The 62,976-nt window shown below is 43.9% G+C and overlaps 1 protein-coding gene across 1 annotated transcript; it reads left to right on the top strand.

The window, feature by feature from the left end:
- The first annotated feature begins 2,681 nt into the window (after positions 1-2,681).
- Positions 2,682-36,612, top strand: LOC137438700 (transcription factor GATA-4). The gene is made up of 6 exons (XM_068133962.2): positions 2,682-3,353; positions 15,167-15,333; positions 31,463-31,588; positions 31,740-31,827; positions 31,918-32,030; positions 35,016-36,612. The coding sequence occupies exons 1-6, from the start codon at positions 2,810-2,812 to the stop codon at positions 35,184-35,186; spliced, it is 1,209 nt and encodes a 402-aa protein (XP_067990063.1). The 5' UTR covers positions 2,682-2,809; the 3' UTR covers positions 35,187-36,612.
- Positions 36,613-62,976: the final 26,364 nt, after the last annotated feature.

The raw sequence follows: 62,976 nt of genomic DNA, 5'->3' as shown, positions 1-62,976 counted from the left end.
ACAGACAGGGAGGGATTCTGTTAATTATAAAACATCTCAAGAAAGGTGTATCAAGGGATTTGGTAAAAGCAGACAAAACGTTCGCGATTTGAAAAGGTCTTCATGGTTCGTGTCCAGTTTGGTCCAGGTTAAATCTTTGGGTAAATGTGTATTTACAACTCGGGGGTAAATTCATGTGGGATTCGAACACCTTTCCGAGTTTTCCAAAGGGTGAACAATGTGATTAAGACCGTGAGTAGTAGCAGGCGGGATCGGCGCGGCACTGTGACCGATCCGGGACTGTGACCGATGCGGGACTGTGACCGATGCGGGACTGTGACCGATGCGAGACTGTGACCGATAAGGGACTGTGACCGATGCGTAACTGTGACCGATGCGGGACTGTGACCGATGTGGGACTGTGACTGATGTGGGACTGTGACTGATGTGGGACTGTGACCGATGCCAGACTGTGACCGATGAGGCACTGTGACCGATGCGGGACTGTGACCGATGCGGGACTGTGGCCGATGCGAGACTGTGACCGATGTGGGACTGTGACCGATGTGGGACTGTGACTGATGTGGGACTGTGACCGATGCCGGACTGTGACCGATGAGGCACTGTGACCGATGCGGGACTGTGACCGATGCGGGACGGTGACGGATTCGGGACTTTGGCCGATGCGAGACTGTGACCGATGCGGGACTGTGACCGATGCGGGACTGTGACCGATGCGAGACTGTGACCGATGCGAGACGGTGACCGATGCGGGACTGTGGCCGATGCGAGACTGTGACCGATGCGGGACTGTGACCGATGCGGGACTGTGACCGATGAGGGACTGTGATCGATGCGGGACTGTGACTGATGTGGGACTGTGACCGATGCGAGACTGTGACCAATGAGGGACTGTGACCGATGCGTAACTGTGACCGATGCGTAACTGTGACCGATGCAGGACTGTGACTGATGTTGGACTGTGATTGATGCGGGACTGTGACCGATGCAGGACTGTGACTGATGTTGGACTGTGACTGATGCGGGACTGTGACAGATGCGGGACTGTGACTGATGCAGCACTGTGACCGATGTAGGACTGTGACCGATGCGGGACTGTGATTGATGCGGGACTGTGACTGATGCAGGACTGTGACCGATGCGGAACTGTGACCGATACGGGACTGTGACCGATGCGGGACTGTCACCGATGATGGACTGTGACCGATGCAGGACTGTGACCGATGCGTGACTGTGACCGATGCGGGACTGTGACCGATGCAGGACTGTGACTGATGTTGGACTGTGACTGATGCGGGACTGTGACGGATGCGGGACTGTGACCGATGCAGCACTGTGACGGATGCGGGACTGTGACTGATGCGGGACTGTGACCGATGCGGGACTGTGACCGATGCGGAACTGTGACTAATGCAGGACTGTGACTGATGTTGGACTGTGACTGATGCGGGACTGTGACCGATGCGGGACTGTGACCGATGCGGGACTGTGACTGATGCGGGACTGTGACTGATGCGGGCCTGTAGGTTTGAATAGTTCGCGGGCGGATTGGCGGGCGAGATGGACCTTTGGTGCAGATCAGCAGCGATCTGGGGGCGCCGGTCCATCTGTCTCGGAGTGACGCGGAGCAGAGCAGGTCGCGCCATCCATCAGTCGCGCCGCGCCCCGGCCTCGCCGCCGCCTCGTCTCGCCTCGCCCTGCCCGCCAGTCGCCCCCTCGCTAAGTGCCAAGAGGGGCGTTTAGACGTAACGAGCGGAAAATCGCGCCGGGGGGACGGGAGGGGTGAGGGATCGGGGTATTATTATTTTATTTCCTATAGCGCGTCGTCAGAGCGCAACCGGCGTTCGTGGACCCTCGCTGGAGGGCCGGTCGTGTGGGGTCCGTGGGGGGGGGGGCGTGGGGTGTTGCCCCATCCAACCCCACCCCCCAGTTCCTCGGAGGTCGGTGTGCGCGGATCGTGCATCGAATCGCCATGGATGTGCGTAACGTGCTCGGAGCCCGAACACTGCGCAGCGTCGCGCACCCAGAGCCCGTTAACTTGTTTGCGTTGGACAATGATGTTTAAATTAAGCGCCGAGGTCCAGGCGCCCTGGGGATGGAAACCAGGCCCCGGTCTCAGGGCGTGGAGTCCCAGATAAGCGTCCGTTTAGAATTCACCCTTATTGGGGAATTCCATTAAATGTCCGCCCGAGTGCGTTTCCACTGGTGAACCCGTGCCGCGCCAGTACCACCGATCCGGATCGCCATATTAGGGATACTATTAGTAGTAGTATTATCAAAGGCGGCCATTTTAGAGGGACGGCGAACACAGCGAGGCGCCGAGGGAGTCTGGGGGATCACATGGTGGGAAAGTGTGACCACGTGACGCGTGGTGCTCCGCGCGCAGGTAACCATTAACGATGCGGCGGATTTATTTAATTATCACGGGTCGCGCGCCCGATGATGACTCATGCTCTGCTCGAAACTCGCTCATGGCGAACTCGAGTTATTTGCGATGATCCGGAAACAGATAAACCTTTTGATGAGCGAACGCAATCAGATTAATTGCGCCGCCCATTGTGTTGGGACGCGCCTCGTCACCCCCCGCCCCCAGGTACCTCCCACCCCTCCGTACAAGACCCGTCGGTCCTCGCAATGAGTCAACCCCTCGGGGCGGTCCTTCATTGGCGGAGCTCGCGAGTTAAAAACGAAGAGTTTACCTCATACTCCGCTCCTCTCGTTCTGTCCCCGTTCCAGGAATCGCGGGACTCTTCCTTCCCAGGTGCCCGTGTCGGTCTCGGATCTTCGGTCGTGACCCCCCCCTCGCGACATGTACCAGGGTATCTCCATGAGCGCCAACAACGGCCCTCCGGGTTGTTACGCGCACGAACCCTCGGTCTCCTTCATGCACGGACCGGCGCCGCCCAGCGCGCCCGTGTACGTGCCGACCACGCGGGTCGCCCAGGTGTTGCCTCCGCTGCCGTACCTGCAGGCCGGCGGCGCTTCCCAGCACGGCGCCTCGTCCAACGGACACGGGATCTGGTCGCAAGCGGGGGCGGCGGACGTTGGGACTTACGCCGGACACCAGGCCATCTCCCCTCGCTTCTCGTACCCCTCGGGTCCCACCATCGCCGGGATCTCGGGTCGGGAGGCCTTCGGTGGACCCCTCGGCGCCGGCGCGTCGTCCCCGCACGGCCAGTACGCCAACTCGCTGTCCATCTCCCTCAACGGCACGTACACCAGTCCGTACACCACGGCGTACATGACCCCCGAGGTGGCCGCCGCCTGGTCCACGTCCGCGGCTCTGGACGGCTCCCTGGTGTCCGGTCTTCAGGGTCGCCCGAACCCTCTGACTGCTCGTCGACCCAGTCTCGGTAAGCGTTGCACCGGTCGCTTCGAACTAGTTAATATAAGTTAACGAAACCGATTTACAAACTGTACGTGGAATATCCGTAGTTAGTGATGGGATTCAATGGTTTGATCCATAATCTGCATAAATCTTGTAAAAATAAACGTCTTATAACCAGAGAATGTTTAAAGACCGGGTCTTGCCCCGCACTGGGTGGAGGGTCTTTCAGCGAAAGGATTATTTTAACGAAAACCAACCCCAATCCTAATGAAACCTAAAGCAACCCCAAACTTTGGAACAATTATGTCTCAGGTCACGACCCTTGGGCATATTGAGACCTTTACACCCCCCTTAAGATGTTTAATAATGGTCCAGGGTCTCTTGGTGGGAATGTCCACCATTCCTTACGAACAGTTAAAAAACCTTCGGATCCAAACACGCTGCGGGTTCCACGTCCCCACGACCCCCCCCCCCTCCTCCCCGGGGTTCATCACTCACCTTTTGCGAGACGTCTTTATGTTTCCCGCAGTTCGTTTACTTTTGGGACGTGAGCGGCGCGGAGAGACCCCCCTATGTCGCCCCCCACTTCCAAAAAACGACGCCCGTTTATTGAGACAACACCGCGTCAGATGTTCAAAGGGTCCGTAGACCGTACCCCCGACAAGTCGCATCCTCCAACTAAACAATTCGGGTCTCAAAAAGGGTCCACACGACGCGCATTTCACGTCGACCTCCGAACAGCTTGGGACCGAGGAGCCGTCGGGTGTTTAGTGGACCAAGTGGGTCGTGGGGGGGGGGGCAGGGGACCTAGGGGAGGCAGAGGGACCTAGGGGGGCGGGGGTCTCGGGGGACCGAGGGGGCTAAGACGATCGAGGAGCCGGCGGGTGTTTAGTTCACCAAGAGGGCTGGGGGGGACCATGGAGGGGGGAGGGGACCAAGGGAGTCTACACGGGGCGGCGAAAACACATACAAATGGTCGCGAAGTGTTTGGCAGGAAACGCACCCATTCTCTCCGGCATTGTATCATTTTTCCAGCTCTCCGATTTACAATGGTTTTTGGCGGAATTCGTTTTGTTTTTATTTTTCCCGGTACTCCGACACTTCATCTGTCGTCCCCTCTCGACACGTGGTCCCTTTCCTCGGCGTTCTCACATTGTGCTGAAAACTCCATCGCCCTGGTCGAGGTCCAAGGACGAGGACCGATCCGTGTCTCGTGTCTCCGTCCACCTCGACCTTTCACAACTTTCTAACCTTTTAATTAATATTATTTTTTTATAATTTAATCTGATTATTACAAACACAATAATTGTCTACATTATAATTCCCGGTTTTTTTTCCATACTTCTTGTGTTCGGTCAAGGACTAGTCGGTGACCACCCTCCAGCCACCTCCATTTCACATTCCATACCAAGGGAGTTCTGCAAGGAAATTGTTTAAAGAAACATAAAAATCCTTCACTGAAAGGGTTAATCGCGTAAAGGTGCAAGAAGTTGCCTTATTTATATAAACAACCTTGCAGGTGAGAGGCGACAGTTTAGAGGAACTCGATGACGAGTGCTGTACAGTAGTTTGTTCTCACTTTCTTGTGGAGTTAACCAGGGAAAGATTTTGTCCGAGTCTTTCACGAACCGGCTGCACAGGCCTGACGGTGCAGAAAGTTTGTGTTGACTTCAGGGTGCTCGTGGAGGACCTTGAGATAAATCATCTACCTACTCTTCTTTTGAATACTCCAACGTACACCAACGACCAATTGCGGCAGACGAGTCTTCCAGGTTAACGGGTCTTCCAGATCTTCCAGGTTAACGGGTCTTCCAGGTTAACGTCCATTCTGATGGACAGCATACACATCGATGCCTCGCCTTGCAGCTCGTGATTCAAACCTAGGCGAGACAGCTTAAAGGTGAGTGTGCATACCTTGAGGCCATCCCACCGGTCCGAGTGATGTAGTTACACAATTAGATCAATTTCTTTCTTTGAACGTCGATACACACACCGGTTTAAGCTGCTCTCACGTGACCTCAATCACCCATTCCCCACCTTTCTCCATCCCCGCTCGGCCTCCAAGTGGGATGTTGTAGTATATATATATATATATATATATCATATGTTTGTATTTTTAATTTTCTTTATTTGACCTTGGCAGTTTATCATTCTAGCACAAGGCCACGCGCTGTTTTTTTTTTTCGGCCTCCCGGGTACGGCGCGTTCAGCCAGGGCAGCGACAAAGAAACGCTTCAGTCCAAGGAATGGGTAAAATAAACTTTTACAGTACAGTACCTATGCTTTTGGCGCACCTGGGCTCGGTCCTCGAGCACGTCCGAGCTTGGCCCACGAGCACGACCCAGCTCAGACTGCGAGCACGCCCGAGCACGCCCGGGTTCGGTCCTCAAGCATGCCTGAGCTCGGTCCACGAGCACGCACGAGCTCGGACCTCAAGCATGCCCGAGCATGTCCGAGATTGGACCACGAGCACACCTTTGCTGGGTCCAAGAGCACTCCTGAACTGGGTCCTTGAGCATGCCCAAACACATCTGAGCTGTGTCCTTGAGCACTCCTGAACTGGGTCCTCGAGCATGTCCGAACTGAGTCCACAAGCATGTCTGAGCTGGGTCTGTCTTCGAGCATGCACGAGCTGGGTCCTTGAGCATGTCTGAGGTCGTCCAAACTGAGGCCACGAGCATGTCTGAGCTGGGTGCTCGAGCATGCACGAATTGTGTCCTCGAGCATGTCCGAGGTCGTCCAAACTGAGTCCACGAACATGTCTGAGCTGGGTCGTCGAGCATGCACGAGCTGGGTCCTCGAGCATGCACGGGCTGGATCCTCAAGTTCGTCCGAGCTCAGTCCTGAAATGCCGTAGCCCGAACCATAAAAATGATCTGCAAAAAATAAAATTACAAAATATTTTATTTTGAATGAACGCGAGACTGATGTAGTGATGTGACTATTGCCCTCCCCATAACTGTACATCTGACGGAGCTTCTTCATCGAACAGAAGACTTCCTTTGTACCACTTCACTCTCTTCCTCTTCCTACCTTGTCTCATGTAATGGGAATATTTGGGAATATCATGGGAATATTTAATAGGGCTGCACGTGCTGAAGTCCCCACAAGTACCGCTTCATTCTAGATCGCACAACGCCGCACGATGACAATGTCACAACCAAATGAGGTCGTGGGTAGAGCAGGTTTATCTTTACCGTACGTATACCTTTTGGATTTCTTGTGAAAGAGACAAACGTGTTAAGGCCTTGGATTTCCAACGGTGGCCTTGTGTTGTGAGTTTGTTGAACCGTCTAGCATGTTCTTACCGAAGAAACGTCGTATCAAAGATGCCTGAAAATTGACTTCAAAGATCAGAATGAGCAAAGAAAAGTTTAATTGGGGAGGAGGTAGGTGAGTGGTGTGGGCATTTCAAAGACAATAAGTTTAAAGCTCTCTAGTTTTACTAACAAATCTGTTGCCGTTTTTTTTTTTTGTTTACCAAGACGGATGGATTACTGTAACACCTGTGACTGTAACACCTGTAACACCTGTGACTATGAAAGACCAAATAGTCACTTTGGAGTCCATAATGGCACCTCTCTATAATTAATTGTTTCCCGTCTGATAGGATAGGATGGCGCTGAGGTCCTGCGTCTACCTCTGAGAAATCTAGCCTGGTTGGGAACTGCGGTCCAGCTATTCTCGTACCGGTGTTCCGCAGGCAGGCCGAGGCATCGGCCGTTGCCCGGATGAACGTTAACCCGGTGTCCCGTCTGCTTGCGGTGTCTTTCTCGGTGAACGTTAAATGTCCCGTGGTGTCTCTCCGAAGAGAAGCGAGTTCGGGTTCGGGTTAGGGTTAGGGTTAGGGTTAGGGTTAGGGTTAGGATTAGCTCGAACAAATTCCAAATTCCATCCCAAATCACATTCAGTCAAACGTCAGGTGGCCTTGTCCACAGGTTTAATGCCGATGGGCCTGGCCAGCCAGTTCGTGCTAAAATGCGACCACGAGAAGGTGGGAATAATTGGGGTGATCGTGGTGGCTTCCATCATTATTCCTTGCCTTCTATGCACCAAAACGCTTTAAATCTTTTTCATTTCATTCAAGAGCAGTCAGTACGATGTGTGACCATGATCCGTTTAGAAGTTTTATGCCGATGGGTTTATTTAACGGGTTTGTTCATTTACAAAGTTCCATTCTCATTATTCCTTCGCTCCCAAAGCCTTGCACATGGTACGGGCCTCTTTGTTTGAAAGCTGCGACGAATGCTTGGACATTGGATGAACAAAACACCAAGATAGATTAGAATTGTTTATACTTGGAGTCAAATGAACATCACTGTTTTTTTGGTGCTTCTTCTTCAAAAGAGAAACATCTCAAGTTTACATTATTGCGCAAAAAAAACAGAACAATTAGAGAGCGAGGATTAAACGAGGCCTTCGAGTTCTCATCGATGCCGCACGAGAATGATACTTTTTCATCGGTATTTACACCCGGAGCTCCAAATCCTTCGATTGCCATTGCTGTCCGTATTTGACCGAACTTTATAATGATTTCCACCTTCCCACAAAGCCTTTCTAAATGCTTGCATCGCCCGTGGAATATTAATGGTTTCCACCTTCCCAGAACATGCGACTAAAAATATGAGCCTCGACGAGCAGGTTCGCGGACCAGCACAGGTACTCTAGTTCCAGAATGAAACGGAAAATAGGTTTTCATCGATTTTGATGTGAAACTACAAGTACACCTGAACCTATTTATGGTTTTTTTGTTTGAGATGTACCATTGTACCTGTATGGCAATTGTTTTCCTTGTCTCGGGAGAGCCGGGGGGTCTAGGGGGACCGAGGCGTACAACAGAAGTGAAGGTGCGTTCTCGGTTTTACATTTGCTTCTACTTGAAACCAAAAGGGATGGCCTCCAGGTATGCACACTCCCCTCTGAGCCGTCCAGCCAAGGTTCAAATCTCGACACTGCTATAAACTGTCACCCTGGTGTTTCGCACGAGGGTGATACATTGTGCGCGTCGTCTATCGAATGGACGTTAAGCCGGAGAACCCGACTGCTAGCACCGGTCGGTGGTGGACGTTAGAGATCCCATGGCGTCCTTCATGAAGAGTAGGCGAGAGTTATTGCCGGAGCCTTGAACAAATTACAAATTCCTGCCACAGTCGACCATCGGGCCTGGCCAGCTGGATCCAGAACGACTTCGGCAAAAACCGTCGGCCCAACTATGTGCGAATAATCGGGCCACGAAGGAAGAAGAAATATCATCTGGGCAGTTTATGAAGCATTAAACGATTATATAAAACAAGTCTGTAAAAAAAACAAAAAACCACCGGGTTACCACGCGATGCTAAACGTCTCCATAAGGTACGGACGTCCGAGCAAATGAAGTTAGGCCTGTTTTGCTTTTTTTCAAGTTACTCAGCTTGTGCCGAGGATAAACTACTAACTAATTTATTGTGGACAAAGTTACCGTCACTATGTTATTTAGGGAGAAAGAAAAATAAGATTTTTGTTATTGCATGCTATTTGGATAACTTATAAAAAAAATTATTTTTTTAAAGTCAAATTAAGTGGTCTTTAAAATATTAAATTATATATTTATTTGTCTGATTATGATATATTCTTGATTTGTGTTATTTATGTCAGCGATTTGGACTTAAAATAAAATACGAAGTCGTAAATGGAGGAGCAAAATGCAGGATGAGGGGGTTTTGACTGAAACAGGTCAGGTCAGCTGATCCTCGACAGCGAGAAAAGGAGGTGTTTGGCAGGAATCTGGTGGGACCAAAACAAAATGATCTCTTATGGTGAAATTGCCAAAATCAAGACTATCTGCTCACCTTCACTCTTTAGTTCCTCTTTTCTCCCACCTCTGGAACAAACTCCCTCACTCTCTTCAATCCCACTCCTCCCTCCAGGTCTTTAAAACAGCTGTTCACCACCATCTCTTATCTTCCCCCATCCAAAACCTTTATCTTTTTTACCCCCGTTAATTCACCCCACATCCACTTTTTTGAAATTCCGACTTCTTTCCTGGAAGTCCTGGCAGTGTCCATCTGTTTTATACCCCTCCCACCCCCCCATGCCCCCTCTGCCCAAGGCCTCTCTCTCCACAGATCTCCTGATGTCCCTGTTGTTGTTGTGCATGTGTGCTTCCCTCTCTCCTCATTGTGTCACCCGCTCCCTTATCTTATGTTTTATGTGTCAGTTTGTTTTTATGTGATTAATGTTAGCTCTTACACGAGCCTCGATCGTGTACACAAAAAAAAATGGAAATGGGAGTTGATATGAGACAGCGGCAAGCTGAAACCTTCAAGCAGCACATGGAGGATCATGATTGGACAGACCCAGTAAGGCAATTCTACAGGCAGGAGGGACAAAAGAATGCAGGTGAGCAATAAGCCAGGACTTCTAGGGCATTACTGCGTGGACACTTTCATGCTGGTAGAGCCATGGATGGGTGACGGGGCAGGGTGAGCTAGACCGGTTGAGACTGTAAAGGACCGAAAGACCGCCAACCAGTGTACAGTGACAATGCTGAAGGCCTTATGCAACGGCCTTTTGATGGATGACACCAATGTTATTTGGAGCCTTGGCCTCCGCAACTTCCAGGAGCATGAGATGGGAGCATGTGTACCATCTCACATGGAAGTACCCACTTCATTGCCCTTCAAACAAATGATTCGTAAGCCGTCAGGAGTTGTGCAGACTAGCTTTAGCGACTAGCTTAGAGATTGATGTGGTATGCCAGTAGTAGGCATAGCTTATGATGAGGCACAGGAGTTCAAGGGACTGAACTTACAGATGTCGATCACACAAGCAGATACTGTAGTTAGTATGGTCTGACAGGCCTTATGGTGAGAAACTGAGGACATGAGACCGACCTTGGTTAAAAGTAATGTTCTCAGTATTGAACCGCTTTTTGATCTTTAAAAGGTCTGCTGTGAGGAATTCAGCCACCACCAAGCAGTCTGAGAGAACTATACGACATAACACTGAGTCATTTGCAAATCGGTAACGGAACAGACATCGACTATGAAAACCAAGAAGCGAATGCCTTGGGATGTGTCACTGTGTCAGCCTCCACAGGTAGAGGGTCGTTGAAAAGGAACCATCAAGAGCTGCAAACTGCTTGCAAGTATGGAGGTTGTTGTCCAACCCGACATAAACACAGCCTTTAAGGTCAGAGCCAGAGGGCTTGGCAAGAAGGGCCGTTGCAAAACTGTCAAAGGCATGGAATATGTCCAGAGACACGGCCCTGACCTCCTGTTTTTGATTCAGGACTTCGATCCATTGTTGCGAGAGGAGAAGCAGCACGTCCAGACTTGTGACTGGGGTAGAAACCAATCTGGTGATCGGGTGATTTGACTATTGGGGAAAGGGAATGATGATATCAATAGCAACTATGGATTCCATTTATATTTGCTCTCTTTGGAAGCAAGCTGACTGGTCTGTAGTTGAGGGGATCTACCTTTGCACCTTTCTTGGGGATGGCGATGTATATTTTGCCACCTTTCAAGCAGATAGGTGGCCCGAAGTGAAGGTCTTGCTGAAAAGGACAGAACGATGTCAGTTTGGTTGAGCATGTTTTGAGAACATGGGTACTGATGCGATCAGGGTCTGCCATCAGAGAGATGTCAAGGTCACCCAGAAACCTGATCTTCCCAGGTGGAGAAAATTCGTGTCCATGCGCCCATTGATAAGTTTGGACTATAAAGGTGCAGGAGGGATAGGTTGGGGGCTCTTGCTTTGGAAGGAAATACTGTGTCGTGTAATAAATCAGAGTCTGATATTGAACCATTTGTAGAGAGTGGAAGGAAATCGTACACCGGGGACGGCCTTTACCAAATGTCATGACGTCTCGGAAGATAAATAGGTCAGAGAATTTTGACCATTCTGAATTCTTTGATATGAGTTTGGTTTTGCATTCTGATCTTATTGGGGACCTAAGGTGTCCCTCACTTGGGTTTACTATGAAAGTCGAGGATTCGAGCTGTTTGGAAGCAATTGCCTCACCAGGAGCCTCCTTGTACTGAGGCCGAGAACACAGGATATGGACAGAATAGCTGCAGGTGGGACTGAATTGATCTGTGCATCAGAGAGAACAATCAGGTGTGAAACAATTCCCGAGGGGAATCAATATCAGGTTCTGAGGAGAGGATGGACCAGTCCAAGAATGCAATGTTTGATCAAAGACCTTGCTAGTTGGCCTGTGTTAGTTTGACGGACTCTACGGCACTTGGGCCATTCTCTGACTGCAGCCGAGATTGCAACCTTATTGATGAGAGAAGCCAGGTAAGGCTGAAGAGAAATGAGAGGGAAGATGAATCATCATCAAATCCAACAGAGAGGGTTATATATTTGTGGAGACCTGTTAGAAAATGTACTGATTGAGTCAGGCCTGCTAAAGGCCTAGGCAGCAGTATTGAGTCGATGTCGCATTTTTGATATCCGACCACCTGGAATGGTGGCACTTGAAGTGACCACATGCAAAGACAAGAATGTTGAGGTGGGTAGTTACCAACACATGCGTGTTAGAAGAAGAAAGTAAGACGTACAATATGGAGTCTCTGTAGGTGATAGCTTGGGGGTGCTACAGGTAGGTACCCCACATTGCAGACCCAGAGAATAGAGATTGTGGTGGATGTAGTTTCTGATGAAGGTAGTGATTCTATCACCAGGGCAGGAGGTGGGCCTTTTAAAGTGTAAGGGAGAAAGAAGAGATCATCGGCAGAAACAGATGCATAGCAATTGGGAATGTCCTTTTGAAAGGAATTTGTCTGTTCAGCAGAAAATACGAGTAACACAGAAGTAGCAGCAACCTGTAAATAAAAATTATAATGTTAGACCGGAAGAGCCTTCTGGTATTGGAGGCCCATACGGTTAGAGATGGAGACAAAATGGGTACTGGAGGAGTGGGAAGGGAGGAAATGAGCGATGAAGAGAATGACGGGGAATAGAAGGGGCAGCAGCAGAAGTTGTAGCCACACAATGCAAGCAATAAAAGAGGTACACAGAAATTTACAACAAAGAGAGACACACCTGCAGATAATTCAATGGAAGCGCCGCCTATTGGTCACAAGTGGCCGCTCACCGATGCAAGCACTACAACAGGCACACACCCTCATGTACACCGCCGTGCCATGCACGGAGAATCTTATTTGATAAATACATATTTGAAGGTCCAAAGTCGCAACGACAAAGTGGGTTTAAGTGATGTCAGCATATACATCAACTATATTCGACAAAAGTTTACTCACAAGTACTGTGGTTTAAAAGTAAACTATAACTTTCTAAGTAACCAGGCTTTCAGACTATGTAACTACTCGATCGATGTTCTTGAGAGGCGATGCTGACATCTTAATGCCAAACAGTCCCTTATGGAATCGTTTTACTTTCATCCGTTTAATTTGCCTTGTGAATAATCTTTTTTGAAAATACATGTAAAGGGATATCCACAAATTGGATATTTGAGGGTTGGGAGTGATGGTGGTCTTTCACTTAAACTTCCTTGGTCAAAATAATTGTTCGTGTTAAATCAATGATGTTAAAGCTCTATTTACGAGGAACTAGCAAGATTTCGGCATTCCCTTCTAATCCCCCCTAGGCCCGAGTAAGTACCTTTTTGTAGAATTGTATGATACTTGACACAAGACTTCACACTAAGGTTTCATATATTGTCAGAAAACACCACCAGGATCCCCTTCTCTCCCTTGGGCCTCTCCCTTTCACAAACTGCAGAGTGCAAAAACAATTACAGTTACACATGTTAAACAGATGAATTTTGAAATCTTGACGATAAACTTCTCTATTGAAGTTATTTGGACGGTTTTATCGGCCGCGTATACTGTGCGCACGAGGGATGTAGCGTGCACACTTATCCTGGAGGTAAATGTGTACACACCTCTAGGCTGTCTAGCCCGAGTTTGAATCCTGGCCTAGCTATAAACCGTCGTCCCGGTATTTTGCAAGCAGGGCAATTCATCGATGTGTGCCATCCCTATGATGGACCTGAAGGACCCGTCTGCCAATGTTGGACGAAAAGTTCCCAAAGTTTATTTCCCGATGAGTCGGCGAGTTATCCCCGGCACCCCAAACAAATTACAAATTTCCGGTCAGTGAAAGACTTGGCTCAAAAACGTTCCAAGGCAGACTCAACCAGAAGCTGTGGATAATCGGTGCTGCTAAAGTCGAAGTTGTAGATACCGAGCACACACATCTATTTCCGTTTCCTCTTCTTTACGCAATATGTTTCAGTAATAGACATCGCAGCTACGCCATGAGGGTTTTATGAAACGCCTATGCAGATTGATGAGGCCCTCTGGTGGTCCTTCGTCCCACGTCCCCCTTTTCACTGGCTGGTGGTCCATCAAATTCATCGTTGGTGGTACGAGGAGGGAGAACAATTCGGTATTGCAATCATCTCGTCGTGGGAGCAACAGGGTGATCATTTATCTCGTTAAAGTCCCACGTCCCCCTTTTCATTGACTGTATTATTCGGAATATCCATCTCGGTAATTCCAATCCGCGCAATTTTCTTTTTCCCGGAATGTCCACGATTCCATATCAAAGAGAATCGACACGCGTTTCAATGTTTCCAACTTTCCCGATGGTCTTTGTTTTGACAAGTGAAATTATGAAATAATTTATAATAATCGTAACTATCATTGTGAAATTATGAAAAGCACGGATTTTAGTAGAAAAGCTTAACGACTTCCCAAAGAAAGAGAGTGGCTGGTCTGTTCGATTCAATCTGCTTCCCTGTACAATGTACATCAAAATCCGCTGGATTGAAGTTTGTTGTACAATACAACGGCGCAGGACAATAACTCGTCGCGTACATCGTCCGATGCCGATCTTTGATGGAGGCCCGATTGGGATGGACCAGGTTACTGTGTCGTTCCGAACAACACAAAACAGTTCTTTAACCTAAAGCTTCTTCCATCTTCAGCTCGTGACCTTTTGCAGATGGTCAAAGGTCATGGTGGCCTGACTGTGTTGCTCATTCCCTTGCAATGCCATCTCTCCTGGCTTCCATCAGATCCCTTGACACAGCACGTGCCCCAGTCTGCCTTTCAAACGGACCTTTACCCCCTTGACCCCTCGCTTGCGCACTTTATCATGGTCACTAAGAAATCCCTGCTCACCTTCTCTCTGCACTGTCGTTTCTCCAAGACCTTGAGAACATTTTTTGGTGGATCCCAGGCTTTCAGAAATAGTATATCTTGGTACATCTGTTCTCTGACCTGGTTTACGCCATAAACTAAAAAGACGAAGACCCCTTTAGACACAGGAATGCGATGCTCGGACGGTTTATCCTCTGTCAATTCTTGGGAAAGAAAATCAGGACCGAGTCCAGGTGGACAGACATGCATCGGACCCTGGCAGCACCTTTTGTTGTTTTAGGAGATGTCTAGATGTCTAGCTCTATTGAAAACTTTTTTTCTAACATGCTCGCTCTTTCACTAGACATTTTCTTTTTTAATCGATACATTTTATTTTCAACACGCATTGTTGTGGTCAAAAGGTCGTGGTGATTTTGAGAATCGGAGAGACCTCCACCTTGACTGCCACCCAAAATTGCGACGTGTGGGGTGAGAGGTTCAATGGTCACTTGTATTTTCACAAGTTCAGATTATTAAATCCGGTCCTAGAGGGTGATTTTTCTGCCTTGATGGATTCATCAGCAGGACAAAGTGGTCAATGCCGTGAAAACATAAGCCAAAGGACGCCGAGGAAGCAAAGGTGCTGTACCGGCATCGGAGGGTAGAAGCAAAGGCAGATTCAAAGCAGAAATGAACAATGATTTGTTTTGTCTGCTCTTACAATAATTGTCTGCTCTTTCTACAGATCTTATGGACGACTTTGCCGAAGGCAGGGAGTGCGTCAACTGCGGGGCCATGTCCACACCACTGTGGCGCAGAGATGGCACCGGACACTACCTGTGCAATGCCTGCGGCCTCTATCACAAAATGAACGGAATAAATCGGCCACTCATCAAACCTCAACGCCGCCTGGTGGGTACAGTCACCCTTTTGTGCAAACTACCTGACACCAGGAGGAAGCAAGCGTGCGTTTGTCCCGTCTGTATTTGCAACACTTAGTGATGTCTATCATTTTGTACCGTATTCGTATCGGTGATGTCTGTGTGCATCCTCTGCGCTCGTGCGTTTTACAGTTGATAGATGTTGAAGATCATAGGGTGCCCTTTGTGGAGAGAAGGTGAGTTATGGCCGGCGCCCCGAACAATCTAAAAATCCCTGCGCAAATCACCTTCAGTCAAATATCGGGCCCACCTTTGCCAATCCATGAAACACTTGGATGAGAAACATTCCCGATCGACTTCACAAGAAGGTGTTAATAATTGGGGCCATTGAAGAATAACAATAATAAGAAGAAGAAGAAGAAGAAGAGGAGGAGGTAGAGTAGTGGTAGATTTCAAATGCAGCATTGACTTAAAGAAGAGCATGGGCAGTTAATGCTGATCCCAAAAGTCATGTATCATGGCCACTCGAACTTTGTAAATGTTTATCAAAACCCTTTATCATTGTTTTTCATATTTTTACAAAAATAATAAAAATAGATTAACAAGTAGAAAGTTTGTATATCAATGTTCTGGGCGTTATTTTCACATTATAATTATTAATTCCTGTTCAACCGAAAATGTACTTCCTGTTACGGCATCTCCGGGTGCACCTTGCGCAAATTGGGCATTTGGACTCCTCGGGTGCTCCGGTCAGAGCACTTACCTATACGAAGTTGTGATCCTACCTTTGAGTCCCGTGTACCATGCAGATTCCTCCATTTCCTTCTCTCATTGTTCATGTAAATGTACATCGATGTAAGGATGTGCCGTCGCCTGCACGCCACATTATCCTTCCATTCTGTTATGTTCACATTTTCCACCATTTCAATCCCACATTATCAAATCCCCAGTTTTTTATTCATCACACCTGCTGAAACCCTCCCTCTGAACTCCTCATGCTGAACCCCTCCCTCTGAACTCCTCACACTGAATCCCTCCCTCTGAACCCCTCCTTCTGAACCCCTCATGCTGAACCCCTCCCTCTGAACTCCTCACGCTGAATCCCTCCCTCTGAACTCCTCACGCTGAACCCCTCCCTCTGAAAACCTCCCTCTGAACCCCTCCTTCTGAACCCCTCATGCTGAAACCCTCCCTCTGAACTCCTCATGCTGAACCCCTCCCTCTGAACCCCTCCTTCTGAACCCCTCATGCTGAACCCCATCCCTCTGAACTCCTCACGCTGAATCCCTCCCTCTTAACTCCTCCTTCTGAACCCCTCATGCTGAACCCCTCCCTCTGAACTCCTCACACTGAATCCCTCCCTCTGAACCCCTCCTTCTGAACCCCTCATGCTGAACCCCTCCCTCTGAATCCCTCCCTCTGAACTCCTCACGCTGAACCCCTCCCTCTGAAAACCTCCCTCTGAACCCCTCATGCTGAACCCCTCCCTCTGAACTCCTCACGCAGAATCCCTCACGCTGAACCCTTCATGCTGAATCCTTCATGCTGAACCCCTCATGCTGAATCCCTCACACTGAACCCCTCATGCTGAATCCCTCATGCTGAATCCCTCCCTCTGAACCCCTCATGCTGAACTCCTCCCTCTGAACTCCTCACGCTGAATCCCTCACGCTGAACTCCTCACGCTGAACCCCTCACGCTGAACTCCTCACGCTGAATCCCTCACGCTGAATCCCTCATGCTGAATCCCTCATGCTGAATCCCTCATGCTGAATCCCTCACGCTGAATCCCTCCCTCTGAACCCCTCACGCTGAACTCCTCCCTCTGAATCCCTCACGCTGAACTCCTCACGCTGAATCCCTCACGCTGAATCCCTCATGCTGAATCCCTCATGCTGAATCCCTCACGCTGAATCCCTCATGCTGAATCCCTCATGCTGAGTCCCTCCTGCTGAACTCTTCCCACTGAACCCCTCATGCTGAATCCCTCATTCTGAATCCCGCACGCTGAATCCCTCACGCTGAGTCCCTCCTGCTGAACTCTTCCCACTGAATCCCTCCTGCTGAACTCTTCCCACTGAACCCCTCACGCTGAATCCCTCATGCTGAACCCCTCATGCTGAATCCCTCATGCTGAACCCCTCATGCTGAATTCCTCACGCTGAATCCCTCATGCTGAATCCCTCATGCTGAGTTCCTCCTGCTGAACTCTTCCCACTGAACCCCTCACGCTGAATCCCTCATGCTGAACCCCTCATGCTGAATTCCTCACGCTGAATCCCTCATGCTGAATCCCTCATGCTGAGTTCCTCCTGCTGAACTCTTCCCACTGAACCCCTCATGCTGAATCCCTCATGCTAAATCCCTCATGCTGAATCCCTCATGCTGAGTTCCTCACGCTGAGTCCCTCCTGCTGAACTCTTCCCACTGAACCCCCCCCCTCCCCCCCACTAAACCCTAAACCTCTTCTGCCGAATCCCTCCCTCTCAATCGTACCTTGTTCCACTTCCATAACTCCTTCCCTTAACTTTTGACAACTTTACTTTTATCCTTTTAAATTATCTTCAGCATTTTTAAGGCCCTCATTATCTCCAAGGGTTTATTTTGAATTGTAAAATGTCTCGTCTTATCTCACATTTCTCTATAATTAAAGCCAACAGGTTTGGAAGCATCTTACAGCTTGACACTGATATATCTCTCTTAATAATAAATCCCTTTTCTAGCGCAGCAACCACAACTATATATACACTACATTCAAGGTAATGCCAAACTCCCCTTCTTTATGATACCGACAGCACTTCCTTACATTAGTGCCTCATTCCATGATAATGTATCATTTGAGTGTGTGACCGTTTATCTCTACTCAGCACAGCACCCGTCACTTGCTTCCCGATCAATTATTATTCACAAACATTTTTAAAACGTCGTTTTTTTCCCCCAAATCTTCCACATTTTGACAAAATCCTAAAATTCTCCATTTATTAACTATGACAATGGTGTACCTTCCCATAAGATTTATTTCTTAGTTTCGGAAGAGCTGTCACACAAATTACGCATCTGTGTGCAGACAGACATGAGACAACAGTGGACCTGACCTTTCAAATTTTTAAATACGGACAAACATGGCCGTTGACCTTGCGGGGGAAAAGATGTAACTTCCTGTGGCACTCTGGGTACCGTAGTTGTCATCTTGTGACGTCATTTTTAGTTCCGCCATCGAAGGTGCACAGAGGTTATCTTTTCCGCCCTGTCTGTCTGTCAGTGAGCAGGATATCTCAAAAAGTTATGGACAGATTCGGACGAAACTTTGTGGACAGGTTCGGTGTCTGACAAGGGCGAATTGATTCGATTTTGGTGAAGATCTGGATCCAAATCATAGAATTTTAATTGTTTAAATGATTTTTTTTACCATTGTGTGATTGGGCCAAAATGATATTTAGCATCATGTTTTAAAAAGGTGTGGACGGATTCGGACGAAACTTGGTGCATGAGTTGCGTAGATGACAAGAACAAGCCAATTAGATTTTGGCGCAGATCTGACCTATCAGTGGATACAAAACGTCAACTGTTCCGCTGGCGGGGGTATGCTCTCCACCGAGTGTCATTCTAGTTCACTCCTTAATCAGTGGCACAATTAATGAGATATTAAGGTGAAATCCACCTCCCCCCGCTGAATTTAACCCATGGTCTTTGTCTGTGCTCTATCCTCTGAATACTGAGCATCAAGCGAGGAAACAGCACGTACCATTTTTAAGTCTTTGGCACGACTCGGTCGGAGTTAGACCCGCCGACGTCCCAGACTCACAATCAGACTCATAGCCAACACCCTAAGGATAATACCACCAGGTCAAATTGGACACCTAAATATTGCATTACCCAAAATTGTGTAATTATTCCAACCTCTACCATCTTCATGTGCTCCGTACATCCTGCTCCATCTTTTCCCCTCTTTAAGTAATGTGTACATAGGCCAAGTGAGGGGAGAGTATAATTTATTTTTTTTCCAATTTCTTAATCCTTGTGGACATTCCAGTACTTGTACCGCATTCAGGCCAAGGACACAATTTCTGATATTACAAGGACATGAGCAGACAAGAGACAAATCATCACAGTGCTTGGGATTTGAACCTGGGATCACAACACCATGAAGTACGTTCTCAGATGAGAAAAACAAACAGGCCAACTGAAGTTCACAATGTTGGCTACATGGATAAAAACCAATTGTTTCCATTAAGTTTGCTGTCATTGGTCAACTAAACATATTTAAACCAAAATAACAAGCATTCTGAGTATTGCGCTGCAATACATGTCCCCTACCGGCAGCCTGTCGTCTGGAAAATGTTGGGGAAATTACCAAGGGTTATTTACCCACAGGTTCCGAATCGTTCCCAATCGCTAATTACCTCAGGACGGGCTCACCTGTGATTCGCACTCGGGACTTCGATTTATACACCTTGCAGACAGGTCAGCAGAAGCACGAGAAAATAAGTTGTTGATAAAGAACCTTTTGAGTCGCTAAATATCAGTAATTTATTATATTTTCCGGTTCACGATCAATGATCGATGTGTATATATATATATGTTGCTCGGCTTGATATCCATTTTTAAAATATTTTCGTTTAATTAACGATATCTGCCAAACCACGTGCCCTATCGCAAATTCCAAAAGGACATTTTAGTAGACTGACATGCTGAACAGATCTGTGAAGTTTCCCCTCGATTGGATCAAAAATTAGGGAGGAGCTTGGTTTTAAAGGTTCATGCTTAAAAACGTCATAACTCTGAAACCATGTGCCGCATGACGTCATGCTCGCTGACTTTTTGTTCGTCATGGGTATGCGATTCTGCCTGCAAAGTTTGGCCTCGATCTGTTCAGCCGTTGCAGAGAAAAAGGGGTTTTTGTGTTTTCACAAAAAACAATATGGCGGCCTAACCAGTTGACATGTGACGTCATAATTACCATTAAAATATTCTACAGACCGAGTCCCTCCTACGGTGAAAATTTGATCTCAATCGGTCCAATTATTGCAGAGAAAATCTTTTTTTAAAGGAAATTAAAACTTAAAATGGCACTGAGTTAAGGATCATCAGAATTATCAGAATTCCCAAAGTTCAAAGTGCCATAACTTTGTCAAAAATGATCGAAACGTCGTGAAGTTCGAACTTGACCTGTAACTTATCATGAGAAAACCATGTACCAAGTTTGAAATCATTAGCGTTAAGAGTTTAGAAAAAAAGTCCGGAAAACTGTTCTTTGCGTGACGGACTGATGGACTGACGGACTGACGGACGGAGGGACGGAGTGCAAACCTATAGTCCCCTCCGGTGTACACCGGTAGGGGACTAATAATAATAATAATAAATAATTGTTTTCGTTGAGGGAACAGACATTTCATTTCAAACTGCTGCGAACGCAAACTTGGACGAAGGACATGAAGTGTAGTCATTCCTATTGTCCTTGGAATGCGGGATACTATTGGAGTTGCTCTTGGCTCTTTGCTATTGGACCATCAGTCATTTGCACTGATTAATTACCTGCGAGGAGTGAATGTAAGAACGTGTGACCAATATTGCAAACTAGAAAAGAGGATAAAGTAAAAGCAACACGCAGACATTATGACATCACATTGCCTAAGGTAACCTGTCCAATCATGCCCATAAACCTTTAGTATGTCCATGGTACAATAAACATGGATTTCCTTGTTCTCTGCTCGGAGTATAGGTGTAATCGGCTTGCACAGGTGTACAATCTTGATGTATGCCAAATGCCGTTTAGGTCTAAATTGTACTTTCCTCGTTTGCTCAGGTTCTATAACTACTACATATACTAGTACTACTTATTGATCAGTACCAATTATTCTCATCTCCTTCTGGGGTCGGCCATGAAATTGTTTTTTTGGTCCAAGTCTTTCACAAATCCATTGGACAGTGTGTGCGTGAATAGATTTAGTGGAAAGGTGAAATATTCAGACTCTAACTCTACTTTGGACTCTACCTTGGGCAGACCTGGTCACTCTACCTTGTACATGATGGTTCCCTCAATCCCAACAATGGAGGCCCTCAATGTCAGACACGAGATCAAGAGCGTCTATCTGGACATATTTCATACTTTTGATACAGTCTGGCATCCCATCCCGCCTTGCTCTTCAAACTATTTGCCTATGACATCCAAAGCCAACTCCATACATGGCTTACTGACTTCCTCTACTCTCGTAGCCAACGTTTGACTCTCAACGGAATCCTTTCATCTCCTCTCCCCGTCAAGGCTGGAGTGCCAGAAGGAAGTGTTCTGGGCCCAGTCCTATTCCTGATCTTCATCAATGATCTATCTGAATCTCTGGAAAATCCCCTTTATCTATTGCTGACGACTCGAGCCTCGGCCGTGACATCCCTCATCCTTCAGCCAGGCAGGCTGCAGCCTCTTCCCTCTCTTCAGACCTTGAAAACAAATCACCAAGCTGTTCAAACACTTGGAATATGTCTTTCAATCCTGACAAATCTCACTCTCACTATCTCTCTCCAAATGGACTGTCTGGCAAACCCTCCCAATTACTTTCTCAACAATTGTCTCAAAGACGTTAAGTACCTCAAACTCTTGGGTCTCACTCAGCCATGATTATTCTTGGTCAAAACTTATTTCAAAGTTGGCACCCAAAGGCATCTGCCGACTCGACATCCTGCATCATACAAAGTCCTTCCTTGGCACACCTGAACTCTTATCTATCCACCTACAAGGCTTTCATCCACAACTTGATGGAGTACTGCTCTCCCCTCTGGGTTGGCTCCCCTGCATCACATCTTTCTCAGCTTGACACCGTGGAAACCAAGGCCTTCAATATCATTGGAATGTCCCATGATGAAACTAAGTCTATTGGCATATCACTTTATGATCGCTGCCAGGTTGATGATCTCTCTGTCTTTTTCCACCTCCTTTTTGGTCTTGCACCCTCTGCTCTTTCCATGCTTTGCCCCTCCCTCCCACCCCCAGGTATCTGCAAGACCCACGCGGTCCACCAGCAATCCCCTTCCAGTAAAACTACCGTACCTAAATCCAGGAACACTGCTCACCTCCACTCAGTTGTTCCTCTTCTTCCTGTCGGTGGAACCACCTCCCACAGTCTTTAATCTCATTATTCCCTCCAATAGATGTTCACCATCATCCCAGATCATCCCCTATCCAAAACCATGATCTTTTCTACCCGCCAAGCCGACCTCATTCCAAATTTCCACTTTTTCCTTCCTGAGAGTTTGCTTCTGTATCCATCTTATCCACCCTTGCATTATCCCTACCCCTCATCCGTGCTCACATCCATTGTTGTCCGTCTACTTTGTCCTTCGGCCCTGTTGTTGGTGTGTTTCCTCTTCTCCTCCTGCTGTTCCTTTGGTTATGTTGCGTCCTGGTCTGTTGAGTGTTCTAGCTCTTCCACGAGCCTCGACTCGGTATACAAAAAATAGGGGAAATGAGGCTGAGAGGGTATTTGTGGATGTGGAAGTGGGACTTCCACTATTTTCGGCCTCAGCAAGTCGAGGGAAACTGCTGCTCAGTAGAGTTGTGATCTTTGCTGTCAGGTAGAGAAGGTTCAGCATTGTTGAGGTGTTTATCACATCCTCCGCAATGATGTCACTCAGTTCTACCTTTAAAGGACACTTGTTGCATTCGTTTTTATTTGATAGTGTTGAAGGAGGTTTATGGATGGGTTTATACGAATCATGTGAAAATTGTGCGTTGATAATTCCGTTGCTGGCATTCGAAGGGTTAACCCGTCATTGTTTGCCATTTGTTATCCAGTTTTCTGTTATCTCCCAGTTTCCTGCTTGTGACACCGGCTTTAACCCCGCTTTTGTCCCTCCTGGGGTTACAGTATCAAGCTTCCCGAAGACCCAAACGAAGAAAATCTCTTTTCACCTCCTCAATTATAGGAAGTTTTTTTTCCCATGTTTCCAATTCTTGATGGGAACCTCGTTGTGTCAGCAGGTAAATTTGCATCTCGTGCTCCCATAAGGGAAGAGGCAGGTCACATTTCCGTGTGACAATGCAGTTACTTCGGTGTATGTTTTGTATCGTCTTTGCTGTTTAGTATCATGTCACGTTTATACTACTTTTTCAATGGCCCCGATTATTCCCACCTTATGGGGTCTGCTGTGGGGAAGTTTTTGCCACAAAGTCTTTCACGAACCGGCTGGTCGGCCCTGATGTTCCACTGAAGGTGATTTGGGCACGCTGAACAAATGATAAATTCCTGCCCGAGATAACTCGCCAACTTTTGGGATCTCTAATGTCCAGCCACTAATACTAGCAGATGGGACACACGGCTTAACATCCTTCCAAGAGATGGCACGGCACACACATTGATGCCACACCCTGCCAGAGAAATACCAGGATGGGAGTTTATAGCTGGGTCAGGATTCAAACCCAGGCTAAATAATTCAGTGGTTTGTGTAAAACAAACAAATAAATAAATAAATAAAATGTATTAATTTTTCTGATGGACCATACTCTGTTATAGAGCGCCCGTGCTGCCAAAGCAGTTTCTGGCAAGGGTTATACTGGATGGTTTGCCATTGCTTTCACAGCAGTGGTTAGGGCAGGAATTTGTAATCTGTTCAGCGTGCCTGTGATAGCTCACCCACTCTTCGCGAAGGACACCGTGGGATCTTTAACGTCCACTAACTAATACCGGCAGCTGGGAAGCTTGTTTAACGTCCATCCGAGGGACGGCACATACATTTATGAATCACCCTGCTTGTGAAACACCAGAACCACCAGAATTATAGCTACGTCAAGACTCAAACCCAGGCTAGAAAGCTTAGAAACTAGGTTGCGTACCTCGAGGCCATCCTGCCTTGGTGTGTGTATATGTATGTATGTATATATATATATATATATATATGTACGTTTGTAAATTACATTTGCCCAAGAGGAAAGTGATCATCTCCTGTCTCGTTGCAAAATCTGATTTTTCATCTCAAATACCTCTCCTTTACACTGAAGGCAAATTTACAGGTCTGTGCTCACAAGTTGTTCTTCTTCCTCCTTGTAACACTGACTCCCATCCAATGCTCTGCCACATGTGACACCTTTATGAAATTATTATCTTTAAAAGGTCGAATTGCCATGATTTGTTCAATTTCCCTCTTGGATATCGTCCAGTTTTAAGGCTTTATCTATCCTTGCATTTTCTAATTATTATCTTGTTACTCCTGGTGCAAAGGCTGTGTATGCAAACACTTCAAGGTTAGCGTCTGTTACGGATCAGCATTTTAACCTTTCTCTGAGCTACAGATGAACAATTTTCGAAGGTTACGGGGTGGGGAACATAAATCAAAGGAATATATTTTATTATTTTTATTTTGTAACTATGATCTCAGGAACCTGTACATGTATCATGCGTAAAAACATTAGGAGACATCAATGTACTTTGACATTCCTGGATGAGTTGCAAGAACAAATCAGAAGTAGAAAATGGACAAAACGAAGTTAATGTGATCGATTCGATTTTGGTGAAGATCTGAATATGTATTTGGATACCATAATTATTTAATTTTTAAGTGATTCTACACTATATTCCAAAAAGGTTATGGACGTCTTATGACTAAACTTGGTGGACGAGTTGGTTAGGTGATGAGAACAAGGTGATTCGATTTTGGTTCAGGTCCGAATCCAGATCCGGCCTATCAGTGGGATAGAAACCATGAACTGTTCAGCTTGGCAGAGGTATGCGCTCTACTGAGTGCCATTCTAGTTTGAACCTGGGATCCCAGAATTGTCAGTTAAGTGCTCAGATGGGAGCGAAGGACAAACAGGCTAAACTCATAAATCAAGTGCAATTAGCATATGGCATGGGAGAAATGTATCTACTCCACAGGCACAGTTGCTATTTTAAAATATCAGGTATTACTCCCACCATGGCCTCCCCCCCCCCTCCCCCACCCTTTCCATTCAGTTTCTCAAAGAGTACAACATATTGAAGTTTTCATGCTTGGTACACTTTTATGTCGCACGAATGTGGGGACTCTGGCAAGTTTTCGTTCCAATGAAAAGTTTACACGTACGCAGGGGGCTCTGGCATGACGCTTCGCAAGTGATGATCATGTGACATGGAGTTCTATGTTCACCTTTTCTTTTTTAGGAAGCACTTTTGAAAACCGATGATGTCATGAAAATAGATTTAAAAGATTTTAAAGAAGAATGAAGAACTAGTCTTGCTTGCAAGCTTCTTCTTTTTCTCTCTGATGAAGGGTTAACGCTCGAAACGTCAGCTTCTTGATTCCCACAGCAGTCAGCATACCTTGATCAACTTCTCTTTGATTCCATGGATCATATTTCTAAATACACAAACTTTTAAAGTTTACTCCATAAATTACCAAAGGCTTCCCCTGCCAGAATTATGGACACTAACATCTAAAGCTTTTCTTATTGTGATGTTTGAGAAAACTTGTGCTTTCACTATTTGAATACGTCACGATGCACAATCCATTCCAACCACACATTGTCTGTGTGTCTATCTACCTACTGACCTTCCTACCTATGAAATGCATAAGTGACAGAATTCAATGAAAAATTTGTTACGCCAGTTGCATAATTCCTGAGGTGTAGCTCGGTCACTGAAGCAGTGCTTGTGAAACAAAGCAGTGCTTGTTGTTAAAAAAAGCAGTGCTTGCTGAAAGCAAAACGTTGTTAAAGATTCCGGAAGTAAATTGAAATAAAATGATGATTTAAAACGTCGTTAAAAAGATTCCAGAAGTTTACCACCATTGATGCAGTCTTATACACCACCTTATTTAACTTGTCCAAATACTGCAAAACTGGAGGTTTAAAAATATATATTTGTGTTCTATAGTGTACGAGTATATAATTAAATTGACATACAATAAAGATTTTAAAAGTCGTATTAAAAAAAAAAAATTCTGGAATTCACCGCCATTGACACAGTGTCTATTACACCACCTTCTCCAACACGTTACATTAGTTATTCGTGCCTGCTGTTTTTTTGTCCTTTATGACGTCCTTAAAAACAGTAAGTTTCCAGTTTCGAATGATTTTCTATTTTATTCAAGACAGAGTAATAAAATTATTATCTTACCCCACTCCCCCCCCCCCCCCCCTCTCTGATCATGTGCTATCGGGACTAATTCAGAGCCAAAATACTGCTCAACTACATGTCTCTTTTCCGATTCGTGTTCAAAATATAACATTCAATTTAATAAGTTGATCCTCGATCATAAACTGACGTTTGTGAGCGGACGGGCAGACAGAAGTGGGCCAATTGCTTAACCCAGCTTTGTGTATGTCTCTCTCATAACGCTATCACTATAATGCTTGCAGTAGGTTTGGAGAAAATGCAAAAGTTATACTTTAAGGTAAATTACGTTGAAGCACCTGATACTTTAAAGGGATTGTGAGCAACTCTCACTCAATTCGAGGGAATGCGGTTCCATTCACTGGCAGGTCACATCTATGATGTCACAACCAGTTGGCATTTTGCAAATTATCATGACGATGAGGAAAATCATGATAATCATATGGGATTTATCAAATCATTCCTTATGTTATATTAAGCAATGTAATCAAGTGTTTTCCAAGTTAATACAGAAAGAACTAAGCCCAAATGACGTGTCCTATGTTGTAGCGTAGGCCGTGCTTCGTAAGATAAATAAGGAAATTTGTTAAACGAAACGAAGTCTGTGTACATATCTGGAACAAAACAACTTTAATAGGTGTAGGTTAAGCGTATTCTCATAAGATTCTATTATTATAACATGGAAGTGTGTGAGGCCAAGGTGTAGTGCACATTGCAAATGCATTTCCTTGCTAGTTGGCCTCCAAGTTTCAAGTTGGCAGAGCCTTCTCTGTTACATATTTTAAATGAACACGAGACACCTTGTGCTGCCCACTTTCAACTACATTGTGACTCATTGGATCTAGCTGCATTGTTTAAATGGTTGTGTTTCAGTTCACGGACTTACAGTGCCCTCCATAAGTATTGGTGAACAGTGAAGTCAAATTTGTTATTATTGCTAAATATTCAAGAAATTTGGATTTGAGATCAAAACATAAATATGAGGCAAGAGTACAAAAGGTCAGCTTTTATTTCTTGGTATTTCTATGTATATATGTTTTACCACTGTAGAACAATAACACTTTTCATGTCCAGACCCCAATTTTAGGTAAGCATAAGTAATGGAACAAATGACTAACAGGTGTTTCTTGTTGCTCAGGTTTCTTATTGCATTGCTCGGTGATATATAAAAGAACTGTGAATGTCTCGTCTTGATTTTAGCTTTTGCTTTTGCCTTGGGTGTCTCCGTTTGGAGTCAGTAGGCATAAACTAACACGAAGACCAGAGAATTGTCGATGGAAGAAAAGCAAGCAATTTGGAAGCTGAAAGAACAGAATAATTCAATTAGAACAATCACACAAAAATTAGGCAAAGCAAATACAATTTGGAATATCTTGAAAAATAAATAAATAAACCACTAGTGTACTTAGCTATAGACAACGGTCAGATTGGCCAAGGAAAACAGTTGATGACAGAAAAATCATTAGAACTGTGAAGAAAAACCCGAACACAACTGTCAGTGACATCACCAACAATCTCCAGAGTGCAGGGGTGAAGGTATCACAATGTACCGTTCACAGAAGACTTCGACAGCAGAATTACAAAGGCTACACCGCAAGATGCAAACCTCTCATCAGCACCACAAACAGAAAGGGCAGATTGGAATTTGCCAAAAAGTACAGAGGCGAGCCAGTAGAGTTCTGGAACACCGTTTTTTGGACAGATGAGACCAAGATAAACCTTTACCAAAGTGATGGAAGGGTGAAAATGTGGAGAAAGGAAGGAACTGCATATAATCCAAAGCATACATACTACCTCATCTTTAAAGCATTGTGGAGATTATGTAAATGATGATGGCAGCAGCAGAATGAATGTGAAAGTGTACAGAAACATTTTGTTTGCCTATGTACAAGAAAATGCCTCCAAACCCATTGCGCGGTGCTTCACCATGCAGCAAGACAATGACTCAAAACACACACTGCCAACGCCACCAAGTAGTTCATCAGGGGGAAAAAAGTGGAAGGTTTTAGACTGGCCAAGTCAGTCTCCTGATTTAAATCCAATGGAGCATACATTTCACTTGCTGAAGAGGAGACTAAAGTCAGAAACCCCCCAAAACAAACAACAACTGGAAATGGCTGCAGTAAATGCCTGGTAAAACATCTCACAGGAAGACACCAAGAGTTTGGTGAGGTCAATGGGTTACAGGCTTGATGCAGTTATTACATGCAAGGGATATGCAAGAAAATACTATTATACTACTTTCATTTACTTTAAGTTAATCTGTTCCAATACTTATGCTTATCTAAAATGGGGGGACTGAACATAAAAAAGTGATATTGTTCTACAATGGTAAAACTTGTATACATAGACATACCAAGAAATAAAATCTGACCTTCTCTACTCTTGCCTCATATTCATGTTTTGATCTTAAATCCAAATTTATTGAGTATTTAGCAATAATAACAAATTTGACTTCACTGTTCAAATACTTATCGAGGGCACTGTATTTACCATTTCAGGTTTCCTTTAGGTCTCTCTGAGCTGGAACTGATTTGGGTTCAAAATTCCTCTCAATAGGCTGAATGGTTGCAGTATATATGGGCTTCGATGATAAGTACTGTATAATAATAATAATAATAATAACAATAATAATAAATAATGACCTGGTCAAGTACGGAGAGAGAAAAATGGCGAAGGGGAGAGAAATGTTATTGTTGTCACTCATTTCGGTCATGGACCATTGGCCATGGTGGTTGAGGGGGTTTCAGAGGCACAAGTTGGAGGTCGGACCCTCTAATGAGTCATTTAGGGCAGGACCTTGGAACAGAGAAAGCGTGTCTCTGACAATCTCCTATTCTTTATGAAAGACACCATGGGATATTTAACGCCCACCGGCAAATCATGCCGGACAAACGTGTCCCTAGCCTAACATCTGTCCGAAGGACTGTGTGCTTTTTGATGCAACGCTGGGCCTGTGAAGCACCAATCCGACAGTTTATAGTCGGGCCGGGAATCTAACCCAGACTATACATATACAGCCGAAGGCGAGTAGGCCCTCCTGTCAGATGCAATGCAGTTTGAGGCCACTGGAGAATCTCAACGCAAGAAAATAACAAAACTTTCCCAGCTTAGGTCACTTGGACAAATGTTTCGCAAACGTATTGACTCCTACTAAAAGGGAATGTATTTGAGTGTTTAATTTGAGTATTTGAGTGCTGAGTAAGAAGTTTGGCTGCATGCAATAAAATGCAGGAATTGATGATCAAACTCTAGCTACAGCCATTTTCCTTTAATACCATTTCCTTTCTCTTTTGCTGATGTGATTTGTGGGCAAACAACTATTGTTATGGAGTAAACATGTTCATTTGGGTGTTTATCTGCAGTACTATGGGGTGTGTTGGATTAAACAACCTAAGAAACCTGTCCTCTTCATTTGTGGTCATTCAGCCAAAAAGGTGCATGGAATACAGACAAAAAGGTCAGGGTGTTGCCTCCAGTCGAGTAATTCCAGGACATAGTCACGATAAGAATTTGATGCACCATTTGGCGCATTTGCAAAGTGTTTGAAGGATTGTGGTTTTGGCCTTTAGTGGAGGAAGACTGATTATATTTGACGAGTCTTCTGCGTCCGAAAAGACAATACGGAGGTAGCGCACTCTCCTTTAAGCTGTCTCGTCTGGGTTTGATTCTTGACTCCCAGATTGGTGCTTCGCAGGGCAGAGTGCTGCATCAAAAGGTGCACCGTCCGTTGGATGGACATTACACTGGGGTAATGTAATACACTACCAGCATCGATTTCTGCTGGGTGTCCCATCTACTAGCATTAGTCGGTGGACATTAAATATCCCATGGTGTCTGTCACGAAGAGCAGATGATTGTTGCCGGCACACTTTCAACAAATCTGGAACCCCCTTAACCACCATGGACCAATGGCCATGGCGGAGCTCGAAACAGACTACGAAACGAGTCATGTCAAAATCCCAACCTAACCTGCTGATAAATTGTCATCAATAATCTTTTTGTAGTTGATCATTGGAACTTAGCACAGACTCCAAGTGAGTTGTTCTCAAAGTCCTTTCATCTCAATTACACAAGTCACATGACTCGATGGAAATGATGTGCCAATCAGCACAAGACACGGAAATTTCATGAATACAAAGGATAATTGTTAGGAGACAATAAGGATAGGGGAGAGGCACAGTGTCTTCAGAAAGTATTCACACCCCTTGCCTTTTTCACATTTTGTTGTGTTGCAGCCTGAATGTAAAATGGATTGAATTGAGATTTTTTTTTGTCGCCGATCCACACATATCTGATCGACACATTACCCCATAATATCAAAGTGGAATTTATTTATTTTTAGAAATTTTTGCAAAAAAATTGAAACTTCAATACCGAAAGGACGACAATACCGAAAGGACGACGTACTCATTCATGCAGCCGTGTTCAAAGCACCAGGTTTACAGTTTATAGTCGGGTCAGGAATCTAACCCAGACTAAACAGCTCGAGAGTGAGCACATACCTTCGAGATATCTTGTCAACCTACGCAACCACTCATTCCACCACTTGCCAACTAAAAGTGAGGCATTTCTTATCGCGTAACCGCCATACTTGATTATCTTGGGTTTGAAAGTTATTAAAACAAATGCGTTAAAAGTTTAATTGTTAATTTCCCATCACAACTGCCAATTTCATTTGCTGCTGGATTGCATCGTCAGAAGAACTTTTAAACATTGGCCTGATGTATGCTCAAGGCCTTTATCCTAAGGGTGATTTGTGGCTTTTTGAATTCCATAACAGATTTTGAGGGTTTCATTGTATAATACGAAAGTGTAGGTAAACTAACCATATATAGAATGTAAACGGCTCAAGGCCATTGTACAGTGTACACGTATCATGTGGAAAACCAAGAATGAATTGTTTCAATTCGGAAGCCAAGCAGGAGATAACACATGGTTGAAACTCTGCCATCATCCGAGTACAAATGTCTTGGTGCCAGGCTTGCATTCTTACGTGGCATTCGCTGTTACCCAAAACGAATTTGATGACTGTTACTCTTCCTGTGTTTCATACTCTTTCTGTGGTTGATGTTGCAGTCAGGTTCCCGGCGTGTGGGACTCTGCTGCTCGAACTGCCAAACAACAACAACGACACTCTGGCGCCGAAACGCCGAGGGAGAGCCAGTGTGCAACGCCTGTGGTCTCTATACAAAGCTGCACGGGGTGAGTAGTTAACGTGTGTGCGCGCGTGTACGTGCGAGCATGCACATGTGTGTACTGGCTTATCTCATGCCCATCAGCATGCATCTCACATGGTAGTAAAATGTCTTTGTCGGAGTACAAAGCATGGACTTGTATTTCTCCCACACCAAAGGTCCCAAGGCCACTGACCATGAAAAAGGATGGAATTCAGACCCGAAAGCGTAAACCCAAGAACCCGAACAAGTGCAAAACACCCACAGGTGAGACCTGCGTTTGAAACATAAAGTCTGGTAGACTTTCAGCAGAGTAAATATTATTTTGGTCCTTACTTTGGTACGCACTGTTTTCAGGTGTCGGAACGAGTTCGGTTAGCAGCAGCGGCTCGGCATCCTCAATACACGATGGGATGCCTCTCGTGAAAGTAGAACCGGCCACTGCACCTGGGTACCCTTGTTCACAACAGGTCAGGCTCCTGCGGAAATAGTCAAGAGGCCATCAGCAAGTCTGTGGCCTAAATATAAATAGAGATCATTCGCTTGAAATTACTGTAAAAAGTAAATTGTGTTGAAATTATTGCAGAAAATAGAAAAATCATGCGGTTTTGTTCATGCGGTCATGAGCTCTTAACACCAGGTCATGGACTCGCTGATCGCGTGCGGGGATTGATGTCGCATCTCAATGAAACGTGATGTTCGGCGAAGATGAGAATACAAAATGGCGGAATCTTTTACCCCCCACCTCCATTTCTCCCTCTAAGTGCCATACATGGTCCACTTCCCTTTCTCTTTCCTCTCACACCCCTCTACTGTCCCACCCTCCCTTCTCTCCACTCCCACACCATTTTCCCTTGTATCCCACCACCAAGCCCCCTACCTTTCCCTTCTTTTTCACAAATCAATTCTTTTCAAATTGATATCACCCTAACCCCACCACGTTTGCGTATATCGATAGTCCCGTAATGGGTACTAGCAGCTTGGTGATTATGCTTCTGGTAGTGTGTTGCTCTAATATGGTTTTTGTTCGTCTGTTTTTCTATCCGAGTAAAGGTCAAAGTTAATCATTCATGTCGATTTTGGAATATCTGAAGTAAAGGCAATTTTCCACAAATTAGGAAACGGTGACATTGTTTTTCGACTTCAAACTTTGGAGAAGAGCTTGTTTCTTTAAAAAAAAAAAAATCGAATCCATCAACATCTATTTTCAAGGCCCCGATTAATCCCACCATCTCGTGGGGTCAACTACACGAGTTTCCCCTTACACAAGGTGGGTTTAATTGGGGCTTTGAAAATAGATGTTGATGGATTCGATTTTTAATTTTAAAGAAACAAGCTCTTTCCCACACAAGGAAAGCCCAGACATCTCCACATTCTCGACAACCCAATGACAACACTCTTCCTTTACCCCTTTTAGTCATTAATTTTTTTCCCAACTAACTAAACATTCCCACTTGACCTGACATATACACAAAACAATCGGACATCTCCAACTTACCGCCATCTCAACTCAATTAAGCTGTCTACCATTCGTACCATACCCCTGTACCTCTCGATGCCCGTCGTTTCTAAGTACGCATCCAAATCCAGTTTAAACCTATAAACTGCCCCTACAGCTACAATTTCAGATTGTAACGGTTAAGTCGTGACGATCCCACACTTGCGTCACACTTTCCTGCGATGAATGCAAATTTCTCGATTTGAAACGAGTCTTTCATGCATCTCGGAAGAATCTGGATAGGATGGAATAAGTGAACGGAGCTTTACTTCTGTCCAGATTTTCCGTAGTGCCACCACTTTTGTATTCCTACTGTGCACAACACTCAGTGGCTGGAGAAAGCGTATTTGTTTCCCGGTGTTCTTCAAGCTCGGTCCCATCCACGCCATCTTTGGCTTCAGGTTTAGGACTCCGAGGAAAGGATCCCCTGCCCCGCACCCCCAACTCCAAAGCCCCTCCATCCATCCTCGAGTCAAAGAAATGAAGGGAAATTGGACGTTGCCCAGGATACTGACGTAAATATTGTGTGGGATTTTTTTTATGGCTACCATGAGTGATAGTTTGTGGGACAACTGACTTAACCCTAACTTAACTGCACTGGGTGATTTTAAGCTTTTCCTGACTGATCTTGGCTGTCGATGATCCGATGAACTTGAAAATTTGCACACACATGCATGATCACCTAATGAACGTGACGTTACAATTATTTTTCCATAATACGTTAATTTGTCTAATTATTGCCTAATTATGTTGTTCTATAATTATTCAGTATGTCTTAGATAACATGCTAAAACACTCAGAGGAAATAACAGGCCAATTAATTTACACCATCAGTGTCCTAACGCATGTAACCCGTATTCACATGCATGTTGTACATAAACATATGCAAAAATTGCAGTTTTTTTAGGACATGTGACACCTGCTAATTGTAATGTGACACCTGAATGGTAAGTCCGATTTGGACGTGTGGCATCAAAATGTGCACAAGACGCTAGAGAAAAAGGTCATGAGAGGAGAATTCGAAATCCCAAGCGGTTGCGAATTTTTTCCCGCAAAATGTCGAGGGAGATCGTGCAGCTATTGCTACAAACACGTCAATTGGACATGTCAGAAGCAAGTGGCGCTTTCTTTAAAATGGCCATGCACGAATCAATAAATCGATTAATCGTAATATCAAATCGAACACATCTGTATTCTTGTGTAGTGTATTTGAATAATGTTAGTAAGAAGATAAAAAAACCCAAACTCCCATTTGGCCCGCACTTTGGAGTTGGCTGGCATGCACGGGCGAATGCGAGGGCATTTTACGGTAAAGCCGTTGATCCATTTTTACCTCTGCCACCGAAGGTGGATGGAGGTTATGTTTTCACCCTGTCTGTCTGTCTGTTTGTCTGTCTGTGAACAAAATATCTCAAAAAGTTATTGATGGATTTGGACGAAACGTGATGGACTGGTTGCGTGTGTGAAAAGGACTAATTGATTCGACTTTGGTGAAGATCTGAATATGGATTTGGATACGATAATTATTTAATTTTTAAGTGATTCTTCACTATTGAGCGATTGGGCGAAAAGTGATAAATAACATGATATTTAAAAAAGTTATGGATGAGTTATGACTAAACTTGGTGGGCTAGTTGGTTAGGTGACAAGTACAAGCAGATTAGATTTTGGTTCAAGTCCGAATCCAGATCCGGCCTATCAGTGGATAGAAAACATAAACTGTTCAGCTTGGCAGAGGTATGCGTTTTACCGAGTGCTGTTCTAGTTGTTGACTATTTTTACCTTCACTTCCGCAAATGACATTGCTGGAGCACACCATCACATGACGTACGATGTGACTCGAAGGAAAATAGGAAAACAACAGGAAGTTTAAGAGTCTTGTCTTTACTTTTGCAAACTTAATTGCTCGTTTCTGCGCATATGTTTATTCTCTTCGTTGTGTTCTTCCTCTTCACAGGTGACAACGTCCGGATCTCCCTCATCTCATGCGCACACCCACGGTCTCGGCCTTGCGGCCTTGGGTGCCATGGGGTCCTTGAACCAGCCTGGGACGGGCGGCCGCTTGCACGACGATGGGGGTAACGACGTGATGCGGCAGAGTTTCTGGAGCACCATGACGATTGCTTGATCTCAGCAAGGGTCATCTTCTTGACTTTCCACCATCTTTTCCCCCTGGGATTCATGGGAGTAAAAGAAATAAAAACGGCTTCCCGTCTGCCCGCCCAACAACGCGAGCCCGAGTGGTCATCTTTGGCATCAACTGAGGATCGGCTGTTTCTCTTCTTAAATTTCCAACTTTTATTGTTTCAATACCAAAGTAACTGCGGAACAACAACATGGAATTGGAAACCATGCCGGAGCCTCTGTGGTGCGTGTGTCGTGCACAAGGTGTTTGGGCAAATCCAGGGAAGTCTTCAGGACATCATATGGTGTTATTGTTGTTGTTTTTAAACCACTTTTGAGTGCAATCCCTTTTTTGCTACCTAATGCAAGCAATTTTTGACAATCAGTGTGGACTTTGTAAATAGGTGTGGCGTGATATTGATACTAATGTGAGGTAGTTTTGTAAGTTTTTTTTTGTTTTTTTTAAAATAAATAGGCAACGACAGAACGTTTTATTTTTAATCCCAAAATCTGACCTGCATTCCAGATATTTGAAATCTGTCTTTGAGATATTAATCCAGTGGATTACAATGTGCCTTTTCTCTACAACTACCAAATACGCTTTCCCTTCGTAACTTTAGGGGGTTGCAGAGTGCCTTATAGTCAGTCGTACAAGGAGCCGCCAACGTTCTCTCGAGCTTTGCCTTACGATCTCCTCGAAACGCGGCCAAGGGGTGAAATATGCCTCCGGGAAGTGGTGCTGCAAACTCCCGAACTTGACATGGTGATGGGAGCTGAACAATTGCAGGCTTTTGGAATTTTCGTGGGAGGTTTTCAATGGAGCACGCCTCTGTGCTTACAGAATCGCACCTGCATGTGGAGTAACTGACTCTTTGCTCTCTTCCCGACTCCCTTACCCAGCCCTGCTCCAAATTCTTTCCACCCCATCCCCTCATTCAGCAGCCATTCTTCCTCCATTGCCCCCTCACCCCATTCAGCAATCATTCTTCCTCCCTTTCCAACCTTCTCCCTATTCAGCCGTCATTCTTCCTCCATTTCCCCCCTTTCTCCCATCTTGTTTCACAATCCTCACCCATATCTTCTATCAGTATAGTGATGTTATAGAGTCAAACCGACGGGTTTGATTGGAGCAAATGTTCACAATGAGGATTACATGCATTTTTTACCTGCGATGCTTCAAAGTAATATTTTAAGTTGCTACCTATCCATTCGCGGTTATTGTAGTCACTTTTTCATTGTTTAGCATGAGCTTTCAATGTACATATATATGTATATACAGTATTATATATGTATATATATATATGTTTGTGGCAAATCTTCAAAGATGTAAGCTACATGAAGTTTAAAATTTGAAGGTGGATTGTTTTGGATAAAAAAAGTTTTAATAAACAAAAGGAGTTACACAGGCATAGTAACTCTGTTTTATGAAGGCACGAGTCTTGTGGTTTCCTGCGAGCAAAAAGGAAAGATGTATTTAAATTAAAATGTGTTCATTGCTTTCCTATTACGGACATGTCCTTAATTTAAAAAAAAAGAAGATAATTTTTTAAAAAGATTTTAAAAAGTCTCTGGCACTTTCATCGAAGGCAATTGTCTCCATTCATAATGCATTAGAATTGTGGATTATTGCTCCATTATCGATCGGGTTATTCCCTTATTATGAGATCTGCTCTTCTCGAACCGGTCTCGTCTCCGCAAATCAAAGACGTGTATGTACGAGTAGTCGGACACCGGCGCTTGTTGTTCTTAAAATATTTAAAGATCAACAATTAACCCAGGGAGGTAATTAATTAATTTAATTAAATTATGAAATAATTAATAAAAATTAAATACTTGATTACCCAATTAATTATTTAATTGTGCACAGGTCATTCTCAAAGTAAGAGGTGGTTGTTACCACCATTGTGGTTGTGGAAAATTAATTGGCCAGTGGAAGTATTTTAAGGGAACTTTTCACGGTATGGTAAGAGGTGCTTCACAGTTCACCTGGACTTCTGTTTACGCTCGTAACCTCACTTACATGTTACATGTGTGATTACAACAAAATGACCCTTGGAATACTATTCAAGTATCCCCCATCTTTGATGACACAATCACCCAATCGGAGTGAAAGCTTTCTGTATGCCTTCAGTGAAGAATTATTCGGGACGTTTACGTAGCAAAAGTAGGACATCATTGTTCATTCCACTGTTCATCAAATACCTCTCCAGTCCTGCAAACCTCAAGGTGTTCTTTAATACAAATGTAACTGTCACCTGACTGTGCCACCAACTTTTATAAATATCAACAGGGGTGATTGCTTCCATTATGAGATACTAGGGCATTGCCCGTACTATATCTATATCTAAAATTATATCCCCCCCCTCTATTTACATGAAATGGTTTGGTCCAAAGCGAACGGCTTGCGAGTACGGTGACAATCCCCCCCCTCTATTTACATGCAATGGTTTGGTCCAAAGCGAACGGCTTCCGGAGTTTGGTAAAGAAATCGCCATCGCGTGCACAAACGCGCAGGAAAGCGAATGAATCGCAAATTCGGTTTTATTAGTTTTAAAACATAGTTTAACGCCAACATAGTTTGCAAACGTGAAATAAATGAATACGCTCTCAAATGTGCCATCCGAGGCAGAGTGTGTCCTCCACGTTCGGCACACGCGATCGTTCGCTGCTCTCTGATTGGTTGAATCGTTTTTTGGACATAGCTCGGTAAGTAATTGTCCGATTAATATGAAACCTTGAAAAGGCACATCCTCGGGTCCCCAGCAATATACCTGGCAAGTTTCAAGTATATCGGACCCGTGGTTGTCGAGAAACAGCGGTCACAGACAAACAGACGTACAAACGTACAGACGTACAAACGTACAGAGATTACTGGAATTATAGATAGATGTTTATCTTATATGTCTCACATGCCACCATTTTGATTTTAATCACGTGTTAATGTCGGAAACAGTCATGTTAATGTAGGAAGCACTAACGACCATGTATTCTGCAGCAGCAAGGACTATAACGACAATTTGTGGCACATTGCCTAGAAGGCAGTAATAACACAAGATGCTGATTAACCTGGGCGTGGTTTGACAAAGGGGCGTGGTTTGACAAAGGGGCGTGGTATGACAAAGGAGCGTGGTGAATTGGCATTCCACATCAGAGGGGAAGAGCCGATGAAAACAAACAAAATACCAACCACAGAGTGCATCTTGACAACCACAGAGGGCATCTTGACAACCACAGAGTGCATCTTGACAACCACAGAGTATGCTTTTTGCAAAGTGTCTGCACTGCCAAGGGAGCCACCAGGTATACTAGGATACCTTTACACGAGATCTTCAATGGTCGCCAGTGAATGCTATCAGACAGAACACCCAGCTTAACATTGCTCCAAATGACAGCGTACTCAATAAGGCAATGTTGTGATCAGCGAAGCACCAGCGCGAAGGTTTGGAGTTGAGGTGGGGATTGAAAACAGACAGGACACCTCAAATGCAGGTACACAACTTCTGAGCTATACCGCTAGCGATTTCATAAATACAGATGTAAATAGATGGTATTCATAGAATACTTACCCACGCAGTCTTGAGAAGGATTTGGTGAAAGCCAGCTCTTCTGTTTTTTAAGGTTTTTTTTCATTGATCCAATATGGCTGCCAGACCAGTGACCAATGACGTCACTTTTATCAAACTATATTTCCTATGGGTAGTTGATCAATTAGTTAAAATTTTGCATTGATCGGTTAAGCAGTTTCAGAGAAGAGGATTTTGCACGATGTTCGATAAGATCCCAATATAGCCGCCCAACCAAGTGACATATGGCATCATAAGTTTACACTTTGGCTCCAATTGGGTAAAGGATAAGGTGTGTGAAGTTTTGTGTTGATTGGAATGAGTTTCCTTTTTCTATCCAAGATGGCTGCCAGCCCACGTGACCTATGACATCATCATTTCACACTAAATGCAGCAATCGTGTTAGATGACATTTGGAAAGTTTTGCTTCGATAGCTTCAGCTGTTTCAGAGAAATATTTGTTAATTTTTTTCCTTTGATCCAATATGGCTTCCAGACCATGTGACATATGATTTTTTTTTGTATACAGAATCGAGGCTCGTGAAAGAGCTAACATTTATCACACAAACAAATCAAACAGACAAACAAAGTCTATAAAAAAGGGGAGCGGTAGACAAGATGGGGAGAGAAGGGGAAGCACACAAGCACAACATTTGAGAGCAGGGACATCGGGAGATCTGTGGGAGGGAGAGCGCTTGGGGGGAGGTGGCATGGAAAGGGGGGGGGGGGGGGGGAGTATAAAACACATGGACACTGCCAGGACTTCCAGGAAAGAAGTTGGTATTTCAAAAAAGTGGATCTGGGGTGAAATTAGTGGGGGTAGAAAAGATCAAGGTTTGGATGGGGGAAGATAAGAGACGGTGGTGACCTGCTGTTTTGAAGACCTGGAGGGAGGAGCGGGATTGAAGAGAGTGAGGGAGTTTGTTCCAGAGGCGGGAGAAAAGAGGAGTGAAGGTGAGTCGAGAGTCTTGATTTTGGCAGTTTAACCATAAGAGGGATGCTGGCAGATCTTGTGCGACCTGTCGGAGTACTTAGGGGACATGAGTTTGTTAGACTCCATGAGTTTGGGGGACTTCATTTATTCATGAAGACCATGGTATGCCCAAGGCTTGGGGAACATGTGTGTGAAGGTTTCCCTCGATCTGTCCATCCGTTCTGGAGAAGGTTTTTAAAGGTTTTTGATTATATCCAATATGGCTGCCAGACCATGTGACCTGTGATTTGTTCATTGGACACCTATATTCGGCAACGCTTGGAGATCATGTGCATGAAGTTTCACATCCATGTGATCAGTCGTTCTGGAGAAGACGGTTTAATAAGTTTTTTTATGTTCAATCCAACATGGCTTCTCTGAACTATGTGACCTATGATGTCATCACCTTAATTCTGTCGCCCAAATTATCTCTAGATGACACTCAACATTTTTCATACTAATGTGTGTGTGTGTGTGTGTGTGTGTGTGTATGGGGATGTGTGTGTGTGTGTGTGTGTGTGTATGGGGATGTGTGTGTGTGTGTGTGTGTGTGTGTGTGTGTGTGTGTGTGTGTGGGGATGTGTGTGTGTGTGTGTGTGTGTGTGTGTGTATGGGGATGTGTGTGTGTGTGTGTGTGTGTGTGTGTATGTGTGTGTGTGTGTGTGGGGGGGGATGTGTGTGTGTGTGTGTGTGGGGGGGGATGTGTGTGTGTGTGTGTGTGTGTGTGTGTGTGTGTGTGTATGGGGATGTGTGTGTGTGTGTGTGTGTATGGGGATATGTGTGTGTGTGTGTGTATGGGGATGTGTGTGTGTGTGTATGGGAATGTGTGTGTTTGTGTGTGTGTGTGTGGGGGGGGGGGGGGGGGATGTGTGTGTGTGTGTGTGTGTGTGTGGATGTGTGTGTGTGTGTGTGGGGATGTGTGTGTGTGTGTGTGTGTGTGTGTGTGTGTGTGTGGATGTGTGTGTGTGTGTGTGTATGGGATGTGTGTGTGTGTGTGTGTGTGTGTGTGTGTGTGTGTGTGTGTGTGTGTATGGGATGTGTGTGTGTGTGTGTGTGTGTGTGTGTGTGTGTATGGGATGTGTGTGTGTGTGTGTGTGTGTGTGTGTATGGGATGTGTGTGTGTGTGTGTGTGTGTGTGTGTGTGCATACATACATATACACATGGCCAAACAACTTTTGGCAAGTGTGGCTCGTGTGCTACACACCGCTGAGCACGAGTCGAGGGAGGCCTTCGTCCCTCAGTGGACTAAAATCGGATCATGTGATGATGATTATGATATCCATTACTATTACATCTTAACGGCCCATTATTCCCACCTTGTTATCTGTAGCGTCGGTCAGGGAACGTTTATTGGACTCAGCATTTCACGAACCGTTTGGGCTTTATGTTTGAATGAAGGTGATTTGGGTTGTAACTCATGAAACGCGTGGGACCTTTTTCGTCCACCAACTAATGCAAGCAAATGGGACTTCCCGAGTAATATCACCGCATTTAAACCACGATACAGTTAGTGATATATACTGCATATGCGAGCTTGGCCTCACCACGCGTCATTATGGAGGAAAGGGCTTATTTCAGCTGAGGATGACTGTACCTGACTTTCTGTTTTGTCATGATTTACACCAATCATAATAAAAACAATTATTTTGCACAAATTTATTTATAGTGTTTGTGATATTACATTTTTATAAGCAATTTAGGTTGAAAAAATATATATAATTTCAAGAAAGAACCCCTCAGCACATACATACGGGAGGGGTAGGTGCAGACTGGAAGTTTGGGACGATTACACCTCACCCCCACGTAATTCAAAACACCTCACCACCACGTAATTCAAAACACCTCACCACCACGTAATTCAAAACACCTCACCACCACGAAATTCAAAACACCTCACCACCACGTAATTCAAAACACCTCACCACCACGTAATTCAAAACACCTCACCACCACGTAATTCAAAACACCTCACCACCACGTAATTCAAAACACCTCACCACCACGTAATTCAAAACACCTCACCACCACATGATTCAAAACACATCACACCCACGTAATTTAAAATACATCACCCCCACGTGATTCAAAACACCTCACCCCCACGTAATTCAAAACACCTCACCACCACGTAATTCAAAACACCTCACCACCACGTAATTCAAAACACCTCACCACCACATGATTCAAAACACATCACACCCACGTAATTTAAAATACATCACCCCCATGTGATTCAAAACACCTCACCCCCACGTAATTCAAAACACATCACCACCACGTAATTTAAAATACATCACCCCCACGTGATTCAAAACACCTCACCACCACATAATTCAAAACACCTCACCACCACGTCATTTAAAATACATCACCCCCACGTGATTCAAAACATCTCACCACCACGTAATTTAAAATACATCACCCCCACGTGATTCAAAACACCTCACCCCCACGTAATTTAAAATACATCACCCCCACGTGATTCAAAACACATCACCACCACGTGATTCAAAACACATCACCCCCAGATGATTCAAAACACATCACCCCCACGTGATTCAAAACACCTCACCCCCACGTGATTCAAAACACATCACCCCCACGTGATTCAAAACACCTCACCCCCACGTAATTTAAAATACATCACCCCCACGTGATTCAAAACACCTCGCCCCCACGTAATTCAAAACATCTCACCACCACGTGATTCAAAACACCTCACCACCACATAATTCAAAACACCTCACCACCACGTGATTCAAAACACCTCGCCCCCACGTAATTCAAAACACCTCACCACCACGTGATTCAAAACACATCACCCCCACGTGATTCAAAACACCTCACCCCCACGTAATTCAAAACACCTCACCCCCACGTAATTCAAAACACCTCACCACCACATAATTCAAAACACCTCACCACCACGTGATTCAAAACACCTCACCCCCACGTAATTCAAAACACCTCACCACCACATAATTCAAAACACCTCACCACCACGTGATTCAAAACACCTCACCACCACATAATTCAAAACACATCACCCCCACGTAATTTAAAACACCTCACCACCACGTAATGTAAAACACCTCACCACCACGCAATTTAAAATACATCACCCCCACGTAATGTAAAACACCTCACCACCACGTAATTTAAAATACATCACCACCACGTAATGTAAAACACCTCACCACCACGTAATGTAAAACACCTCACCACCACGTAATTCAAAACACCTCACCCCCACGTAATTCAAAACACCTCACCACCACATAATTCAAAACACCTCACCACCACGTGATTCAAAACACCTCACCACCACGTGATTCAAAACACCTCACCACCACGTGATTCAAAACACATCACCACCACATAATTCAAAACACCTCACCACCACGTGATTCAAAACACCTCACCCCCACGTAATTCAAAACACCTCACCACCACATAATTCAAAACACCTCACCACCACGTGATTCAAAACACCTCACCACCACGTGATTCAAAACACATCACCCCCACGTAATGTAAAATACATCACCCCCACGTGATTCAAAACACCTCACCCCCACGTAATTCAAAACACCTCACCACCACATAATTCAAAACACCTCACCACCACGTGATTCAAAACACATCACCCCCACGTAATTTAAAACACCTCACCACCACGTAATGTAAAACACCGCACCACCACGTAATTTAAAATACATCACCCCCATTAATGTAAAATACATCACCCCCACGTAATTTAAAATACATCACCCCCACGTGATTCAAAACACCTCACCACCACGTAATTCAAAACACCTCACCACCACGTAATTCAAAACACCTCACCCCCACATAATTTAAAATACATCACCCCCACGTAATTCAAAACACCTCACCCCCACATAATTCAAAACACCTCACCACCACATAATTCAAAACACCTCACCACCACGTAATTTAAAATACATCACCCCCACGTATTTCAAAACACCTCACCACCACATAATTCAAAACACCTCACCACCACATAATTCAAAACACCTCACCACCACGTAATTTAAAATACATCACCCCCACGTAATTTAAAACACCTCACCCCCATGTAATTTAAAACACCTCACCCCCACGTAATTCAAAACACCTCACCACCACATAATTCAAAACACCTCACCCCCACGTAATTCAAAACACCTCACCACCACGTAATTTAAAACACCTCACCCCCACGTAATTTAAAACACCTCACCCCCACGTAATTTAAAACACCTCACCCCCACGTAATTCAAAACACCTCACCACCACATAATTCAAAACACCTCACCACCACGTCATTTAAAATACATCACCCCCACGTAATTCAAAACACCTCACCACCACATAATTCAAAACACCTCACCACCACGTCATTTAAAATACATCACCCCCACATAATTCAAAACACCTCACCACCACGTCATTTAAAACACCTCACCACCACGTAATTCAAAACACCTCACCACCACGTAATTTAAAATACATCACCCCCATGTAATTCAAAACACCTCACCACCATGTAATTCAAAACACCTCACCCCCACGTAATTTAAAACACCTCACCCCCACGTAATTCAAAACACCTCACCACCATGTAATTCAAAACACCTCACCCCCACGTAATTCAAAACACCTCACCACCACGTAATGTAAAATACATCACCACCACGTAATTTAAAACACCTCACCCCCACGTAATTTAAAACACCTCACCACCACGTAATTAAAAACACCTCACCACCACGTAATTTAAAACACCTCACCCCCACGCAATGCAAAACACCTCACCTCCATGTAATTCAAAACACCTCACCCCCACGTAATTTAAAATACATCACCCCCACGTGATTCAAAACATCTCACCACCACGTGATTCAAAACACATCACCCCCACGTGATTCAAAACACCTCACCCCCACGTAATTTAAAATACATCACCCCCACGTGATTCAAAACACCTCGCCCCCACGTAATTCAAAACATCTCACCACCACGTGATTCAAAACACCTCACCACCACATAATTCAAAACACCTCACCACCACGTGATTCAAAACACCTCGCCCCCACGTAATTCAAAACACCTCACCACCACGTGATTCAAAACACATCACCCCCACGTGATTCAAAACACCTCACCCCCACGTAATTCAAAACACCTCACCCCCACGTAATTCAAAACACCTCACCACCACATAATTCAAAACACCTCACCACCACGTGATTCAAAACACCTCACCCCCACGTAATTCAAAACACCTCACCACCACATAATTCAAAACACCTCACCACCACGTGATTCAAAACACCTCACCACCACATAATTCAAAACACATCACCCCCACGTAATTTAAAACACCTCACCACCACGTAATGTAAAACACCTCACCACCACGCAATTTAAAATACATCACCCCCACGTAATGTAAAACACCTCACCACCACGTAATTTAAAATACATCACCACCACGTAATGTAAAACACCTCACCACCACGTAATGTAAAACACCTCACCACCACGTAATTCAAAACACCTCACCCCCACGTAATTCAAAACACCTCACCACCACATAATTCAAAACACCTCACCACCACATGATTCAAAACACCTCACCACCACGTGATTCAAAACACCTCACCACCAGGTGATTCAAAACACATCACCACCACATAATTCAAAACACCTCACCACCACGTGATTCAAAACACCTCACCCCCACGTAATTCAAAACACCTCACCACCACATAATTCAAAACACCTCACCACCACGTGATTCAAAACACCTCACCACCACGTGATTCAAAACACATCACCCCCACGTAATGTAAAATACATCACCCCCACGTGATTCAAAACACCTCACCCCCACGTAATTCAAAACACCTCACCACCACATAATTCAAAACACCTCACCACCACGTGATTCAAAACACATCACCCCCACGTAATTTAAAACACCTCACCACCACGTAATGTAAAACACCGCACCACCACGTAATTTAAAATACATCACCCCCATTAATGTAAAATACATCACCCCCACGTAATTTAAAATACATCACCCCCACGTGATTCAAAACACCTCACCACCACGTAATTCAAAACACCTCACCACCACGTAATTCAAAACACCTCACCCCCACATAATTTAAAATACATCACCCCCACGTAATTCAAAACACCTCACCCCCACATAATTCAAAACACCTCATCACCACATAATTCAAAACACCTCACCACCACGTAATTTAAAATACATCACCCCCACGTATTTCAAAACACCTCACCACCACATAATTCAAAACACCTCACCACCACATAATTCAAAACACCTCACCACCACGTAATTTAAAATACATCACCCCCACGTAATTTAAAACACCTCACCCCCATGTAATTTAAAACACCTCACCCCCACGTAATTCAAAACACCTCACCACCACATAATTCAAAACACCTCACCCCCACGTAATTCAAAACACCTCACCACCACGTAATTTAAAACACCTCACCCCCACGTAATTCAAAACACCTCACCCCCACGTAATTTAAAACACCTCACCCCCACGTAATTCAAAACACCTCACCACCACATAATTCAAAACACCTCACCACCACGTCATTTAAAATACATCACCCCCACGTAATTCAAAACACCTCACCACCACATAATTCAAAACACCTCACCACCACGTCATTTAAAATACATCACCCCCACATAATTCAAAACACCTCACCACCACGTCATTTAAAACACCTCACCACCACGTAATTCAAAACACCTCACCACCACGTAATTTAAAATACATCACCCCCATGTAATTCAAAACACCTCACCACCATGTAATTCAAAACACCTCACCCCCACGTAATTTAAAACACCTCACCCCCACGTAATTCAAAACACCTCACCACCATGTAATTCAAAACACCTCACCCCCACGTAATTCAAAACACCTCACCACCACGTAATGTAAAATACATCACCACCACGTAATTTAAAACACCTCACCCCCACGTAATTTAAAACACCTCACCCCCACGTAATTAAAAACACCTCACCACCATGTAATTCAAAACACCTCACCCCCACGTAATTCAAAACACCTCACCACCACGTAATTTAAAACACCTCACCCCCACGCAATGCAAAACACCTCACCTCCATGTAATTCAAAACACCTCACCCCCACGTAATTCAAAACACCTCACCTCCATGTAATTCAAAACACTTCACCACCATGTAATTTAAAATACATCACCCCCACGTAATTCAAAACACATCACCACCACGTAATTTAAAACACCTCACCCCCACGTAATTTAAAACACCTCACCACAACATAATTCAAAACACCTCACCACCACATAATTCAAAACACCTCACCACCACGTAATTTAAAATACACCACCCCCACATAACTTAAAATACATCACCCCCACGTAATTCAAAACACCTCACCACCACGTAATTTAAAATACATCACCCCCACCTAATTCAAAACACCTCACCACCACGTAATTTAAAACACATCACCCCCACGTAATTTAAAACACCTCACCACCACATAATTCAAAACACCTCACCACCATATAATTTAAAATACATCACCCCCACCTAATTCAAAACACCTCACCACCACATAATTTAAAACACATCACCCCCACGTAATTTAAAACACCTCACCCCCACGTAATTCAAAACACCTCACCACCACGTAATTTAAAATACACCACCCCCACGTAACTTAAAATACATCACCCCCACGTAATTCAAAACACCTCACCACCACGTAATTTAAAATACATCACCACCACGTAATTTAAAATACATCACCCCCACGTAATTCAAAACACCTCACCACCACGTAATTTAAAACACATCACCCCCACGTAATTTAAAACACCTCACCACCACATAATTCAAAACAACTCACCACCACATAATTTAAAATACATCACCCCCACCTAATTCAAAACACCTCACCACCACGTAATTTAAAACACATCACCCCCACGTAATTTAAAACACCTCACCACCACATAATTCAAAACACCTCACCACCATATAATTTAAAATACATCACCCCCACCTAATTCAAAACACCTCACCACCACATAATTTAAAACACATCACCCCCACGTAATTTAAAACACCTCACCCCCACGTAATTCAAAACACCTCACCACCACGTAATTTAAAATACATCACCCCCACGTAATTTAAAATACATCACCCCCACGTAATTCAAAAACACACCACCACGTAATTTAAAACACATCACCCCCACGTAATTCAAAACACATCACCCCCACGTAATTCAAAACACCTCACCACCACGTAATTTAAAATACATCACCCCCACGTAATTCAAAACACCTCACCACCACGTAATTTAAAATACATCACCCCCACGTAATTCAAAACACCTCACCACCACGTAATTTAAAATACATCACCCCCACGTAATTTAAAATACATCACCCCCACGTAATTCAAAACACCTCACCACCACGTAATTTAAAATACATCACCCCCACGTAATTCAAAACACCTCACCACCACGTAATTTAAAATACATCACCGCCACGTAATTCAAAACACATCACCACCACGTAATTCAAAACACATCACCCCCACGTAATTCAAAACACATCACCACCACATAATTTAAAATACATCACCCCCACGTAATTCAAAACACATCACCACCACGTAATGTAAAATACATCAACCCCACGTAATTAAAAAAACATCACCACCACGTAATTTAAAATACATCACCCCCACGTAATTCAAAACACATCACCACCACGTAATTTAAAATACATCACCCCCACGTAATTCAAAACACATCACCACCACGTAATTTAAAATACATCACCCCCACGTAATTTAAAACACCTCACCACCATGTAATTTAAAATACATCACCCCCACGTAATTCAAAACACATCACCCCCACGTGATTCAAAACACCTCACCCCCACGTAATTCAAAACACCTCACCACCACGTGATTCAAAACACCTCACCCCCACGTAATTCAAAACACCTCACCACCACGTAATTTAAAATACATCACCCCCACGTGATTCAAAACACCTCACCACCACGTAATTTAAAATACATCACCCCCACGTGATTCAAAACACCTCACCACCACGTAATTTAAAATACATCACCCCCACGTGATTCAAAACACCTCACCCCCACGTAATTCAAAACACATCACCCCCACGTAATTGAAAATATATCACCCCCACGTGATTCAAAACACCTCACCCCCACGTAATTCAAAACACATCACCCCCACGTAATTCAAAACACATCACCCCCACGTAATTGAAAATACATCACCCCCACGTGATTCAAAACACCTCACCCCCACGTAATTCAAAACACATCACCCCCACGTAATTGAAAATACATCACCCCCACGTAATTCAAAACACCTCACCCCCACGTAATTCAAAACACCTCACCACCACATAATTCAAAACACCTCACCACCACGTGATTCAAAACACATCACCCCCACGTAATTTAAAACACCTCACCACCACGTAATGTAAAACACCTCACCACCACGTAATTTAAAATACATCACCCCCACGTAATGTAAAATACATCACCCCCACGTAATGTAAAACACCTCACCACCACGTAATGTAAAACACCTCACCACCACGTAATTTAAAATACATCACCCCCACGTAATGTAAAATACATCACCCCCACGTAATGTAAAATACATCACCCCCACGTAATGTAAAATACATCACCCCCACGTAATTCAAAACACCTCACCCCCACGTGATTCAAAACACATCACCCCCACGTAATTCAAAACACATCACCCCCACGTGATTCAAAACACCTCACCCCCACGTAATTCAAAACACCTCACCACCACATAATTCAAAACACATCACCCCCACGTGATTCAAAACACATCACCCCCACGTAATTCAAAACACCTCACCCCCACGTAATTCAAAACACCTCACCACCACATAATTCAAAACACCTCACCCCCACGTAATTTAAAATACATCACCCACATGTGATTCAAAACACATCACCCCCACGTAATTCAAAACACCTCACCCCCACGTAATTCAAAACACCTCACCACCACATAATTCAAAACACCTCACCACCACGTAATTTAAAATACATCACCCCCATGTAATTCAAAACACCTCACCACCACATAATTCAAAACACATCACCACCACATAATTCAAAACACCTCACCACCACGTAATTTAAAATACATCACCCCCACGTAATTCAAAACACCTCACCACCACATAATTCAAAACACATCACCACCACATAATTCAAAACACCTCACCACCACGTAATTTAAAATACATCACCCCCACGTAATTCAAAACACCTCACCACCACATAATTCAAAACACCTCACCACCACGTAATTTAAAATACATCACCCCCACGTAATTCAAAACACCTCACCACCACATAATTCAAAACACCTCACCACCACATAATTCAAAACACCTCACCACCATGTAATTTAAAATACATCACCCCCACGTAATTTAAAACACCTCACCCCCACGTAATTTAAAACACCTCACCCCCACGTAATTCAAAACACCTCACCCCCACGTAATTTAAAATACCTCACCCCCACGTAATTCAAAACACCTCACCACCACATAATTCAAAACACCTCACCACCACGTCATTTAAAATACATCACCCCCACGTAATTCAAAACACCTCACCACCACATAATTCAAAACACCTCACCACCACGTCATTTAAAATACATCACCCCCACATAATTCAAAACACCTCACCACCACGTCATTTAAAACACCTCACCACCACGTAATTCAAAACACCTCACCACCACGTAATTTAAAATACATCACCCCCACGTAATTCAAAACACCTCACCACCACATAATTTAAAATACATCACCACCACATAATTTAAAACACATAACCCCCACGTAATTTAAAACACCTCACCCCCACGTAATTCAAAACACCTCACCACCATGTAATTTAAAATACATCACCCCCACGTAATTTAAAATACATCACCCCCACGTAATTCAAAACACCTCACCACCACGTAATTCAAAACACCTCACCACGATGTAATTTAAAATACATCACCCCCACGTAATTAAAAATCCATCACCCCCACGTAATTCAAAACACCTCACCACCACGTAATTCAAAACACCTCACCACCACGTAATTTAAAATACATCACCCCCACGTAATTCAAAACACATCACCACCACGTAATTCAAAACACATCACCCCCACGTAATTCAAAACACATCACCACCACGTAATTTAAAATACATTCACCCACGTAATTCAAAACACATCACCACCACGTAATTTAAAATACATCACCCCCACGTAATTCAAAACACATCACCACCACGTAATTTAAAATACATCACCCCCATGTAATTCAAAACACATCACCACCACGTAATTTAAAATACATCACCCCCACGTAATTCAAAACACATCACCACCACGTAATGTAAAATACATCACCCCCACGTAATTCAAAACACATCACCACCACGTAATGTAAAATACATCACCCCCACGTAATTTAAAACACCTCACCACCACGTAATGTAAAATACATCACCCCCACGTAATTTAAAACACCTCACCACCATGTAATTTAAAATACATCACCCCCAGGTAATTTAAAACACCTCTCCACCACGTAATTCAAAACACCTCACCACCACGTAATTCAAAACACCTCACCACCATGTAATTCAAAACACCTCACTACCAAGTGATTCAAAACACCTCACCACCATGTAATTCAAAACACCTCACCACCACATAATTCAAAACACCTCACCACCACGTAATTCAAAACACCTCACCACCACATAATTCAAAACACCTCACCACCACGTAATTCAAAACACCTCACCACCACGTAATTCAAAACACCTCACCACCACGTGATTCAAAACCACCACCACGTTATTAAAAACACTTCACAACCACGAAATAATAAACACCTCACCACCACGAAATAATAAACACCTCACCACCACGTGATTCAAAACACCTCACCAACACAAAATAAAAACACCTCACCACCACGAAATAAAGAACACCTCACCACCACAAAATAAAAAACACCTCACCACCACGTGATTCAAAACACCTCACCACTGCGAAATAAAAAACACCTCACCACCACGAAATTCATAACTCCTCACAACCATGAATTAAAAAACACCTCACCACAGCGAAATTAAAAACACCTCACAACCACATGTTTCAAAACACCTCACCACAGCGAAATTAAAAACACCTCACCACCATGTGATCCAAAACACCTCACCACCACGTGATTCAAAACACGTCACCACCACAAAATAAAAACACCTCACCACCGCAAAAATAAAAACACCTCACAACCACAAAATAAAAAACACCTCACCACCACGTGATTCAAAACACCTTACCACCACAAAATAAAAAACACCTCACCACTGCGAAATTAAAAACGCCTCACCACCACAAAATTAAAAACACCTCACCACCACAAAATAAAAAACACCTCACCACCATGAAAATAAAAACACCTCACAACCACAAAATAAAAAACACCTCACCACCACGTGATGCAAAACACCTCACCACCACAAAATAAAAAACACCTCACCACTGCGAAATTAAAAACGCCTCACCACCACAAAATAAAAACCACCTCACCACAGCGAAATTAAAAACACCTCACAATCACGTGATTGAAAACACCTCACACCACAAAATGAAAAACACCTCACAACCACGAAATTAAAAACACCTCACCACCACAAAATAAAAAACACCTCACCACGTCAAAATTTAAAACCCGTCACAACTACGTAATTCAAAACACCTCACCACCACGTAATTCAAAACACCTCACCACCACGTAATTCAAAACACCTCACCACCACGTAATTCAAAACACCTCACCACCACGTAATTCAAAGCACCTCACCACCACGTAATTCAAAACACCTTACCACCATGTAATTCAAAACACCTCACCACCACGTATTTCAAAACACCTTACCACCAAGTAATTCAAAACACCTCACCACCACATAATTCAAAACACCTCACCACCACGTAATTCAAAACACCTTACCACCATGTAATTCAAAACACCTCACCACCACGTAATTCAAAACACCTCACCGCCATGTAATTCAAAACACCTCACCACCACATAATTCAAAACACCTCACCACCACATAATTCAAAACACCTCACCACCACGTAATTCAAAACATCTCACCACCATGTAATTCAAAACACCTCACCTCCACGTAATTCAAAACACCTCACCACCATGTAATTCAAAACACCTCACCTCCACGTAATTCAAAACACCTCACCACCATGTAATTCAAAACACCTCACCACCACATAATTCAAAACACCTTACCACCATGTAATTCAAAACACCTCACCGCCATGTAATTCAAAACACCTCACCACCACATAATTCAAAACACCTCACCACCACGTAATTCAAAACGACTCACCACCACAAAATTAAAAACACCTCACCACCACAAAATAAAAAACACCTCACCACCATGAAAATAAAAACACCCCACAACCACAAAATAAAAAACACCTCACCACCACGTGATGTAAAACACCTCACCACCACAAAATAAAAAACACCTCACCACTGCGAAATTAAAAACGCCTCACCACCACAAAATAAAAACCACCTCACCACAGCAAAATTAAAAACACCTCACAATCACGTGATTGAAAACACCTCACACCACAAAATGAAAAACACCTCACAACCACGAAATTAAAAACACCTCACCACCACAAAATAAAAAACACCTCACCACGTCGAAATTTAAAACCCGTCACAACTATGTAATTCAAAACACCTCACCACCACGTAATTCAAAACACCTCACCACCACGTAATTCAAAACACCTCACCACCACGTAATTCAAAACACCTCACCACCACGTAATTCAAAACACCTCACCACCACATAATTCAAAACACCTTACCACCATGTAATTCAAAACACCTCACCACCACGTAATTCAAAACACCTTACCACCAAGTAATTCAAAACACCTCACCACCACATAATTCAAAACACCTCACCACCACGTAATTCAAAACACCTTACCACCATGTAATTAAAAACACCTCACCACCACGTAATTCAAAACACCTCACCACCACGTAATTCAAAACACCTCACCGCCATGTAATTCAAAACACCTCACCACCACATAATTCAAAACACCTCACCACCACGTAATTCAAAACACCTCACCACCATGTAATTCAAAACACCTCACCTCTACGTAATTCAAAACACCTCACCACCATGTAATTCAAAACACCTCACCGCCATGTAATTCAAAACACCTCACCACCACATAATTCAAAACACCTCACCACCACGTAATTCAAAACACCTCACCACCACGTAATTCAAAACACCTCACCGCCATGTAATTCAAAACACCTCACCACCACATAATTCAAAACACCTCACCTCCACGTAATTCAAAACACCTCACCACCATGTAATTCAAAACACCTCACCACCACATAATTCAAAACACCTTACCACCATGTAATTCAAAACACCTCACCGCCATGTAATTCAAAACACCTCACCACCACATAATTCAAAACACCTCACCACCATGTAATTCAAAACACCTCACCACCATGTAATTCAAAACACCTCACCCCCACGTAATGTAAAACACCTCACCACCACGTGATCCAAAACACCTCACCACCACGTGATTCAAAACACGTCACCACCACAAAATAAAAACACCTCACCACCGCATAAATAAAAACACCTCACAACCACAAAATAAAAACACCTCACCACCACGTGATTCAAAACACCTTACCACCACAAAATAAAAAACACCTCACCACTGCGAAATTAAAAATGCCTCACCACCACAAAATTAAAAACACCTCACCTCCACAAAATAAAAAACACCTCACCACCATGAAAATAAAAACACCTCACAACCACAAAATAAAAAACACCTCACCACCACGTGATGCAAAACACCTCACCACCACAAAATAAAAAACACCTCACCACTGCGAAATAAAAAACGCCTCACCACCACAAAATAAAAACCACCTCACCACAGCGAAATTAAAAACACCTCACAATCACATGATTGAAAACACCTCACACCACAAAATGAAAAACACCTCACAACTACGAAATTAAAAACACCTCACCACCACAAAATAAAAAACACCTCACCACGTCGAAATTTAAAACCCGTCACAACTACGTAATTCAAAACACCTCACCACCACGTAATTCAAAACACCTCACCACCACGTAATTCAAAACACCTTACCACCAAGTAATTTAAAACACCTCACCACCACATAATTCAAAACACCTCACCACCACGTAATTCAAAACACCTTACCACCATGTAATTCAAAACACCTCACCACCACGTAATTCAAAACACCTCACCACCACGTAATTCAAAACACCTCACCACCACGTAATTCAAAACACCTCACCACCATGTAATTCAAAACACCTCACCACCACATAATTCAAAACACCTCACCACCACGTAATTCAAAACACCTCACCACCATGTAATTCAAAACACCTCACCTCCACGTAATTCAAAATACCTCACCACCATGTAATTCAAAACACCTCACCTCCACGTAATTCAAAACACCTCACCACCATGTAATTCAAAACACCTCACCACCACATAATTCAAAACACCTCACCACCATGTAATTCAAAACACCTCACCCCCACGTAATTCAAAACACGTCACCACCATGTAATTCAAAACACCTCACCACCATGTAATTCAAAACACCTCACCACCATGTCATTCAAAACACCTCACCTCCACGTAATTCAAAACACCTCACCACCATGTAATTCAAAACACCTCACCTCCATGTAATTCAAAACACATCACCACCACGTAATTCAAAACACCTCACCACCACGTAATTCAAAACACCTCACCACAACATAATTCAAAACACCTCACCACCATGTAATTCAAAACACCTCACCACCATGTAATTCAAAACACCTCACCACCATGTAATTCAAAACACCTCACCACCACGTAATTCAAAACACCTCACCACCACATAATTCAAAACACCTCACCACCATGTAATTCAAAACACCTCACCACCATGTAATTCAAAACACCTCACCACCATGTAATTCAAAACACCTCACCACCACGTAATTCAAAACACCTCACCACCACATAATTCAAAACACCTCACCACCATGTAATTCAAAACACCTCACCATCACGTAATTCAAAACACCTCACCACCATGTAATTCAAAACACCTCACCACCACGTTATTCAAAACACCTCACCACCACGTTATTCAAAACACCTCACCACCACGTGATTCAAAACACCTCACCACCACGTGATTCAAAACCACCACCACGTTGTTAAAAACACTTCACAACCATGGAAACAAAAGTTTGAGGGAGTAGTTCAGTGACAACACAGACACTGTCCAGATATGTAAATATATAGATAGCTGACTGTACCTGAGTTGCTGTTTTGTCATGGTTTACATCAATCATAATACAAACAATTATATTGCACAAATGCATCTGTAATATCCGTGATATTTCATTTTATAAACAATTGAAGTTGAAGATTGAAGTTGAAATTTTTTCTTTTTTCAAATACATTTTCAAAAAAATATAAAAACATTTTTTTCAAAAAATTTCAAAAAGAAATACCCTTAGGACATACACACTGGGGAGATAGGTGCATACCTGAAGTTTGGTGCGATTTCACAAAAGTTTGAGGGAGTAGTTCAGTGACAAGACAAGACTGACACTGCACAGATATATATGCAGATATAGATATACGAACACGCACACATATGCTAACCTGACATGAACAATGCAATAAAATCTGAGTTGCGTGTACTCACCTTTGGGCTGTCTGGGTTTGAATCCTGATCTGGCTATAAACTGCCACCATGGTGTTTCAAGTGCAGGACGAGGCATCAACGTGTGTGTGCACCGTCCTTCGGAGCTGGAGGTCCCATTTGCCAGCATTCTTGGCTGTTGGTGGACATTAATGAGCTCACCTGCAGAACCACCAATGACTGTGACACAAAAATTCATCAGTAAGGATATACATTGCCATCATGTGTTGTCAGTCGTTATTCAGGTTGGGTGCCAATGCAAAACAGCAAAACAATGTGGCGACACTTTTAAGGGTTATCAACCCCATGGTTATGTTGCTGTTGTGATTTGTTCTGTCGGAGGGTGCCTGGGTCTTGCTTAGCAGCTTTTGGTCTAATTTCAACAACTTAAAACTGCTCACTCATCCCATCATATTCTCTCCATTGAGGTTTACCTGTTGAATTACCACTGCACTTTTTAGAGATTACAACAGGTCCTAACAGACCCAAGGTTCCTCCACATGGAGGAACCTCCACAAGGTTCCTCCACATGGAGACTCAGATCACGAACCCCTGGGCAACACTGGACTTTTCAAATTACATAATCTACCCCAGAATGATCGGTGTGCATGCGCATAAACCCCCATAAACCACAGTGTTCGGGGCAAAATAAACTATTTTAATGTGTACGAGATAAGGATTGTTACCTGAAATGGCTCACAAAGCTTCTCAAAGAAGCCGAAAATACTTGTAAGGGTACCTGAGAGAAAAGGCGGTGCAACGAATGACTTGGAGAACTTTCTCAGCTCATCAAACATGCAGCAGCTAGTCCTGCAAACTCCTGACCATGTGGTCCTCACACTCCGAGTGGACTGGCGTGTGCTACACAAACTTCCCGACAGGTCGCTACCAATGAATGGACTGTGTATCTGGATTAGGTGCTTCTGAACATTGATGGGAAGGACAATCTGGGGCTTGTGCATATACAGGGTAAGTTTTAAATGATGATATTTACTATTAATCATATTGGGGACCATTAGTAGACACCAGTATATGTTAATACGAATTACAAAGACATTAGTAAACAATGAACCAACACCTGTATAAGTATGTGGGATTTGAACCTGGGTTCCTGCATTATACCACAGGGCTTCAGATGGGAACACTATCAGGTCAACTCAATTATATATTTAAATAGAAACAACATTTTACATTTGTAAAATCATACGATAAATCAACCAAACATGGATGTCACCGAAACTCCAAAATTGACATGTGGTGTATATAGCGCCATCTTTGTTGGTAGCCGGTATTACAAATCATTTCCTTTATCTTCATAATATAATGGAACCTTCTCAAAATTATGATATGGAGTATAATTAGTTGTGATCAATAAAATGTTTTTCAAAAATGACTGAATTTCTAAGAATGTGCAGTTGTGCATTGCCCACCGTAGGTGGGCCGAGAAAGGGATAGGGCCCGCTAGGATAATTTATTTGCTTAAAGAGATGTCATAGATGGTATAATACAAGCAAAAGAGGAGTCTCATGGAAGACCAGACTTGGTAGTGTAATAGGTAGAGTGTCTGTTCTGAGTTTGGGAAGTCTGGGAGGTTGGTAGTTGAAACCAAATACTTTTAAAATGGTAAATGCTGCTTCCTTGCTTGACGCTCAGCATTTTAAATGGCTACAGCACGGACAAACAACCATAGGTTGGCAACCAGTGCGCAGGCTTCAACGTGCCTTAATGGCCTCCTCATGCGTTGAAGTTTCTTGTAAGAGAACCATAGGTTGGCATCGATAGTGGATGGTGGGGATGGGTAGGAGGAAATTTCACCTAATTTGCCCGCTGACTGCGGAGAGAAAAGCAAGATGGCGTCGGGTTTTACCCAGAGTGCCCTGGAAAGTTACATCAGTTCCCCCAAGGTTCTTCGTCCTTACAGCTGTGCGTGTTTGTCTTAAGTATTACAAGTGAAGCTCACTGTTGTCTAATGTGTCTGTGTGTGCGTGTGATTTGCCTGACAGCTCATCCATGAGCCTTATACCCCATAAGAATACTAATAATACTGTAATAAATAATGCTCAGGTGCATCTACCTTCATAATATGTACAAATATTAGCCATTCACCATACAAACATACAGGTAGATTTTACCTGGTATGTTTGATAAACTTTTAACACAGACTTCCCTCACAGGTTACATAGTATGTTGAGCCCATGATGTAGGAATTCCAGTTCAGTATCATAAAAAATTTCACTGTGGGCCTGATGGTGCTGGATACCGTCATAGATCTAGTTGGGTGGGCCCGGGTGTAAGGGCCTAGTGCAGAGAGATTCCCAAGTGATGAAAACATCATTTCTACTTTTTGTAAGTCACGTGGCTCAGAGGTTCGGGCCTGGCACTCATATGCCAGGTTCACAATGTGAAGGGATTCTAATTAAGACACAGGAAAAAGTAGTCTGTTCCATTATGCAATTACCACCCCAGGCCCGGTCCCACACAGATGTCTTAAACCTAAAAGCCACCAGACAAAACAACGACAAAAAGTGCTGATACTTCCATCTCCGAGACCTTAGAGGCATTTCATTTTCCTTTGCTCCTTTTGTTCTTTCCTCTATCTGTTTGCACGCAGTTACATGTTGATACTGTATTTTCTTAATGCGCTGCAGAGGGGGAATGCAGGTGGGGCCTTGGGCCTAGTCCTACATACTTGTCCTATACTCCTCCACCTCCTTGGATTCCAGGACGGCACGTACATACGTATAGAGTGCGTGTTTCGTGGCCTTGTCTGAGTTGGCGGACAAGGCCGGCCGAGCGAGCAGCTATGCGGAGTAGGCAATATGTGGAGCCGACCTTCCTTTTGGAACTTTTATTTATTTTCCTTTTGGATCTTTTATTTATTTCCCTTTTGGAACCTGCTTCCGTCAATAATGACACGCAAGTTTTGTGTCCTTTTCAGGATTTGGGAGGCAGGTATAAGGTGCATTGCTATAGTTCGACTGATTGTGTTAAATTGCAAATGGTTTCCAGGTTAGGCTTCGCTAAGAGCACAGAAAGAGGAAAGAGAGCATTCATCATGGACCACCACCCAAAAGGGGAAGTGTGAAGGGTCAAATCGATTCACAAGCATTTCCATCAACACCAGCTCGGCAAAGTGAAAACACCTCGAGAAAACCACAATTATTTATTTTTAGGTTGGCATCTCGAGTGGTGGGCACATTAGGTTTGCATTCATGGGAGAAGAATGGGGTTGGGTAAGGGGAGAGGGAGTATGTGCTGGAAAATGTTGAGATGGTCTGTCTTATTATGTTTGCCAACAAATTCAATGAGAAATGTCAACCCGGGGATTTCAAGAACAACCCCATCTTTCCACTTATTGGTGAAAAGCTTTGTTTGTTTTTCGTAAATAAATAATTAAATTGTTCGTAAATAAATAAATAATTATTTTTTCTACCCCCGTTAATTCACCCCAGATCCACTTTTTTGAAATTCCGACTTCTTTCCTGGAAGGCCTAGCAGTGTCCATGTGTTTTATACCTCTCCCACCCCACCCCCCTCTTCCCGTGCCTCCTCCCCCAAGCCCCCTCCCTCCCACAGATCTCCCGATGTCCCTATCCTCTCCTGTGTGCTTGTGTGCTACCATATCTCTCCCCATCTTGTCTTCCGCTCTCTTTATCATATGTTTTATCTGTCCGTTTTTTTTTGTGTGTTTAAAGATAGCGAGTCTCAAAGTTGTATACCCATTATTTTTTTTTTTTTTACAATTAATTAAATAATCATGCAAAAAAAATAATATATATATATATATATATTATGGAAAAAATTCTGTAAATATTTAAAAAAAATAAAAAAATTAAATGTTGGGAATCCAAAAAAATAATATATATATATATATATATATATATATATATATATATTATGGAAAAAATTCCGTAAATATGAAAAAAAAAAAATTAAAAAAAATGTTGGGAATACCAAAAATATATATATATATATATTATGGAAAAAATTCTGTAAATAGGAAAAAAAAAAAAAAAAAAAAAGGTTGGGAATACCAAAAAAAAATTCTGTAAATATTTTTAAAATAATTAAAAAATTAAATCAATAATTCAAATTAAATTCTAAGTAAAAAAAGTCTTATCGTAAATAATATATGACGAGTACATTTTTAAAGTAACAAGATCTGCTAAAATTATTTTTAAAAGGATCAGAGTGTATGTCCACCAAAGGTCCAGGCTACGACCGACTTGGCTAGGCCTCATTGCGCGTCTCGTGGAATCATCCTCGATGTCGAGTTATGTCCGGAATCCCAGCTCGGCGCAAAGACAAAACAATTCCTTGTTTTTCGCTTTTCAACTTCGTACAGCTAAATATATTTTTGTAAATTCATATATGCGAGTCGAGGGTCATGGGGGGGGGGGGGGGGAGGACGGGGGACGGAGCTACGGTCGGTGGTGGTGGGGGTGGTTAACAACAGAAGGCCATAAAAGGAACGTCAATATGGAATTTGGAGTAAGGTTTAGCGAGGATTGTTTACAATATTATAAATGTACAGCATACGAAGTGAGATTAATGGAACAGAAGCACAAACAGAATGGCCATTTAATCCACCTTGCTATCCATTATTCTCACCCACAAATGAATGTTACTGCCCAGGTCGAACCCCTGACGCAAAACCCACCACAAGGTACAAGCTTCCGGTCTCCATTTCAAAATGTCTCACTCCGTCGGGGAAGTATATTTCGGACGCGGAGTGATTACGAAGGCCTGGCGACTGCAAGATGTTTTATTAGGCCTTCCGCGCGAGTGCAAGAAAACCGAGGGGTAAGGATGTCCGAGCTAGGCCGAGGTCCTGGAAGGTTTTGATTTGTTTTTAGGAAATCGCCTAAAAATATCGCCCCCCTGATTGCCTGTATTTCCATGAAGTTCTTGAGGAACTATTTTGATTCCGGAAGAACAATCAGGAGAAATGGAGAAAGGAGAGTTGGTCCCAGGAGCTGGCGACATTTTAAAGTGTGTGAACTCACGGGCCGCGGCCTACGCTGCCTTGCCAGGCTTTTCCTGTTTTTTTGTTTCCATAGCCTGGTCACCCCTGCACCCTTAAGCGCCTTCATAAATCTTAAGGCGGTGTCCTGGTTGTCTTTTTACGAGCCATACTTGGTGGCATATATGGTTGATGGCCGTGGGGTTAGGGTATTGGGGAGAAGGGAGTAAGAAAGTGGAATATGGGGGTTATGAAAAAGCGTTTAAAGCATGAGGGAGATAATGTTGTCGCTCCATCAGTTTCCGTTTTTTGGGGTAGGGGTGGAGTGGTCTGGGATGGGTTTCTATTTTGAATTTTTCGACAGGTACCGGTAATGTATTTGCCTTTGCAATTCTCATGTTATTTAAATGTGGATTTTAAGGTTAATGTAAGAGACAAATAAGAGAGAGAGAGAGAGAGCGCAAGGCTCCAGCGAGATGGAGGCGATCAGTGGTAAACGGTCAGACACGGGTAGACACCCTAAGGAGGGTAGCGAAAATATGAAACAAAGGAAAATATATGATGGCAGCCATATTGCAGGATATAAGTGAAGAAAAAGGTCGAACAAAAAACTGCAATCATTGATTATATTTATAGGGAATTGATTCGAAAGTTGGGGGAAAGGAGTGGGGGGGAGGGGGGCGGCACAAGGAGTGAAGGTGAAGATGAAGCTTGAGATTTAGGGAACTGACAAGGAGAGGGTTTAAAAAATAACACCTGAATTTGAAAAGAAAACCAACACCTCATTGGAGTCAAATGCTGTCGGATTCACAGCGCATATTGTATATAAATGGCGGAATTTACGGGAGGATAACTTTTTCACCATCGCCTCCTCACTGTACTCGTATCCTCCCCCTGCCCCCTCATATTCTCCATCTATATATATACATATATATATTGTCGTGTCGACCCTGTAGTGAACACCTCAGGGTCACGGATGGTCAAAACGAGATTTACTCCAAGGCATATAAGCCAAACCTGGCGGGATTATCGCTTTGGCGCACGCGGGGGAGGACATGAGGCCTTACCTGAACGGGGGCCGCGGGGGAGGACATGAGGCCTTACCTGAACGGGCGCACGCGGGGGAGGACATGAGGCCTTACCTGAACGGGCGCACGTGGGGGAGGACATGAGGCCTCACCTGAATGGACGGCTGCGACGGGGATTTATTCCTTGCCCCACAAACGAATAAACGAACA

Source organism: Myxine glutinosa, chromosome 13 (genome assembly GCF_964187855.1).
Source record: "Myxine glutinosa chromosome 13, kmMyxGlut1.1, whole genome shotgun sequence".
NCBI lineage: Eukaryota > Metazoa > Chordata > Myxini > Myxiniformes > Myxinidae > Myxine > Myxine glutinosa.
The sequence above is the reverse complement of the archived record's forward strand: the minus strand, read 5'-3'. Positions and strand labels throughout refer to the sequence as shown.

Excerpts from the sequence above, each read along its gene's own strand:
- LOC137438700 (XM_068133962.2), top strand. The coding sequence starts at position 2,810 with ATGTACCAGGGTATCTCCATGAGCGCCAACAACGGCCCTCCGGGTTGT. Across the intron at positions 3,354-15,166 it reads TGCTCGTCGACCCAGTCTCG|ATCTTATGGACGACTTTGCC; the intron begins GTAAGCGTTGCA and ends CTCTTTCTACAG. Across the intron at positions 32,031-35,015 it reads GGTACCCTTGTTCACAACAG|GTGACAACGTCCGGATCTCC; the intron begins GTCAGGCTCCTG and ends TCCTCTTCACAG.